Source organism: Microtus pennsylvanicus, chromosome 15, assembly GCF_037038515.1.
Source record: "Microtus pennsylvanicus isolate mMicPen1 chromosome 15, mMicPen1.hap1, whole genome shotgun sequence".
In the NCBI taxonomy this organism is placed as follows: Eukaryota; Metazoa; Chordata; class Mammalia; order Rodentia; family Cricetidae; genus Microtus; species Microtus pennsylvanicus.
Genome location: NC_134593.1, coordinates 34,490,206 through 34,551,484, shown reverse-complemented (window position 1 = coordinate 34,551,484; position 61,279 = coordinate 34,490,206). Strand labels below are relative to the sequence as shown.

At 41.7% G+C, this 61,279-nt stretch overlaps 1 protein-coding gene across 1 annotated transcript; it reads left to right on the top strand.

Annotated features, from left to right (window-relative positions):
- The first annotated feature begins 3,961 nt into the window (after positions 1-3,961).
- On the top strand, positions 3,962-57,221 carry Cog3 (component of oligomeric golgi complex 3). The gene is made up of 23 exons (XM_075950137.1): positions 3,962-4,248; positions 11,731-11,877; positions 15,792-15,853; positions 16,908-17,073; positions 17,742-17,816; positions 18,457-18,549; positions 19,442-19,567; positions 21,132-21,212; positions 22,670-22,713; positions 23,948-24,074; positions 24,849-24,940; positions 26,022-26,161; positions 27,362-27,522; positions 29,440-29,545; positions 32,778-32,902; positions 35,621-35,710; positions 38,008-38,128; positions 40,776-40,864; positions 40,973-41,107; positions 48,447-48,522; positions 52,726-52,853; positions 53,587-53,685; positions 55,555-57,221. Exons 1-23 carry the CDS (start codon positions 4,075-4,077, stop codon positions 55,582-55,584), a joined length of 2,487 nt encoding a protein of 828 aa, XP_075806252.1. The 5' UTR covers positions 3,962-4,074; the 3' UTR covers positions 55,585-57,221.
- The last annotated feature ends 4,058 nt before the right edge of the window (positions 57,222-61,279 follow it).

The window sequence follows — 61,279 nt, the reverse complement described above, 5'->3', positions numbered from 1 at the left end:
CTGTGTAGTCCTGAAATTCTTTTCCTGGAGAGTCAAGGATCTGGCTTTACTGGAGTGGAGATCATTAATTAGGGGGACCCTTCTGGCTACCGAGTGGCAATGCTTACTGTGCTTCTTCACCATCTCTGACAGCGTCACTGCTCTGTAAAAGGGCGGGGACGGGCGAGGACCTCCTCTCACCTAGGAGGAGGCATGCTCTCACACCCTTGATTTGCTGTAAAGGTCAGGGAGACCAGCTGTCTGCTGGTGGCTCGCAGATGTCGCCAAACGGTGGAATTCTCACTTGCATGGTAGCGCCTCTTATACACATTTGGCCTCATTAAACTGTCAGCAGGGGAACGACACATTGGCCAAGGATTTAGATCCTCTGGTGCAGGCACATGCCAAGATGCACTGTTTCGATGACTTTACATATTTGCTCTCTCCCTTACAGCCTGTGACAATAGAGAAAGCCTCAGGTTCTTACCCTTCCGCTCCACGGCTGTAACAGCTTTGGTCCACCAATGCTTTGGAGTATTTTCTTTGGTCAATAGGATTGTATGCAATCTCATCTTTCTTAACTATATTACAATCATTTTTTTAAAATAGAACCATATTTTATTCTCTAGTTTAACCACAGTTATCCTTTTTCTGTTCCAGGAATCAATCCAAGACACTGTGTTGCACTGAACTGTCTTGGCGCGTTAGTCTCTGATATGTCATAGCTCCTCAGCCATCCTTTTATTTTTATTACTTTGTAACTCTTTAGATTTACTTTTTACTTCAAAATTTTATTTATGTATGTCATGTGTTGTTGACAGAGGTTTCTGTCCCACCAGGTCCCATAGCCGTTTAGTCCCAAAAGAAACATACAGAGGTCTACATTAATTAATAAACTGATTGGCCCATTAGCTCAGGCTTCTTATTAACTCTTATAACTTACATTAGCCCATAATTCTTGTCTGTGCTAGCCACGTGGCTTGGTACCTTTTATCAGCAATGTATCCCATTTTGCTTTCTCTGTGTCTGGGTGATGACTAAAGACTGCATCTTTCCTCTTCCCAGAATTTTCTTCTCATTGCTCTGTCTAGACTTACTGCCTGGTTGCCCCTCCTATACTTCCTACCTGGCTACAGGCCAATCAACATTTTATTAAAGCAATATAATATAAGGGACAAGGTACAAGACCAATGTCCCACAGCATTGTGTTTTCTTTGAATTTTTGACTGTTAAGGAACTATGTAATAAGAATCATTTTACTGTATGGACCACTAAGTTAAACCAACATAAAGGTATCTTGACTTTAGAATTTGAGTCTAAGAATATGTTGCTTTGGAAAAGAGGTTCTGCTTTTGTTTCCACAGAAGATGAGAACCTGTGGATTGCTTCCAGACTAATGTGGTTTGATGGACCACAAACATCTCCCAAAATACTTCACCCAACAAAAAGCAGGAAGCAGTTTGGAGGGAACTATGCCCAAATTCCCTAAGTGATTGTTTATAAATGTTTGTTTACATTTAAAGGGGGATATGCTGTAGAGATTTGTATTGGTATGGGTCTTGGTTTATTGATACAAATTTAAGATTAATTTTGTTTTGTGTATATTTCTGCTCTTAAGTATTGTGTTTATGCAGCTCATTTAAAAATGTAATGTATAATTAAGAAATATAGTTAGTAGATAGTCATCTCGAATAGTCAATGTTATATGTAATTTTGCAATGTTAAAGTTAAAACCTTCCTTTTTATTTAAACAGAAAAGGGGAAATGATGTGGGAGGTCCTTCTTTCTATGTGTTGCTTTTATCGGTTAATGAATAAAGAAACTGCTTTAGCCTATAGCAAAGCAGAACTTAGCTAGGTGGGGAAAACTAAATTGAATGCTGGGAGAAAGAAGGGCAGAGTCAGAGAGATGCCATGTAGCCACCTCTGAGAACAGATGTGCCAGAATCTTGCTGATAAACCACAGCCACACGGCAATACACAGATTAACAGAAATGGGTTAAATTAAGATGTAAGAGGTAGCCAATAAGAAGCTAGAGCTAATAGGCCAAGTAGTGATTTAATTAATACAGTTTTCTGTGTGGTTATTTTGGGGCTGAGCAGCCGGAAACAAACAAGCTGCCTCTGACAACAATGTATATATGTGCACCTAGAGAGGATAAAATGGGGGGTTGGATCTCCTTGGAACTGGAGTTACAGGTGGCTGTGAGCTGTACAGTGTGGGAGCTGAGGACTTGAATCTTCTAATGAGCAGTGAGCTCTCTTAGCCTGAGCCATCTCTCCAATGCTGATCTTGACACCTTTGAAGAGCACTGCTCAGTGTTTTGTTGGATGTCTGTCCATCTGTGATGTGTTCTTTTTTCTAGGTCTAGAATTTGTACCAGGCTTTTTCTTTTGGGCCACCAACCAGCTCCCAAATCATGACAGGGAGACTTCTTATTAGTTATGAATACTTGGCCTTATGCTTGTCCCACTTACTCTAATAACTTAACCTGTTTCTCATCATCTATGTTTTACTTCGGGGCTTTTTACCTTTACCTCATTCTGTTATGTCCTGTTTGGTGTCTGGCTGGCTGGCAGCTCCTGACTGACTAACCCTGGGCATCTCTCTTGTCCTTTCTCCTCTTTCTCTTCTCTCCAGCCTAAATTCCTCCTCATACTTTTCTCTCTTCCTGCAAGCCCCATCTATCCCTCTACTGCCTAGTTATTGGCCATTCAGGTTTTTTTTTTTATTAGACCAATCAGGTGCCTTAGGCAGGCAAAGCAACACATCTTTACGTAGTTAAACAAATGCAACCTAAACAAATGTAACACATCTTTACATAGTTAAAGTAATATTCCACAACAAGAATTAGGTTTGTACTTTTTGGCAAGATTGTTACAGAAGGACATTCATCCACCCAGGAATTTCATGAAAATGATGCTGAATTAGATGGTGCCTGCTACTGCAAGCCATTATTCCCTCAACTCTCTCCCCCACTTTTTTGAAGACAAGGTTTTGCTATTAGCCCAGGTTGGCCTTGAACATGTTGCAATCCTCCTGCCTCAGTCTTCCAGATACTGAGCTTTCAGGTGTGTATCACCATGCCCTACTTCCTCTTTTTTTTTTTAATTGGTAAATACCTTGGAGAGATTATCTGGAACTATGCTAATTGCCATTTCTTCTGGAACGTCTGTCAGCTCCTCTTAGTGTCTACCCTTTTATCTTGACTGCTACAATTATTACTATGATGTCCTAATGATGACTTTCTATTTTCCTAATTTTTCTATTTTTTAAAAAAATTCTTTGGTAATTTAGAAAGTGTCCCTTTTTCATTTATTTGCCCAGTTTTGCTTATATTAGTATATACTCAGTTTATATATTGATAAAGTGTATTTATTCAATTATGTAGGTTTGATCCAATAATATTATTTGTTTACCTGTCCAAATGTCTATTAGGATTTAAATGGCAGGTTTTTCCCAGTTTCATCTTTGGATCGTCAATTACTGATCCAGTTCTTCAATGTTGACTGTTTAGGGTTTTTTTTTTCGTTGTTCGATACTATTAATGAAGCCTGATGTGTATGTTTTTGAATTTGTGTCTCCACAACTAGTTTTCTAGAAGGGAAGTTGCATATTCGAAAAATTTGTGCTCTTGGTTGCTATGTCAATATGGAAATCAACCATTACCCATCTTACAGCCAAGAAGCGGCAGATCTTTGAAGTTCATCAATTCTCCTATCTGTTTGGTGACTTACCACACTTGGCAAAAAAAGAAAAAAAGAAAAAAACAAAAAACAAAACCTCAACAACACAAAACAAAAACAATAAAGTTATTGATGTTGAGGAATCGACTTCCGGTAGGGGCAAACCAATTTCCGCCCACGCCAGTCTTTTACCCTGTACATTCCAACCGGAAATGTTTACACTCGGTCGAAAGCCACGTCTGTTCTGGCCTCGGTCCCGCCCCCACGCCGGGGAAGCGTTTCCGGGGTCAGGGCGTTCGGGTCCGCCCCGCCGCCGCTGCGGCGCTGGTAGCCTCGGTCCTCCCGGAAGTGCCCGGTTCTGCCTGTCGGGGTCCGGTTCTGTGCCGCTGAGGGGCCCGGGGTGGCGGGGATGGCGGAGGCGGCGCTGCTGCTGCTGCCGGAGTCGGCGGCCGAGCGGGACGCCCGCGAGAAGCTGTCTCTCTGGGATTGGAGACCCGACTCGGTGGCGCCGCTGACAGACAGGCAGACGGACTCGGTGCTGGAGCTGAAGGCGGCGGTGGAGAACCTGCCGGTGCCCGCCGAGGTGAGGCGAGGGCGGCACCCGGCCGGCCGCCCCGTGCGGGGATCTGGCCTGTCCCCCCGAGCCACCGTGGCGGATCCTACGGGAGGGGCCTGCGTGTCCCCTGATGTCAGCCGCCCAGGCTGGCCCTGCCAGGACGTCCACGCGAGGGCATCGCCTTTCCCCGCAGAGGCGTGGGTCGGTTGGCCTGAGCCTTGCTTGCCCCCCCGCTCCAGATCTTCCAGTGTCAGGTTAACCCCGCTTCCCATGAGCCTGAGGCGCTGAGCTCTGGAGTCCAGCTAGTCTGTATTACTGCGTCCGGAGTCATCTTGTTCCCGGGGAGGGGGCGAAAGGACACTTAGAGGGGATCAGAATTGGCCCCGAGTGACAGCTTCATTCATCGCGCACCAAGCTGTGAACTCTTGGTGTAGGTTATGGGAGATGAGATTTATTTAACCTATAGCAAAGCAATAAGAAGCAATTCTTTTTGCAAGTTGACTCGGTTGTTAAGTAGTACTTTTGGGTTTTAGTATCAACATTTTAATCTTAGCCACTAGGGCAATGTTCATGGTACCGTTTGTGTGATTCTGTATAGTTAATAACGGTAAGAGTACTTTTTACGAACTGTTTAGATGATCGACAGGCTCTTCTTGTTTCGATGCTTAGATTTGGGGTTATTTTATTAGCAGTGGTGGTTGTTTTTGATGCTGGAGGCGTTACTTTCCATTCAATTTGGAATTCTGTCCAAACGCAGACTGAATTTGGCATCTTCACTTTTGCCCTCACACTGTATAGAGGTGTGAGGTAGAAATGGTCTCGGCACCTTTGTGTGCTGTGCCGGAAAAATCGGTGTTCATAGGTGCGTTTACCGGCCCGCCTCCAGGATGTCTTGCAGGAAATAGATCTAAGTAAACGAGGGAGCCAGTGGAAAGTTCTTTGACCTGGCTCTGTTTTATGCTCTGGATTATAGGTAGGTGTGGTGTGTGTGTGTTGCTGGGGATTAAACCGAGGACTTTACCATTCATTGCTGGCTAAACACTGTACCACAGGCTTATATCCTCAGCCCAGAAACTGGTTTATGTATTTCCCAGTATGTTTATAATCTGTGTGTCCTCTTATTGAAGCTGTGTGTCTAGACGTCACAGAATCAGGGAGTGAGACGTACAGGACAAGAAACTTTATTGTTATTGCCATGGGTTATGAAAACTAAGTTTCACCTTTGTTTAATATGAAGAGGGTTGGAAGTAAATGGGAATGTCATTGTTCGCACCATTCTTCCTTATTTGTGCAGCAATACTTCTCATGAGCTCACGTTGTCATTTAACTCATTTTGCCACATGTGTCCCCACTGTGGTAGGAATTATGGATAGAAACAAAATAGGTAAGGTGAAATTATGGCGATCATGTGCCTATTAAAAGAGAAAAAAATTTCAGATTAACCAAGAAGGTTCAGATGGTGATCCATTCATTATATCAGAAAAATAAAATAGGATGGTGGAACCAGAACGGATGAGAGCATGCCCTTTTATGGAGGCCTAAAAGTAAGGGCAGACATAAAAGTGAAGAGGATGCCATTTAAAGAAAATGACAGCCCTAGCGTGAGAACTGACATGGAAACACGAAGCCAGCCTGGGAAAGGCTAAGTCAGTAATGGTTCTAGCGTTGGAAAGAGCAGCCTAAGATCATGGCTAGAGGATGTACTTAGCAAGTCCAAGTATTCAAGGAGGGTCTCAGTTTTAGAAAGAGTCTTTACACCGAAGTCGGGATCTTGGAGGAGCAAGTCTTCATTGCTTTCGTTTCCCCATACAAAAGTATTCTCTGTCTGATGGGATAACCTCGTTGTTGAGAAGAGAGTGCATCTGTTTTAATTTGTTTAACTGGCATATTTCCATCAACTTCTGTAGCATTTCAATAAATAATTCCCTGATCCATTGGAACTGGACCTATTTAGTGGTCTAGTTGGTGTTCAGCTAATGCTTAGTAAACATCATAAAGATGTTAATATCTTTAGAAAGCAGTTTTCTCACCTATAAAAAAGCACTCCTGGGACTGGAGAGGTGGCCCAGCAGTTAAAAGCTCTTGGTGCTCTTGCAGAGGACACAGGTTCAATTCCTAGCACTTATATGGTGGTTCACAACATACCTGTAACTCCAGTTCTCTCTTCTGACCTCTGGGCACTAAACATGCATGTGCAAATACAAACAGGCAAAACACACACATACAAAATGAAAAATATGTAATAAAATTCCTTACCTTAGAAAGTTGCATTTTTTTAAAAAGAGATATTTGTATGTATATTGCATTAGATAAAAGAATTTTTAGTAAAGTGGCTTCTTGTAGTTGAGGCAAATTTTCCTAAAACAGTGAGGATCTTTTTCTGCTAAGTAATTCTTGTTGAAGTGCCAAATTAATTTACCTTGAAATTTGTCTGTAATTTGCTGCCATAGCTGTTGTGTTCTTGTAGGTGTGTGACTTCGGTCATGATAATTAACTTCTGTATGCTTCTCTTTTCTTTGTTATAAAATAGATGCTTGTCTTATGGGGAGTTGTGAAACTGGAAGGCAGTCACGTGCAGAAGTGGGGCATGGCAAGCTCCTTGCTAATTTTACATTATTCATGTGATCTCTTTCAAACAATGAATGTTTTAAAAGAATAGATTAGAATCTTGAGCTAGTTTAGGCGTCACTAAGACTGAAGATAGGAAGAAAGTGTTTTGGTCCCTGGAAGGCTCTGAGCCTCCATTGATGTGCTCTAAATAGAGAAAGGATTGCCAGTTCAGTTGGGGAATGGATTGATCCAGTTGATTCTAAGAGTCGTTTTCTCCAGTCCAGGATTTTCTAAGAAATGAGGCTGACGAGAGGAAGGGACATTTGTCTTTTCCTGGATTGGCTCAGCTGGTGAAGCAGTGCTGAGTGGTTTATTGTAATTATTATTTAGTATGCTCATGTCCATTTGTATAGCCGTACGGTAGCTTTCTAACATGGCCAGCAACTTCCATGCTCCTGTCTGTCCGGTGGTGTGTCTGCTCTGTCCCGAAGCCAGGGCAGTGAGTGAGGGAGCCCTTCTTGAGTCAGCTCTGCTCCGAGAAGTCTGAAGCAGCACGATGGGGGCACCGCCACGCCCTTTTTGACTTGCCACTCTAGTTCTGCTATTTGTGAAAAGAACTTAGCGGGACATAAATTTTTCTCTTATGCTGTTAAAATTGCTAAAATTATTATTTAAAATTACTTTTTAAAAGTTTTCTTTTAAGTATTCTTTAAAATATTTCTCTTTAAAATTACTATTTTTTTAAAGTGGTTGTATTGTAGTTTCTTTCCTATTTAGTTTGAGAGAAAATAGTTTCTTATTAGTAAGAGTAAAGGGGCCTGGTGGTGGTGGTGCACACCTTTAATCCCAGCACTCGGGAGGCAGAGGCAGGCAGATCTCTGTGAATTCGAGGCCAGCCTGGTCTACAGAGCTAGTTCCAGGACAGGCTCCAAAGCTACAGAGAAACCCTGTCTTGAAAAACCAAACCAAACCAAACAAAAACACAACAACAACAAAATAACAAAGAGTAAAGGGACAGAAACTTTCCTGCTTTTTGTATTTAAAGTTTAAAATTTTTTTGATAATTTTAGATATTATTATAATTATTATTGTTTTGTCTTTAGAGACAAGTTTCTCTTAGTAGCACTGACTGTCCTGGAGCTCACTCAGTAGACCAGGCTGGCAATGAACTCAAGATCCATCTGCCTCTGCCTCCTGAACGCTGGAATTAAAGGCAATCACTACCACCGACGCCTGGCTGTATATTTTAATTATATATACATACATGTGTTCGTGTGGGTTTGTGCATGAGAGTGTCTGCCCATGGAGGTTGGCTGAGGGTGTTGGAGTCCCTGGAACTGGAGTTAAATTTATTGATCTGAATCTATACACTTCCTGGGTGTATACCACCTGGCATGGGTGCTGGGAACTGAATTGCTATTCTTAATTGCTGAGCCATTTCTCCAGCCCCATAATTAAAGGTCTTATGATTGAAAATTAATTAGTATTTGTGCTTTAAATAATCAAATTGATTGCTCTTGGATAAATATGACCTATTTATTCATGATTAGATTATAACATGTGTTTGGAATATCTTGAGTAGCTTCTCATAGATCTAGAGTTTTTTTTTATTTTTTTTTATTTTTTTCGAGACAGGGTTTCTCCATAGCTTTTTTTAGAGACAAGTTTCTCTTAGTAGCACTGACTGTCCTGGAGCTCACTCAGTATACCAGGCTGGCAATGAACTCAAGATCCATCTGCCTCTGCCTCCCGAACGCTGGAATTAAAGGCAATCACTACCACCTGGAACTAGCTCTTGTAGACCAGGCTGGCCTCGAACTCACAGAGATCCGCCTGCCTCTGCCTCCCGAGTGCTGGGATTAAAGGCATGTGCCACCACCGCCCGGCTAGATCTAGAGTTTTATCTGGTAAAATAATTTAGAAAATAACATTTTTAGTTTAAACTGAGCACATGTCTATGACTCCTTGGGCCCATTCAAAATGACAGAAATTAATGCGTGGTACACTTAAAAATATCAATGTAAAGACTTAGAAGCCAAACGAGATATAAATATTAGAATTTTGGTAGTTTGAAATAGTTGAGTTTTCTGCTGTCCAGGTCCAGCCTCAGTCTTAGGCAGGTCCTTTGTCCCTGGGCCTTGGAGGTGGGACTTTGCTGTTGTGTATGTTTCTCTTAGCTGCAGGAGGGAGACTCCTCTGATGTCCTGGGTCCTATATGGTTTCTTGTCTGTTGTCCAGAGTGGAAGTTTTTTTCTTTTCCCTTTTTCCAGCTATAATGGGGTGCTGTGTGTCATAGCTGACAGACATTGCTTCCCCTTACCCCATCCAGTGGCCTAAGGCTTTTGTTTCTTGGGGAGAAAGGGCTAGGAGGGCTTTGTGCCCTGCTTTCCATGAAGTAGTAACCGGGTCGGCACCACCTTGTTCACATACTTGCCCACGGCTCTCTAGGAGTTTGTGTGAGTAGTTGTGGCTTCTTCCTAAGTCAGTAGCTTCCATATGCTTCCACCTACCTTCTAGTCCTTAGTGGTTGGTGACAAATTAATTCTAGAATTCTTTTTAGCCACTTGCATGGTGCTTGTCATTCCCTTTCCCCTTGGTCTCCCACAAGGGAGTCAATATTTGACTTTCACTGAAATGTCCATCTTTCTCCAGTTTGATTTATTTTATTTTGTGTGTGTGAATGCTTTGTCTGCATGTATACTGTGTACTATGTTTGTGCATAGTGCCCACGGAGGCCAGAAGAGGATATTAGGTTCCCTGGAACTGTTGTATACCATCTTGTGGGTAATGGGAATGGAACCCAGGTCTTCTGCAAGAGCAACAAGTGCTTGTAACCACTGAGCCATCTTTTCAACCTTTCCCCTTGGGTTTAATTTTGCATGGTTATTCTGGAGCCTGATCTATGATGTATTTAAGAATATTAATGCTTGCTGACAAGACGGTGTGTAAAAGTCTTTTTGGTCAAGCTGACTGAACCTGAGTTCAGTCTCTGGACCTACACGGTGGAAGGAGAGAACTGACTTAAGTTGTCTTCTGACCTCCACATGAGGTTACACACAAATGCTAAATAAATGCAATAATTAAAAAAGTACTTAGCTTTTGTGAATTATTTGACTTTTGCATGTTTGTGTGCAAGCAACATGGATTTCAGTCTCTTTATTCAGGTGTAGGCCTGCATGTTTACTGTGATGTTTGTCCAATCCTAGTTGGAGGCATTGCATCTTCCCTTCACATCTTACTGACCTTCTACTACTTACGTTACTGCTTCCCCTTTACCTCCTACCTACCTCCCGTGATCTCTTGTTGCAGAACTAACTTTCACTACTAACACAGTACTGTGAAGACAGCTTGGTTATATTCTGTTCTCAAGAGCAGTGTAGATTCAGTTCAATACATTTATTCTGTTCCAGCTCCTAAACAGGAGAGCAATAAAGAACTATGATTGCTATTAATAGGAAATATAAAAAAGTACTTCTAATGTCAGTAGTTCAATTGTATTGAATATTTACTATGTTGCAGGTCTTACGTTAAGTGTTCTACATGCAGCATTGTCTCGGTGTGTGTGTGTGTGTGTGTGTGTGTGTGTGTGTGTGAGTGTGGTGGCTCCTAGGTTAATTGGGGTGCTTCCACAGTGCAGGTGTAGGTGCTGTTTATCTCAGTTACAGTTCTGTCTTCAGAACCTTTAATGGCAGCACACAGTTGCTGGTGACACTTTAGCCTCAGGATAGATTTCCCTGAGTTTGAAAACTTTAATTCTTGCTGGGCCACAGCACTTTTACATCAGGGTGTACTACTTTCAGCAAGAGTTTATATGCATTGTGATGTCCTGATAAGTAAGACATTTGCATCTGGCTGGGACCCTCCTGGCTCTGGGTCTGACTCATTTGTGTACAAGGACCCTCCTGATCGTGTTGGCTGTTGTTGGCAGTTACTTGGAGAAGCCAGGGCTTTCTTCTCTGCTCCTCCCAGTAGTCATGGTGTGGCTGCTGGATCTATACGCGGAAGAGGAGAAATGGAGGGATAGAGTCATGAGTTTCCCCGGTACCACCCAGCTTGTACACTAGCAAGAGGCTTTCAAGCAGGCTCCACTTGAGTGTTTACCGTGAGGTGTAGCCCCGAGTGAGCACAGATGTAACCTTGTTTCTAGATTACTAGTGGGACATTTGTGCATTGAGCTCATTTCAACTTTAAAAAAACAAAACCCTGTCTTCAGATGGAATGTCTGCATTTAGAGAGAAAGCTGTTTCCTAGGGCTTTGAGTCATGTCTTATGTTGGGAGACTTTAAATGCCATGAGCTGAGGACTGAAACGTAGGATTGAACCTAACAGTGGGCCCTGTTGCTTTCCCTACCACCTGTTTTAGTTCTAAAAACAGCTTGTCTAATACGTGACTTCAGGTGAATTAATACCGAGCTCAAGCATCGTTAGTGGTGGGGACAGAGAGTGCTGTGTTGGTGTTACAAGAGGCCTTGTCCCTGGGCTCTTGTGGAGCCGATAGAAACGCTGAGATTCTTCTGAGTGTCTTGTCTGTCATCGAATCTCACAGTGTGTCAGTGTAGGCGAGGTGGTAGGTAAGGTGCCGTGGGTGGCAGTTTGTTGTTTAAGGAGTTCGATGTGTTAATTTTGTCGGTTGATCAGGCCCTTGTGTTGGATCCTGCAGAGAACATGCTATTTGCAACAGCACAGAGGTCTCCTTCTGTCGAATGGTGGTTTACACAGGTTCAGGTGGTTCTATGTAAGCTCATGCCCTTGTTAGATTGCTGACATTGGTGTCCTGTTTACATCTTGAGTGGCGTCTATCCCAAAGGGGGCTAGTGGAGATTCTTAGTACTGTGTGACATCTCCTGATCTCAGAGGATTTCAAGGAAATACTCCTTTCTCTTTGAAAACAAGACAGAAACAATTGAGTTGATTTAGGAAAACTTTTCAAGTTAAATGTCTGTGGCTTTCTTTTTCAAGCTCCCCATTGAAGACATCTGCAGCTTAGCATCCCAGTCACTGCCCATTGAACTGACTGCTGTGGTGCCTGAATCTACAGAAGACATCCTCTTGAAGGGCTTCGCTTCCTTAGAGATGAAAGAGGAAAGAATCGAGACTGCACAGCAGGTAAATGGACTATCTTTCCTAGGGACATTGGATTATTCTAGATGTCTCAGTAAAAATTTCTGCCACAGCGCAAGCATTGGCATTCTAGAGCTCTAGAAAGGTTGAATGCAGTTCCTGGTCCCCTACCTTCTTGGTGACCAAACTTTCAAATTTTTGAATCTGGGGGGGGCATTTATTTTATTATATCGGCAATAAAATAAAAATATGATAAAAAGTAATAGAGTAACTAACAGGGCTGGAGAGATGGCCTAGTGGTTAAAAGTACTGGCGCTCTTCACGGCACCCACATTGGGTTGCTAAGAGCTGTTTGTTTGGTTGGTTGGTGTCCCTGGGTGTCCTGGAACTTGCTCTGGCTGGCCTTGAACTCACAGAGATCTGCCTGCCTTTGCCTCCCTAGTGCTGGGGTTAAAGGTGTGTGCCATCACCAGCCAGTTTCTCACATTTCCAGGGGATCTGAAGCTCTCTTTTGACATCCGTGGGCACCAGGCGCACACATAGTACATAGACATACACATAGCGAAACCTCACACAGATAAAATAATTTTTAAAAAGACAAGAATAAATTTTTATAAAAATACATACATCTAGATGCACATATAAACATCTTTCTCTACTTTGTTGCTGTAATTCTTAAAATCCTAAATGCTTTCTTTAGATGCAAATTAGTAATTTAGCCTGCATTTTGCTATTTCCTTAATGTTAATTACAAACCTAAATGTGTAATAGTTTCTATAGATACTTCCCTGTTTATTCTTTCTGATTTGTTAAGAGAGTTCCAGCTCTCTATGTCTGTACCACCTTGAACATACTGATCTCATCTGATCTTGGAACTCTGAAGGGTTGGGCCTGGTTAGTACTTGCAGGTGAGAGTTAGAGCTGCCTGAGACAGGAGGATCACCAGTTTGAGGCCAGTCTGGAGATATATATATAAAGTTCAAGGGCATCCTGGGCTACATAGTACATAGGCTCTGTCTCTAAGACAAAAACAAAGACAAAAAAGGAGTTAAAGGGGAGGAATTTCCAAATAAAACATAAAGCAGATATACTGAATTGCATGCATTAGAAGTCAAAAGAGGCAGTAAGGAAAGCAAAGGAGAGCTCTTGCTGGAGTTAGGCTGACCTGTGTGTTCTCTTGTTGTAAAGTTAGGTTGATCCACATCTACTCTTGTAGAAATTATGTCTACTCCTGTTGTAGAGTTAGGTGGACCTACGTCTATTTCTGTTGTAGAGATAGGTTGACTTACGTCTACTTCTGTTGTAGAGTTAGGTTGATTCACATCTACTCCTGTTGTAGAGTTAAATTGACCTGTATCTGCTCCTGTCGTAGAGTTAGGCTGATCCTACTGTAGTTACGCTGATCCACATCTGCTCCCACATCTGTTCCTGCTGTAGTTAGACCAACCCACATCTGCTCCTGCTGTAGTTAGACCAACCCACATCTGCTCCTGCTGTAGTTAGACCAACCCACATCTGTTCCTGCTGTAGTTAGACCAACCCACATCTGTTCCTGCTGTAGTTAGACCAACCCACATCTGCTCCTGCTGTAGTTAGACCAACCCACATCTGCTCCTGCTGTAGTTAGACCAACCCACATCTGTTCCTGCTGTAGTTAGACCAACCCACATCTGTTCCTGCTGTAGTTAGACCAACCCACATCTGCTCCTGCTGTAGTTAGACCAACCCACATCTGCTCCTGCTGTAGTTAGACCAACCCACATCTGTTCCTGCTGTTGGCTCCACTATTTACCATCATTGTGAGATTGAGCAAATTACTTAACCTTTTTGGGTCTTTAGTTTCTGAGCCTTTAAACAAGGATGATTCTATACCTATATTCTATGATTTTTATGAGAATTAAATAACACATGCAGATATAGCAAGCGCACAATAAATGAGTAGAAAATGTTAGCCAAGTTAGATGACAAGCCTGCACACCCTTGACATTGACTTCCACTTTGAGAGAGATGGTGATCATGTTCTGTGTCTGTGAATGCCGTTATACTGTTTGAAACAGTCATTTTCCCCTTCCACATTACCTTAGTCTGCAAACAGATTTCAGCACGGCGCTTTGATATGATGCCGCTGTTCTGTGCTCTTCCCTTCCTTCCCTTTCCTCTCTCCCCACCTTTCTTCTTCCACTCTTACTGATTATTCTCTCTTACTAAAATAGTTCTCCTTCTGTGAAAACACAGCTTCTGTATTAAATTTACACTTGCATATCTCTGTAACAGCTCGAAGTACCTAATATGTAGGTTATGATTTATATATGATGAAATTTACTCACTTTAAGTGTCAGCCAGATGAGTTTTGATGAGTGTACATACTACTATAACTACTTCTATCAATATATGAACCTGATATGAACCTGTTTTTTTTTTTTTTCTTTTCAAGACAGGGTATTTCTGTGGAACAGTTCTAGCTGTCCTGGAACAAGACTGACCTAGAACTCATAGAGATCCACCTGTCTCTGCCTCCCAAGTGCTGTGCTGTTTTTGTTTCGCATTTTGAGATGGAGTCTTGTGTAGTGTAGGCCGACTGTCTTAGGGTTTCTATTGCTGTGAAGAGAAACCGTGACTGTGGCAACTCTTATAAAGCAAAACATTTAGTTGGGGCTGGCTTACAGTTCAGAGGTTTAACCCATTATCATGGCAGAAAGCATGGCAGAAATGCAGGTAGACATGGTGCTGGAGAGGTATCTGAGAATTCTACATCTGGATCAGCAGGCTGCAGGAAGAGATAGTGGGTCACTAAGCCTGGTTTGAGCAGAGATCTTAAAGCCCACCCACTAGTGACACACTCCCTCCAGCAAAGCCTCATCTACTCCAGAAAGACCACACCTCCTAATAGTGCCACTCCCTGTCAGCCTGGAGGGGCCATTTTCTTCCAAACCACCACCTGACCTATGTTTATGATGTAGCGCTGGCTGGTTTTGGAGCTTATCTTCCAATCTCTACTTCCCAAGTGCTGAGATTACACAGGTGTGTGCCCCATATCTAGCTAAAATATAAAATATTTTTATCATGCCCAAAATTTCTCATGTAAATTAACCCTCTTATCTGTTGTTTGTTTTGTTTTTCTTCTCTCTCTGCCCCACACCCCTTCCTTTCCCCAGTGATGTAGCCCAGGCTGGTCTTGAACTTGTGATCTCCTTGCTTCAGCTTTCTAAGCGCTGGTATGGCAGGCATGTATGACCATGCCAGATTTTATCTATCTTTAAATGATGGAAGATTTCTATAGCATTGGTGTAGGGGCAGGTAACAGTCTCAAATCCATATTCTTTTTCATTTTTATTTCATGTGAGTAGATGTTTTGTTTGCCTGCATGTATGTTTGTATACCATTTATGTGCCTGGTACCCTCAGAAGCCAGAAGAAGGTATTGGATCCCCAGGAACTAGAGTTACAGACAGTTGTGAACCATTATGGGGATGCTGGGAATTGAATCAGGTCCTCTGGAGAGCAGCCAGTGCTCTTAACCACTGAGCCATCTCTGCAGCCTCCCCACAGTCCATATCCTTAATCCACTATGCGATTTTCAAGTTTATATGCTCACCATTCTTATTAGGTAACATTAATATTAATGCCTACCCAAAGCCCTATGATAATTCTTTAAATTTGGCAAACTAAGAGCCAGGTATTAGTTTCTTAAGAAGAAATATTTATTTTCTTTATATGTGTCTTTAATACTCCTCCTTACTTGACTCCAGAAATGACCAGTGCTTTTAATATCTTTTGCTTTTCCTGGTATATAGATGTCTTGTATGTATATATTAAAACTCAAAGCTAATTATTCGTGGCTGAGCCCTAGAAATAAGAGTTAGTTAGGTAATGCGTGCCCTTTAACTTGTACTTTACCATGTAATCACTTTCCACTTACCTGTTTTAGTTTGATTGATAGAATAATCCTCTTATTTTCAGTTTTTCTCATGGTTTGCAAAGCTGCAAACTCAGATGGATCAGGATGAAGGAACTAAATATAGGTATGTGTGGGTCCTTTATTTGTTGGATATCCTGATTTTTACTTCATAGCCATCTCAAGTTACCAAGAAAACTTAACAGCCAGATTTTCCTTAATACCAGCCAGGGTGAGAATTGGGGTTATAAGTGATTTTAGAAAAAGAACTGCAGAAAGAACTTGGATCAAGAGGTTGTATGGGAATTCTGTGAGGTGTTTGTGTGTCAGGAAAACATCCATGGAGGACCTTAGGGATGGCCGTGTAGATTGAGTATGGTTAGCATATGCTGATAGGGGAAGAATGATACCATATACAGTTTCTCTCCAGGTTTAGGTTATGGGGTTCTGCATTGACGTTCAGTTAACATTATGTAGGGCCATTATTACTTTTTGATTTTTTTTTTCAAGATGGGCTGTCTTATAAGTCACAGTGTAGAACAAGCTGGCCTCAAACTCACAGACATCTGCCTGTCTTTGCCTCCCAAGTGGTGGGATTAAAGGAGTGCATTGCCTGGCATCGTCATGCCCATTATTGCTAGGCAGCGTGCTATGGATGTATAATCCTACTTTATCTGTAGCAGATCTTCAAAGACACATTATCATTCCCATTTTACAAATGGCCAGCTTGAGGCTTGGTCACATTAACTACCAGTGTCATTTGCACTTTGCTAGAGCTGCAGTTTGGACCAGTGTCTTCTAGACTCAAATCTGAATTTTTTTTCGCGTCATGTGGTCTTTAGAGGTGGTCTTTAGATACCTTCTGAAGGAGTAACCTTATTTGCTGCCTTGGGATATCCTGGTGTCTTCGAAGGTTGATGCCTGTAATTTATTGACTCTCATGCAGGAAACCAGGTTGTGGCTCTAAGGCTAATTCCTTTTATTGCTTGTGGTGTCAGTGATTCGTTACTGAGCATTGGAGTAGTTTATGGGCTAGCTTTTACTGTAAATCTGAGTAAAGACTAAGTCAGATTTTCCATCAGAAATTTATGATTTTGGAAAAGTTGAGACCGTATTGTTTATTAACTCTACCTATTGGGGGAAAATATTATTGCCAATCCCCTCTTGGTTCTGTTTTCTAGACAGATGAGGGATTACTTGTCTGGGTTTCAGGAACAGTGCGATGCTATCCTGAATGATGTGAACAGTGCCCTTCAGCATCTGGAGTCACTGCAGAAGCAGTACCTTTTTGTGTCCAATAAGACAGGAACTCTTCATGAAGCCTGTGAACAGCTCCTAAAAGAACAGGTAATTGGGAATGAGGGGGAGAGAGGATTGGTGATTAATTTTAAATAGATGATTACTATTTAATTTTAATTTCTTTAGTTTCTCTGGGTAGATGCTGAAGGCTGCTCTGTGTTAGACTGTATAGGGAGCAGAGCCAGAGGTCGGAATCTGCTAGTGCAGCTGCAGAGTGCTGCTTGTGTCGCTCTGTCCACTGTTGCTGGCACTTCCAGATCAGCAGACTGATTGCACTACTGGTTCTTTTCTTTTTGTTTTTTTGCTTTTGTTTTGTTTTAGAGACAAGGTTTCTCTGTATAGCCTTGACTACCCTAGAGCTCACTCTATAGAGCAGGCTGGCCTTGAAGGGTTTTTTTTTTTTAAATCAACTGTGTGAAGAGGTTGTTCTTAAACTTGTGAGTTGCAGATAGAACATTGAAGTAACTATATTTCAGAATTTTCTCTGTATTTTTCTGTGTTTTTAAAAGACAGGCACTTATTTTTATAAAAGATCATGTGATACTAATTATTGTCTCCTTTTGTTCACGGGTACAGAAATACTTGAGCATGATTCTGAAGTCTTATATCTGATTTAAACTTCAATGTCAAATATAACTCTATTCAAAGTAATTTTGACTTTAGGGTACCAGTTGGCGTATTTTTATAATAATTGGCTTTTCTCTTTAAAATGTGAGTCGGAACTTGCTGATCTTGCTGAGCACATCCAACAGAAGCTGTCCTATTTTAATGAGCTGGAGACGATTAACACAGTAAGTGCTTTGTGCTTGTCTGTAAAGTTAGTGATAGTTTGTATTTCCCTTTTGTGGCAATCTTCAAGAATATAAAGTGATGCTCAAACTTAGTAGTTGTTTGCTGATGGAGTCTCTGACTTCAGCAGGGTATAATTATCAGTTCAGAGCTCTCCACGTGGGATTTCAGGAGGTTTTCTCCAGTTGTGTTATTGTTATTGGCTGGAGAGATGGCTCAGCGGTTAAGAGCACTGCCTGTTCTTCCAAAGGTCCTGAGTTCAGTTCCCAGCAACCACATGGTGGCTCACAACCATCTGTAATGAGATCTGGTGCCCTCTTCTGGCCTGCAGGCATACATGCAGACAGAATACTGAGAATACTGTACACATAATAAATAAAAAAAAATTCTTTAAAAAAAAAAAGCAAAAAAACACTTCTGGGTTCTTGTCTGCCTTTCTTAAAAATTTTATTTATTTATTTATTTTCTAGTTGGCACTTAATAGGTTGTTATATATGAACACAGTTGAGGTTATTTTAGTGATTGTAAAAGGCTGTTTCATTGGCCTAAAAGTACCTTATTATGTTTGAAAAGAAATATGTTAATTCTAGTTAATAATTTTTAATGTTTCCTTTTTAATTGTTTCTTTTGCTTTGCTTGAAGAAACTGAATTCTCCCACGTTGTCTGTGAATAGTGAAGGATTTATCCCTTTGCTGGCCAAGTTAGATGATTGTATAACATACATTTCATCTCATGTAAGTCACACTTTTATATTTTAAAATACTAACATTTCTATTATATCACTTACACAGTTAATTTTTTTCCAGTGGAAAAAGTATAGTCAGCTCTCTGTGTGGCTTTTTTAGATGATTCAACCCCTTGTGTTTCACAAAGATCATAAAGAACCATTTGTTTTTTGTACTGAACATATACAGCCTGTTTTTCTTGCCGTTGTTCCCTGAATGATACAGCATAATAGCTGTCTCTATAGCATTTACGTTGCATTAGTCTCATAAGTAACTTGGTGATGATGTATAAGGGAGGATGCTCATTTGGTATATCCTTTGGGGTCCTGGAACTCGTGCTGTCTGAATGCTGAGGGGTGACTGTTATCTGTACATTTTGAAGAAAAACTAGTGGTTTGTTTTTTTTTTTTTTGCTGTTCTTAGTGTTATACAAAGTACTTCCAGCTTCTGAGCGTCTCCTAGAGTGAAAAGGGCTCTTTGATTTGGCTGTATCCTACCTAAAAGTGTGTGACTTTTAAGGTGTTCATTGATGGGTGTGCGAGATACTCTTTGGAAATGTAGTTACTAGGGTGGGGGTCCAGGGGAGCCCAGAAAGACAAGTCCTTTCATTTTAACCCTCTCCTCATCTCCCAAGGATGCTCTGCTTTCTCATTTTCTCTCGCTCCCTTCTGTTCCTAGTGAGTCTTACTTAGCACCAGCCTCAGGGCTAGGGGGGCTCTGACACTGATTTTGTTTGCAGCTGGAGTTGCTGACTGAGTCTGCTTTGTGTCAGGCACAGAGGATTGACTGCGACCAAGTTGCTTATGATCTCCAGAGCTTTGTTTAGAGGACACCATGGTTTTCATTGAAAGTTTGCTTGTTGTTAATATTTATTTCTTTTGTAAATTTCTTTGTTTTACAGCCTAATTTTAAAGATTATCCTGTATACTTACTGAAGTTTAAACAATGTCTTTCTAAAGCTTTGCACCTCATGAAGACATACACTGTGAACACTCTGCAGACTCTTACAAATCAGTTACTTAAAAGGGTGAGTTAGCAGACCCTAGTGACTGCTTGCTTTCAATATTGATTGATTTGCCTTCTACAACCTTTGTCTGAACTAATGCATAGGATTAATTTTTACCCTTATTAAGTAAGTGTATGCTAAAGTTTTTATAATAGAGAAATATGACTATCCCATATAGCTCAATTAGTAGAGAGAGCCCTTGCCTAGTCCTGGTTATATTATAAAGTCCTGGTTTTAACCCCTAGCACCAGGGGAAATATTTAAAAGGAGGAATTTTTTTAAATTATCTATCACTCACACTTACTCAATTTTACTATTTCTGAATAATTTTCTGTCAATACTTTTTATGAGAAAGCTAAAAAGAATGTTTCAGGTAATGAATAGCTTTTATCACATTTTACACTTTATCAGATAGTGCTGGGTTATGTTCATATTTATTGGACTTTTTTCTGTCTTTATTTGTCATGCAAATATAGTTAACCCTTAGAATCCATGACTTTGGCTTGTGGATAACTATTACAGTGCCTTAATTATATCCAGGGCCTTGAACACACCAGGCAAGCACTCTGCCACTCAGTTACACATTCAGCCTACGGGGTTTTAAGATAAGGTATCACTGTGTTGTATTGCTCAGCCTGGCCTTGAACTTGTAGTTCTCTTGCTTCTTGGATGCTGGGATTACAGACATGGACCACCATATTGTGCAGGATGCATATTTCTGTTGAGTGTGACCTAATGCTTAGTATTGTATTAGAAACTGTATGGTAGAAAAAGGGGCTTGTGATGTCCTTGCTGTCATAGTGATTGTATTTAGAAATAGTAACTAGTAAAAATGATGAAAAAATTATTTACAAATTGGTGGATGCTAGGTACAAAAGTAACACATTCTAAGTGGGTCAGGAAATAAGAGTCAAGCCATCTAGGGTGGTCGTTAACATATTTCTTTCCCAATAAAAAAACCATAAAGACTATATTTTACTTTTAAGCTCACTGTTTAACTGGACATACCTATGACCTATGCTGTTTGGGAGATGGAGGCAGGAGGATAAGTAGCTCAAGGCCGCTCTGGGCTATGCAGTGAGTTCAAGATAGTCTATATAACTCAGTTCTGTCTCGCAGTAAAGGAAAACCAAACCAAAGATAGTCTGGAGATGTTGCTTTGAGATAGAGTGGTGCCTAGAATGTGCCAGGCCTTAGATTCAGTCCCTACTAGGGCACAAGAAAGAGGTAATGGAAATTTCAAAACTTAATTTCCCATGGACATATACTGAATGTCAGAGGTGTTGAAAATTTGGCTAGCGTCTTATACTCCATAAGTAATAGTCTAAATCTGGATTCTGTTCTTCTTACTGCCAAAAATCAAGAAATACAGGATAAAATTTAACTATAAAGGAGAGAGATGTTAACTCCATTAATTCTCAGCTATAACAGTTTTAACATATAACTTCTCATTGAGATTTTCTTTCCTAAGCTTTTGGTGGGATTGGAGGCCAAGCAGCAGATGTCTGAAGTGGTTAATGTTCCTTTTCTGAGTAACTATGTGTTTGCTAATATCTTTCTTCCCTATCCCCCCTTGTTTCTTCAGGATCCCTCATCAGTACCTAATGCAGACAATGCCTTCACACTATTTTATGTGAAATTTCGAGCTGCTGCCCCTAAAGTCAGAGTAAGTCTATTGACATGTATTGAATATTGGTAGGAAAACTTTCAGCCAGCCCTTTGGGAGTTGTCCTGTGCCTCAGTCTTTTGCTTATTCCAGGTAATGAACTTGCATGAAAGGAAGGCATTGCCCCTTTTACATGACAGAGCAATTAAGGTCTACAGAGCAGGAATCTCTTTGCCCTTCCTGTGATGTTCCGGGCAGTTTCTCGATGAAACTGTAGATTAGGAAAAAACAAAAGAGAGAAAGGTAGTTGCTCATACTGGTTTGCTTTGTGCAGTCTCAGAGAAGTGAACCTTCCTGCCTGGGCGCTGATGTAGGCGAACAGCTGTTGACTCCAGACTGTGAACTGGTGGCTGTGATTCTTTGGAAACAAATGCTGAACAGAATAGTTGATTTTGAGTGCGTCTACCCACAGGATAATAAACAACCACTTCATATGATGTTACATTCATTTATTTAATTTTTGTTGCTGCTGCTGCCATATATAGTAGTCCATGTTGGCTTCAAACTCACCATTGAGCCCAGCTGATCTGGAGCTCCCCAGTGACCCTTTTCTTCACCTTCCCAAGTACTGGGATTATAGGCACACCCAGCTTTATGCGTTGTTTTAAATGCTGCTTTCAATAATTTATTGAGTGTTTACTAAGTACTAGGTGATGTATAAGGCTTTCTGTGTACATCCATCTATTATTGAAAAGTATTTAATGATAGGAAAATATTTATGAAATGTTTTTAAACAGTAGATTATAGAGTTGAATAAATAATACAATTCCAGCTTTGATTAAAAAGAAAATGGGGGGCTGGAGAGAGTTCATTGGTTAAAACCCTGGCTGTTCTTCCAGAGAACCCAGGTGTGATTTCCACCACCTACATGGCAGCTCACAATTGTGTGTAACTCCAGTCTTGGGAGCCAGTGCCCCTTTCTGACCTCCATGGGCACTGGCACTCACGTGCATAGACACACATGCAGGGAAAGCACCGTGCCTATAAAGAAAATTAAAACAAACAAAGAAACAAAAAGCCAAAAACCAAATTTAAAAAAAATGGAGAGGAAGGAAGAAAGAAGCAAAATGTGCTAATTGGGTATAAAAAATACTAAAAAGTATATACTGTGGTATTATTGCCTACTGCCTATATGTCATTTTTATGATTTTTTAAGCTTTTTCACACTGTTTTTTGTTTTTGGTGTTTTTTTCTCCTTCCTTCCTTCCTTCCTTCCTTCCTTCCTTCCTTCCTTCCTTCCTTCCTTCCTTCCTTCCTTCCTTTTTTGAGACAGGGTTTCTCTGTATAGCTCTGGCTGTCCTGAAACTCATTCTGTAGACCAGGCTGGGCTTCAGCTCACAGAGATCAACCTACCTCTCTGCCTCTCTAGTGCTGGAACTAAGGGTGTGCGCCACCACTGCCTGGCTTACATTGCTTCTGGAATGAGGGAGACAGCTGTGTCTTTCTTTATCCTACAGGCTCTTATTGAACAGATAGAGCAGCGATCTGAAAAGATACCCGAGTGAGTACTCAGTAGCCCTGTGGTCTTGTCATGCCTTTCCCAGTGTGCTTATGCCCTTCCCAGTGTGCTTATGCCCATTCCAGTGTGCTTATGCCCATTCCAGTGTGCTTATGCCCTTCCCAGTGTGCTTATGCCCTTCCCAGTGTGCTTATGCCCTTCCCAGTGTGCTTATGCCCATTCCAGTGTGCTTATGCCCTTCCCAGTGTGCTTATGCCCTTCCCAGTGTGCTTATGCCCATTCCAGTGTGCTTATGCCCTTCCCAGTGTGCTTATGCCCTTCCCAGTGTGCTTATGCCCATTCCAGTGTGCTTATGCCCATTCCAGTGTGCTTATGCCCTTCCCAGTGTGCTTATGCCCTTCCCAGTGTGCTTATGCCCATTCCAGTGTGCTTATGCCCTTCCCAGTGTGCTTATGCCCTTCCCAGTGTGCTTATGCCCTTCCCAGTGTGCTTATGCCCTTCCCAGTGTGCTTATGCCCTTGGCCATTTTGAGCATCTGCCTCCATATGTTCTCAGTCATGTGGTTTAGAGAGCAGTTTCTGGCGGGCTTGATTCAGCAAGTTTATGTGACAGTGTGTGTCCGTCTTCCTCAGGTAGGTAGATGTGAGAGGTCTCTATTGAAGAGAGCCCGTCCTTAAAAGACCAGTTTTTTGTATCACTTCATCATGGCTTTTGTTCTACGTGTGCATTCCCAAGTGTTTAATGTGGGCAAACAAGAGGCCACCATTATGGCTTTAGAAGCCTGGCAACCTATTCTGGATTTGAAATAAAAAATGTATACTCCAGTATTACTATTTTTTTTTAGTTAAAAAAAGTGTTGTATATTCATTGTCCATAGTGATGGGCTGGCTCATAAAGACGTTTTATATTTTTATTTTAATTTTTTGAGACAGGGTTTCTCTCTGTAACCCTGGCTGTTCTGGAACTTGTTCTGTAGATCACCTGCCTCTGCCTCCCTAGGGCTGGGATTAAAGTCATGTGCCACCACTGCCCAATTCATAAAGACATTTTAATTCAGGCATCTCATGTACTTTGACCTTATTCATGCTCCATACCCTTCCCCTTTCTCTATTCCTTGATAGTCCCCTCCTGTCCCCAGCTAGCCCCCTCTACTTTCATGTCGTGTGTGTGTGTGTGTGTGTGTGTGTGTGTGTGTGTATGTGTGTGTGTAAATCTAGCCTCTACACAGGAGAGGGATCATGCAATATTTGTCTTTTTTTTACTTGCCTTCCACCAGATACCAGCACCTGCTCAATGATATCCACCAGTGTTACCTTGATCAGCGGGAGCTCCTTCTGGGCCCCAGTATTGCCTGTACTGTCGCAGAGCTAACCAGCCAAAATAATAGAGACCATTGTGCCTTGGTAAGCGCCTGCTGGTGGGCATGTCCTGCCTGCTCTTGGCTGTTTAGTACTTGCTTGCTTCCCTTCTTGGCAGCACTCCTTCCAGTTTGGCTCTGTCAGTTACTTTCTGAGCAGTTGCCTCTAACCTTATTTTTGTAGCACACAGTTTTGGGGAACAAAATAATTCAGACCTGCCTTAGCAAGTTGTTATCGTTCTGTTTCCCAATCAACGTTTTTTCTAGTTATGATAGTGGACATTAGTTCTGTTCAACTTTGTAAAATAGCCTCGTGTTCATTTTTCTTGAAATATGATTTACAAGTACATTCTTCCTTGAACTATGAAGTTTCAGAGTTAGTGGATTTATGTTGAAAATGTAATCTTAGGTGTTTTTATGGTTGTTTCAGATAGAGTCTTACTATGCAACCTAGATTGGCCTTGCTGTTTGCTTATCCTGCCTTAACCTTCTGAATGCTGAGATGATGTGTTTGTGCCACCATGTCTTAGCTTAGTTTTTGATGCAGAGATGGCCTTTGTTTAGTGTGGTTTTAATTCATACTTTAGAAAAACACATAAAAAGTTCTCTTTTAAGTACTTTTAAGTACTCCCTTTTAACCAGAAAATGTTTTATTTTATAATGATTTTACATTAATCCATTGAGAACTAGCCATTTCCTGTTTTCCAGAAAGTTGCTTCTGAATATATGTGCATAGTCACTTTGTAAGCAAAATATAGGCTTTATTTTGTAAGAGCTGGAATGTGCACCTTTGTAGGCGGGATGTGTTTGTTTATTGCAGGTTCGCAGTGGCTGTGCCTTTATGGTCCATGTCTGCCAAGATGAGCACCAACTTTACAATGAGTTTTTCACAAAGCCAACGGCAAAGTTAGAGTAAGTGATGTGTAGACTGGGCGCTTGTGGATAAGATTTGATTTGCTATTGATAACATGGTCTAGTATATTGTAGAAACATTCTATAATTACTGCAGCATTTGAACTTTTTGTGTATGGAAACAGAATATTGTTGATTATGATTATTTCTCAAGTCTACAAGAGAACCAAGTCCTGGAACCTGGATTCCTTTATCTACACCAAGATAAAATAAATTCTGTGCATCTAACTAATGAACAATATTTAAAAATATAGACCTTATTTGATAATCTTTGTTTTCTCAAAGTGACTTTTAGGTCCACTGCTAGTCACTTGATTTCCTCATGTTAGCTATTTTTGACTCATAAAGATCCTAAGATTATGACTTGTGTTGAGGAAGAGAGAAATGGATTTCCTGGTTTTGGTTGGGGTGATTACTTGGTGAAGTACTGTATATAGAAGGCTACTGTTGACAATCTGAAAAACATATACTCCTAATTTTTCCTTTCAAATGTCTAAAATTTTTCAAAATACTTGGTATGGGCCCAAGTACTTTAGTTTTTTTTTTTTTGAAACTTTTGTTGTTGTTTTGTTTTTAGGCAGCTTATCCTTGGCTGTCCTGGAACTCATATATAGACCAGGCTGACCTTGAACTCAGGGATCCTCCTGCTTCTGCCTCTCAAGTGCTGGGATTAAAGGTCTGCACCATCTTGCCCAGCTAGTGTTTTTTGTTTTTGTTTTTTTTTAGGTTTGAACAAGTTTAGTGGTGGTGGTGGGGATAATGGTTTGATCTGCAGTGAATATAAAAGGAAATATCGTTTACTGAAATAATCTTTTTTTTTTTAAAGAATATAAAGTTATTGTTAAACTAAAAGTTGTAATCAGTTGACTTGTGGTTGGGGGCAGCTAATTTGAATGAACTGTTACAGATTAAATACTGATTCTGAGCTTTTCAAGCAAAAGCAGTTTACAGACCCATCCTTCTCCTCCCTCTGTAACGTGCCCTTACCGTTTTCTATTCATTTTACTAGCTAGAAACTTCTAATACATGAAACTTCTAGTACATTGGAAAAATCCTGACAGTATTTTGTCCTTCCTTATAGTGAGCTTTTGGAGAAGCTGTGCGTGTCATTGTATGATGTGTTCCGGCCACTGATCATCCATGTCATTCACTTAGAGACTTTGTCAGAGCTTTGTGGCATTCTTAAAAACGAGGTGCTTGAAGACCATGTGCAGAACAATGGTAAGTACACAGACGTGATCATTCTAAGGACTCTTAATTGTACTTGTGGCTTAGTGAATGTGAGAAAAAATAGAGCTTTTCCTCCACAGCCTCAGTTCGTAAACACTCAATGTTTTTTTATAAGTGTTAAAATTTTAAGCAGAAGGCTAATGATTTGGAGCTTGGGTTGATACCTCACTCCTTTTCAAATCAAGGTGTGTCTTCACCTGGAACTATCAAATGCTATAAATTAAACAGACAAGAGTTTAAAATCTGCCGAAGTCAGTAATAAAATACTTTTCATTTGGCATTTGGAGTTCAGAGAAAACTGAGCTTTGGCTTGTGTTAGGGATCTAGCACACTGTAGTCAGCTTGCGTCATGCTTTCGGTTAGAAACTGGGGATGGCAGCATTTCTCTCAGTCATCCTCGACTGTCTGACCAGCTGTCGTCTGTTTGATTGATGGCCGTAGGAAACACGACTGTGATAGCTGTAACAGGTCCTATTGAAGCAGCAGCCCCTGTGCTGTGGGACTTCCTGCTGTAGGCGCCGTGTGCTCTTCAGTTATTCTTTCTGTGTCACATCTCACTGCTTCTGACTTTAGGGTAGTTTTAAAGTGCTCTGAATGTGTTCCATCTGTGTGCAGTATCTCTAGTCCCTGACCCTTGGAAAGATAGATAGTGCTGCTCATGTTTAACATCAGGGAGAAATAGTGTATCAAGATAGGGCTGCTCATGTTTAACATCAGGGAGAAATAGTGTATCAAGATAGGGCTGCTCATGTTTAACATCAGGGAGAAATAGTGTATAAACTCATATTTCACTTTTCCTTTGTACAATTGTTATAATGTCAGCTTACTTGTTAATGGGATGTGATAACCCATTAGTAAGCTGCCTTGACTATCTTTTAATATTGGTCTGAAGCCAATTACATGGCTGTAAATTAACTAGGTATAGTGCACTCTTAAAACCTAAATTAATTATGTAAATAATAGAAATAAATTTGCAGAGTCCTGGGAAGAAGGTGGAAGGGCCAATTTATTTCCCCATGTTCAATGTGAGGAAATGGAAGCTGTCAAAATGTTCTAAGATCATTGAGTCACACCGCAAAGAGTTCAGCTCCCGTCTTTCAGACAAGTCCGTGCAGTGTCTGAACTGTTTAGTTAAAGGGAGCACTGTCCTGCCTCTAAAGGAGTGGGTGACGGACTTTTTTCTTTTTAAAGCTGAGCAACTGGGGGCATTTGCAGCTGGAGTAAAGCAGATGTTGGAAGATGTACAAGAGAGGCTTGTGTACCGGACCCATATCTACATTCAGACGGACATCACAGGCTACAAACCAGCGCCTGGAGACTTGGCATATCCTGATAAGCTAGTCATGATGGAGGTGCGGTCTCTTCACCTGTACTTCATCTTCTCCCTGATCCCACATGGCTTGTGGATATTTCGTTAAGATAGAATATTACTCTTTAAACTATCACTCAAAATATAAAATCAAAATGCACTTACTTGCCATAAAAGTCATAGGAAATGAAACTAAAGAATCAAACACAAATTGTTAATTTGTACTTGTGTTTCGTAGACATACTATATAGTTTTCTCATCCTTAAGTTTTAGATTGAATTAGTGCTGTCTTCATTTTCTCTTATTTCTTTGTGATTGGCATATAAGAGGGTTGGTAACATAGCAGCCACCACGGTTAATGATGGTGACACAACCCTTTGTCCTACTCCTAAATATATATTGTACCAACTTTGGTTTCTTTCTTTCTTTCTTCTTTTTCTTTTTGTTTTTTGTTTTTGGATTTTCAAGACAGGGTTTCTCTGTGTAATAGTCCTGGCTGTTCTGGAACGAGCTCTTGTAGACCAAGCTGGCCTTTAACTCACAGAGATCCGCCTGCCTCTGCCTCCCATGTACTGGGATTAAAGGTGTGCGCCACCATTGCCCAGCTTCCAACTTCGGGTTTATGTCTTGAAGGTTCCAGTTGTTGCCATGACCCTGTTCCTGTACCTACATTTCTGTGACCTTTGATAGAGTATTGGTGCTATAACAGGGTTATGAGAGTCTGAAGCTTTTTCAGTGAGAATTTACAGATAGAAGCGAAAGTACAGGTAATACCACAGTGAAGTCTCCATGACTCCAGCTCAGTGTCATGATTACTTTTACTCCCTTGCTCCCTTCGATTGTTTTAGGGTGAGTTTGTTTCAGGCATTGCTTCAGGGCAGTTTTTGTTTTTATCACAGCCATGGCAGAATTTCTCACCTAAACACAGCAGAGTTCCTAAAATTCTGGCTTCAGATAGCTGATGTTTTGGAATTGGCAGCTGTTAATGCTTTTGTCACCTCACCTTATATTTTTGTCAGTATATTTTATTGTGTAATTATTTAAAAGTAGTTTGAATATTTAAAAATTTTTTCAATTTATGTGTATATTCAAATGTGTCTACAGAGGCCAAGAGAGGGCGTAGGATCCCTGTGGAGCTGGAGTAACAGGCCTCTTGATGTGGGAGCTGGGAGCCAGATGGGGACCTCTGGAAGAGAAGCATGTGTTTTAGCTTCTGAGTCATTGCTCCAGCCCAAAGGTCCCCAGATACTTGACTCCTAAGCACATTAGTTTTTTTTTGAATAAAAACTTGAATACACAGAATAATAAATAAAAGTCTAAAAAATGAAGTTAAGACTCCTCTCTACTTTGTTTTGTGTTTTATTTTTAGAACTATTTTGAAGAGACCAGGATTTGTTTCACTGTTTCTTCATGATTTTTTGTTTGTTTTGTTCTTTTTTGGGAGGGGGGTTGTTTTTATATTTATTTTGCTTTTTAAAATTGCTTTAATGTATTTCCTCTTTTTTATTATTACTTTTTTTTTTTCCAATACAGGGTTTCTGTGTAAACCCTGGCTGTCCTGGAACTTGCTCTTGTAGACCAGGCTGGCCCCAAACTCACAGATTATCCACCTGCCTCTGCCTCCCAAATGCTGGGATTAAAGACATGCCCCACCACTGCCTGGTGTATTTCTTCTTTGTTTTGTTTTGTTTTGTTTGTTTGTTTTTTGAGACAGAATTTGGATTCACTCTGTAGGCCAGACTGGCCTTGAATTCATAGATCCACCTTCCTCTGCCTCCTAAGTATTGGAAGTAAAGGCATGCTCCACCACTGCCTGGCTTATTTCCTCTTTGTAATGAGCGGGTCCTATAGGGTGACACTTGAATTTATAGGTCTTCCCAGAACATCTGCTCAGCTGGTCCAGATTGCAAGACATTCAGAAGAAAGACACTTCAATGTTCTTTCTTGTTTCTCCATGTAGCAAATCGCTCAGAGCTTAAAAGATGAGCAAAAGAAGGCACCCTCAGAAACTTCCTTTTCAGATGTCCGGTTAGAAGAAGGAGAGCCCAGCACTTTAAGAAAATCTGGTATGTTATAATGTCTTAACTTGGGGCATTTATTCCTCCAGTTAATTAAGCTTACCGAGGACTGTTTCTGGCATAAAAAGCAGCTTGTGCTTTCGTGCTTTCTGGGAGCAGATGCGATAGATCCCAGATGTAACAGAGAGAGTGTGAGGAGGTCAGGTACAGTTGGGTGGTGCCACCCCTGAACAAGGTGGTTCTGAGTTGTCGAAGAAAGCAGGCTGAGGAAACCGTGGTGACTAAGCCAGTAAGTAGCTCCCCTCCATGACTTCTGTGTTCGCTTCCAGGCTCCCACCTTGAGCTCTTGCCTTGGTTTCCTTCAGTGATGGACTGTGACACAGAAGTTATGAGGTCACATAAGCCCTTTCCCCCTAAGTTGATTGTCGTCAGTGTTTTAGCATAGCAACAGAGATGCCACCCAACAGGGAAGGGAGCTAGAGCTGTGCCCTCCAGTGTTCAGCCCTCCTGAGCACGCGGAATGTGGGTAGTGTTTCCACATGTGATGAGTGCATGCAGTTGCCATAGACATGTTAATTGCATACCAGAACTAAAGATTTTGCATGAACTAAAGAATGGAAATACCATGGTAGTAATTTTTATTAGTTATTATTTTAAATTGATATTTGAGATTGATTGGATTAAATAAGACATTAAAATTCCATTTGGTTTTACTTTTTGTGGTGGCATTTTAATGTACCACATTTCTGACTTATAATTTTATCATAATAGCATAACAAACGTTATGGTCGTGTTGTCTTACAATTCTGAAAACACTGTTTTTGAGCTATAGTAGGAGGGCTGGTTTAGTGATAAAGACTGAGGTGTGGTTGGTGCTTTGGGCTTGTAGATCACCCCAGGGCAGAGTCCAGCCATTGTTTGGAAGGGGGAGACTTTGACATTGCCCATGTTAAGGAGCCAGTGGGGACAGAGGAGTGAACTGAGCTGACTGAGAAAGAGTAGGCAAGTGTGATTGAAGCAGAGGAGGTGGTAACCAGTTGAGGATGATGACATCGGTAGAGGAGGGGGACGCTGCTAAAATGTGGTGGACTAGTGGGAGAGATAGGAGAATTGAGACAGTTGTAAGAATGTAGTCCCAAGAAAGTAATGTGCAAGTACGACTGTCTGTGAGAAAGCAGTGGGATTAAAACACACACTAAGGTCAAGAATACATGTCCTCCGCATGGTGCCCGCATTAGAATGGGAACAGGGGTCTGATAGCATGAGGAGCAGTAGACGTGAGTGTAGTCATTGCCCTTCTTCCCAAGTGTGTGCAGCGGGAGAGAATAAGAACCTCCCAAGAGGAAGACCAAATGTGTATGTTCATAAGGTAGAATGGTGATCCGACAGTGCTGTGGTCACTTTCTTCTTATGTAGAGAAGTGAGGGGCCGGTCGTGGGGGACCTGCAAGAGGACCATAGGGGTTGCCCTGCCTTGGCAAGGTGGCTCTGCCAGGAGACTCTTCCCTGGAGCAGTCAAATAGGATAGTGAAAAGTGAGCAGACACTGGCTGCAGCTTCAGAGCATGCAACTCTGACTTGGTACTTGGGGTTCTTTATATGGAAGGAGGGATCCTGTAGATAGTAGCTAGATTCTTCAATAAAGCTCTAGGGCCTCTATTGCCTACGTGGTGTGTGTGTGTGCGCACACACACACACGTATACATACATACATATATACAAAAGTGCTCTTGACCACTCAGCCATCTCACCAACCCTTCCTCTAGATTTTGTTTGAACAATCCAGATCTTGTTTTTTGTTTGTTTTGTTTTGATTTTTCAAGACAAGATTTCTCTGTGTGTCCCTGACTGTCCTGAAACTCACTATATAGACCAGGCTAGCCTCGAACTCACAGAGGTTCACCTGTCTCTGAGTGCTGGGATTAAAGGCATGCACCGCCACCACTCAGCAGATTAGATATTTTTAAGAAATAATATTTATTTGGAACATTACTTATTCATCATAGACTTTTATTTTTGTATTATTGAAGAAAAACCCAAATATGTAGAGAAGTGAAAAATAAGACAAAATGAACACACAACCTAGTTTTGAGGCTTACTTTTTAGCAACAATGCACACAAACATATTTTGTTGGTAGAGTTTTCTTGTCTAACCTAAGCTAACCTTGAAGGATTAACAATTCTCCTGTAGTCTCAAATGCTGGCATTAAAGGTGTGGCCAGTGCACCAGGACAGCTAGACACTATATTGTTGGTATCCTTGCTTGACACTTTGCCTCAGGTAGTATTGCATCTCTTCGAATGAGGACATCTTTTATGTAACTACAAGTTACTGCGCTAAAAATATAAAGTTTCTTAAGACGTCCTTGAATAGTTCATATATAAGTGTTGCCTCTTGTTCCAGAGAAGTGTGCGCATGCCACCTTTGTAGTTGTTTTTAATCTGGCTCTGGATACTGGAGTGACTGTGACTCTCTTGCAGAGGTGGCCTTCTCTTCAGGCACTCACACTGGCCCCAAACTGCCTTTTCTGACCTGAATGGTGGGGACAATTTATCATGTGATAATCCAGTTTAGAACTGAAGGCAAGGTGCCAGGCAAGCCAGCTTTGATCCATGTTCCTTTAAAAACTGTCCTGTTTTACTGGGCCTGCTAAAGGCCTATAATCTAGCCACTTGGGAGGCTGAGTCAGGGGGATGACAAGTTGAAAAGCTGCCTGAACTAAAGTGAGTTTAGGGCAGCTTGAACAACTCAGCAAGACCCTGTCTCGGAATGTAAGAAGTTGAAGAAAGGAGAGGAGGATGTGACTATTGCTCAGTGATGGAGCACTTGCCCAGCGTGCTCAGGCCCGGGTCTGGTCCTCTGCACTGAAAAATTGATTTCTTGTTCCTCTCCTACCTTCACTGGTGCCTGTTACATATAGATCTGCCTTCTAGAATCTGGTTGTGTTCCCTAAGTATGCTGTTGGTTTATTCCATAAAGATTATTGATCATATTTGGGAAAAATAACTAGTGTTGAGTGGTATTGAGCATACATGTATATGTATGTGCACAGCTGGAATATGTATGCCCATGTGCGCTCCAGGCTTTTCTCAGTCTTAACCCCTACCTGTACTGGCTTAGACTTCCTAGGGTATTTTTTATTAAATATGGAGCGGGGAAGGAAATTGATGTCTTCCAGCCATTGATAGCCAATGAGAATGGATAGTTTCTAGCTGCCATGTAAGTTACTGTATGACAGATACCCACATCTGGAATATATGTTCTTTCCTGTTTGCATTTTAGGTTCGACAGACTCCCTCAATCCTAGACCGCAGAGCACAATTTCTCCAGCAGATCTTCACGGGATGTGGTATCCCACAGTGCGAAGAACGCTTGTCTGTCTCTCCAAATTATATAGATGCATAGATGTATGTGTGTGAATCCTTTTATCTTTACTGTGAATTGCTTATTCTATAATTTTCTTGGAATATTTTTAAGTTCTAATCTACTTTAAGAGTCTTGATGCAGTGTTGATATTCTTAAAGTCAGGAATTTTAGATATGCTGGTAACTTGAAGGTTGATCTTATTTAGGGCTCCTCGAAGCTGTGGGTAAGTTTTACTGTGTGTTTATATTTGTATCTTCCTGAGGACCAAGGTTGTAGTCTTCATCAGGAGTCCATGACCACAAATGAGTTTAAAGCTACTGATGAGTTTGTGTGTGAAGCAAAGAGCTGTGGTAAGGAGTGTGGAACAATACATTGGAATGCCACATTGGCATAATGCTTAGTACTAAATGTAGCCACTGTAAAATGTTTTTTGTTGTTGAGGCAGGGTCTTGCTCAGTAGCTAGCTCTAGTTGACCCTGAACCTGCAGATCCCTTTGCTGCATCCTCCCTGAATAGGCATTTCCGGTGGATACCACCATGCCCAGTCCTGTAAATCCAGTTTTGACTTATTTTCAGCCACCTTAACAGGTAGTGCAAGAGTGCCTGTGTTCCTAGTCATGAGCTAAGTTTAGTTACTTGCTGAAGTTAGCAGTTTTTAAAGCGCCTTTTAGACTGTGTACTATTTTGGAAAACAGTTGTTTTAAGCATGCTGAGTTAATTATATGGTTTCCATTCCCTGCAGTGGCAGATTTAGCTACATATTTGCTGTCAGTAGTTTACATTTAAAACAAAATTGTTTTATAAATTTGGTTGTTTTTAGCTGGGCATGGTGGTGTACTCTGTAATCCCAGCACTCGAGAGACAGAGGCAGGTGGATTTCTGTGAGTTTGAGGCCAGTCTGGTATACAAAGCAAGTTTCAGGATATCCAGGGATACACAAAGAAACCCTGTCTCAAAAAACAAACAAACAAATAAGCAAGCAAACAAAAATCCCCACAAAAACAAATTTGGTGGTTTCAATTCTGTTTCTTAATTGGCTGCTGTAACCCGCATGTGAAGAGAAGTGATTGCATCTAGTAGTCATGTAATGAGTTGTTCAGACCCCACTACTTTAACAGTATGGCTCAAGAGGTGTGTACTCTGTATGTATACACACACACACACACACACACACAGTGTTTCATACTTCAGACTCTTAGGACCAAATAAGGTCTCACATTTGTTCCATGGCATCAGTCAGTCAGTCACCCATACTACTATGAAGTAAACTGGTTCACAGATCTCATCCAGTGTGGGCTAGGGGGACATTTGGCATCTTTGCTTCTTTAGGTTCCCAGTAGGGAGTGATGCATGAGACCAGGGTTCAAAACTTGCTGTTATGGAGCCAAGATCCCATGTGCAAAGGTCATGCTCATATACGCCCTTTATAGCCCAGACCTCAGTGCACAGCTTTGTGGATGCTGACAGGAAGGCCAGTCAAGGCACAGGTGCATCCTGGGAGGTCACTCTGTGCTTTGGCGTGCACCTCAGGGTTGCCTATTCTTTTTCCACTTACCTCATATCCAAATGTTTTGTTGTGTTTTTGATGCTGAGCCTCACTCTTTAGCCAATACCGCACTAGAACTGTGTAACCCAGGCCGGCCTCAAACTCTGAGCAATCCTATCCCAGCCTTCTGAGTACTAGGATTGTAGGCATGAGCCACTGTGCCCAGCTCTGAAGTAGAAATCTTTCATTTTTTTGTTTGTTTCTTCCCCATCCCTTGGACAGGGTCTCTGGTACTCTAGGCTGGCCTCCTCCTTGATAATGTCACAGAGATTGTCCTGCATTGGGACTATGGCAGGTGCCTCCAAGCCTGGCTCCATTAAATTATACTTTATAATAAAAAAGGCTTTATGTGTGTGGGTGTTCTGTCTGCAAGTATTTCTGGGAATCATGTGTGTGCTTGTTCCAGAGGAGGGTAGTGGAAGTCATCACAGATGAAACTGGAGTCAGATGGTTGTAAGCCCCTGTGTGGATGCTGGGAATCAGACCTGGGTCCTCTGGAAGAACAGCCAATGCTCTTAACCACTAAACCATCTCTCCAGCCCCCATCTCTAAGAATTCGACCACAGTCCTCAGAATTCTTTGTATTTACACACAGTACTCTGTAATTCGCTCAGTTTTTGGTCAGCTTTCTCCTGTTGACTGTTTGCATTGTTCTGTCTTCCTCCTATTGTGAAGAACCTCTTATGCGAATCTATAGCCACCTGGGATACATGTTTAGAAGCTATACTGATGGCTTTGTAGTTAATTTTCAGCTTATAAGCAGCCTTCTAGCTGGGTGTGGTGGTGCACATATTATGTGAGCCCAGTACTCAGTGGCTGAGGAAGGAGGGTCTGGAGTTTGAGGCCAGCCCGCACTGTTCTAGCCCACTACATCAGATTGTACTTGAGTGGACACTGTGGCCAACCCTACCTGCCTACTAGATCTCTGTACCTTCCAGTGACCCCCACATGCTAGTAGTAGTGAGTAGGTGCTGATATGTGTTTAGTAAAGGACACGTGAAGGTTTTAGGACGTGAGTGCACATATGTTACAGAGCCATGTGACAGTCGACAAAGGTTGAATGGACGTGATAAAATCTGAGGGAGAATGGTTCAGGTATTGATTAATCCAGTGATGAAGGGAAGTACACATTGTTTTCTGCCTTCGTGGCTTCTCATTTCCTTTTTTTGTTTTGTGAAGGCTGCAGGCTGATGTTTCTCTCTTCTTCCACCAGAGGGCGGTGTTCCAAGGGTTATCACAGGAAGCATTGTCTGCCTGCATACAGTCCTTGCTTGGAGCATCGGAGTCTATCAGCAAAAATAAGGTTTGATAAAGCGTTAGGTGGAATTTTATTGCCTGTAATAGTATTGTGAAGTTGACATTGATTTAGAACTATGGGAATTTAAAGCAACTTGGCAGTAAGATTTGTTTGTTTAGTCGGAGTGAAATTTGAGACCCTTTGAAGGAAACTGGTATTCATCGTCGTGCTTGCTCACGACTGCACTAAGAGAGTGCACTTTGCTGATGTGCCAGAGATGGTCCTGAGGGCCTGATGAGTAGGATCATGATGAGGAAATGGCACTGCTGTTTCCCAGAATGCCTAGAAAGTGTGTTCAAGGAAGCAGCGGTTCATCATCCCTACAGGATTTTGTTTGTTTGTTGGGTCTTTTTTAAAAACAACAACAAAACAAACAAACAAACAAACAAACAAAACCAGGGTTTTTCTGGGTAGCCCTGGCTGTCCTGGAATTCACTTTGTAACCCAGGCTGGTCTCAAACTCAAAGAGAACCGCCTGCCTCTGCCTCCTGAGTGCCTGGGATAGGCATTCGCCACCTTGCCTGGCCATCCCTACGGTATTTTAAATAAATAGTCCAATGGTCTTACCCAGAGGAAATCAGCTATAGTCCTTGTGTTGTGTGACTTAAAGTCCTTGCCATGGTTTATGGTTTGTAAACAGCATGGGCTCGGGGCTGGAAACTTGTGGTCTGTGCTTCTCCCAGTGTTGCGCTCCCAGGCTCCCTAGAATGCCTGCTCCCTGCAGAGACGTATTACATGTAGCCAAAAGTTCACCATTGTGTGACGTATTCGAGCCTATGAATTCCAGATTTACAAATTCGATTTCTAACTTCAAACTGGACATATTCTATATGATGGATCATTGCACAGCAAGCTGCAAAATGTAAACATGTGACACAGTAAATGCTGTTTAACCATGTTAAGACAAATAAAGGATAACATAGAAGAAAGATAAAGCCTGTGCTTTATGTAACAAAAATGCCATGAAGCAAGTGGGAGACTGGGTGATCGCTGCCCTTATTCCCTGCACATTTCTTTATTATCCATAGGTTTTGTACAATGAACATGTTTCTCAGCTCATTAGGAGGAAGACTGACTTAATTGAAGAGGCTCTGGCCTCTTGTAACACTGTCTTTTCCTTTAAGCCCCCGAGCCTCTGTCCTCATTCCTTGTAGGTCACTGTCTTAATATAATCTGTTTCCTGCATGTTATAAGGGTTTATGTGTGTCTGGAAACTCTGCTTGATAAGCATGGTTAGTGTATTAGCTTTTGTGGCTGAGATTGTGTTATTTTTGCCTTTCAACATAAGATTTTTTCTAGTTTTTTAGGTAAATTATTATTACAGACATAAATTGAACACCTTGTCTGTAGTAAATGAACACGATACTATTTTCTTTAGTTACAACATCTTTAATAAAGTAAATGAAGTCTAAGTAGCCCAGTTTTTGCTGTCAAAAGTTGTCCTTTTACAACTAGATCAAGTATTTAAAATGCATAGCATTTCATATTTATCTGCCGCCGTGTTCCACAGCTAAGTGAGTTTCCCTTGCCCATGTTGCTCGATAGTGGATTGTGTCTATTACAAGTCGGTGGAAGAGCGATTGAGGAGCTGCCATTTTGTCTATGAATCCTTTTAGACTACTTATGAAGGACAACTTTATTAGAAATGTTTTCAAAATAAAGTTGTGCTTTGAGGAGAAGCCTTGCTTTATTAACACACAAACTTCTATCGTGAGGCCTGTAATTGTAATTGTTATTCTGGGCCTTGGTCAGAACTTTGAGAGCTCCACTAACGTCCCAGGGCCATAGCAGACAGTCCTGAGATAGCACAGGGTTTGTGGAGAGACAGCCAGTAATCCAGGGCGGGAATGCCAGTCCACTTTATCTAATGTTCTAGGTATCAAAACCATGTGGACCAAATGGGGAAACTCATTTGACTCCTAAGAGAAACCCGATGGCTGTGAGCAAGAGGGTTTAGACTCATCCTTTCAATGTTTCTGCTGCTTGGTGTGACCCTTAGGTTGCAGTATTGTTACATCTGCACCACGTTAGCAGGCTTGAGTCTCGTCGTAGCCTTTGTGTGGTTTGCTCTCTTGGATTCCTTGAGTAGAGCAAGTGATCATGTTCAGAGTTTCAAGTTGAATTTTCCGGAGAACTTTGGCAGGCGTGACTTTGGCATAGAGAGAGTTTATTGTACACCAGAACAGTGGCACCTCAGGGCTGTAAATCTACATAGATTTAAATGTTGAATGCTAGTGTATTTTATATGTTCCAATTTTGATATAATCTGTGATAATATCCATTTCTTTTGTCTTATAATTTAGACTCAGATTGATGGACAACTTTTCTTAATTAAGCACCTTTTGATTCTTCGAGAACAAATTGCTCCATTTCACACTGAATTCACCATTAAGGAAATTTCCCTGGACCTCAAGAAAACTAGAGGTACTTTGTTGTCCTGGCTGGCACATATGGGTGTGTTTGACCTGTCCAGGTGTGTCAGCACAGGCTACAGGTTTATTTTATGTTCATCTGCAATTTCTTTTGCATGCTTTGCTTGCTAAATGTGTTACTTATCCATACTAAACTGAGCTGTCAATGTCCTAATTACTTCTGATTTGTTGTATTTTCTTCATGAAAGGAGCTATTTCTGAAGATTTCCATGTACAATTCAGTTTAACTCTCCTGGGCCCTTCTACATATTACCATTAAGCAACTATCAGATGAAAATCAGTATAATAAATACTTATAAGATAAGTAGAATGTGTCAGCAAATTGGGATTATTCAAGTGCCTGAGAGTCAGGTTTTATTTCTGGCTGTTGTGTAAACTCGAACTGAGGGGTGGTTAACTTCTATAGCCCATCTTCTCCTGTGTAAAAGAATCCAACGACGTCTTGGTACTTTCATTGATTACCAGGATCATTAAGAATGAAAATGAATACAAAGACGTCACTGTGTTTAAGATAACATCAAAATGGAGATGCTTATTGTTAAGTAAGGTGATGTGAAATATGTAGGATATTGACTCATTTTGGGAAAGAGGATTCATTTCTCCTAATTTTTTATTTTTGAATTAACAATCTTTTTCTAAATGTGTTTTGCTATGGGTGTCGAGTCTTCTGGAACTGAATTTATAGACAGTTGTGAGCTGCCATGTGGGTGCTGGGAATTGAACCTGGGTCCTCTGGAAGGACAGTTAGTACTCTTAACTGTGGAGCCATCTCTCCAGTCCCGAACTATTAGATTTTTAAGAGATAAAAATACAAACAGTTCAAGCTCTTGATTGTAAATAGTTAAGGACACATTATAAATATTATTTGTTTTCCTTACAGATTTTCATCTTTTTTCTTACTGATTTCCAGAGATTTAAGCTCTGTTCCTTAGGCATTCATTTGTGTAATGAACTAACTCCCTCTCAATCTTGTGACTCTCATTATTGTCTGTGTCCTGTGATTCAGAAATGCCTAATAAAGAATCCCGAAGATTCTTTTAGCTCCCTTATCGCTGTGGTCATCTGAGAGAGGACATGTTTGACTCAGCCGAGTTCTGTGTTCTCCTGATGAGTTATATCAAAGCAGTTGGCCCTGTATTTCTCCTCCAAATCTATTATATGATCCTCATAGTAAATTATTTTTGGCTTTGTCTTCATTTATAAATAGGATTCAGGTTTTCTGGGCAATGTCCTGTTTTATTTTTAAAAAATTATTTATTTATTTATTTATTTATTTATTTATTTATTTATTTATTTATTTATTTATTGTGTATACAATAGTCTGTCTGTGTGTATGTCTGCAGCCCAGAAGAGGGCACCAGATCTCATTACAGATGGTTGTGAGCCACCATGTGGTTGCTGGGAATTGAACTCAGGACCTTTGGAAGAGCAGGCAATGCTCTTAACTACTGAGCCATCTCTCCAGCCCCTGTTTTTTTTTTCCCCCTTCGATTTTTCAAGACAGGGTTTCTCTGTGTAGCTTTGGAACCTATCCTGGAACTTGCTCTATTACAGACCAGACTGTCTTCAAACTCACAGAACTCTACCTGCCTCTGCCTCTTGAGTGCTGGGGTTAAAGGTGTGTGCCACCACCGCCCAGCATGCCCTGTGTTTTTAAATGCTTATTTCCACAAGGAGCTTCTCTCCCCTTGCTCCTGGTTGGCTCCCTTCTCTTGGAGTGAGCTCTGAGAACAGGGCACTTACCTGTCTGGAGCTGTGGCTGCTGCTGGCCTTTATTTGGGAATAGGATGAAGCATGGCTGTTTCATTTCTTTCTAGTCTGTGTGTTGCTGCCACTTGGTTCTGCTCTAAGTCTGCTGAGATGTGAGAAAATGAAGTAGACTATGATTTTGGTAGGATTTCTTTTCCCACCATATTATGAAGGTCGTGTGGTTGGTGACTTGGCTCTGCTCACTGTGAAGTCTGTCCTTTTCATTAAGACCCCGGTAGAGGCAGTGCCTAGGGCTGGGGCATGTGCTTGCAGGCTGGAGCAGTGCGCGCTTTGCTTTCTTCATTCAGGAGAAGCAAAGCCATAGTCTTTTGAAAACTGTCCCTAAATAATACTTTCTCTCTTAACTTTTAAGCCTCTAACCTCTCATGAATTAATGGTATATCTTATTGCATTTGAACATCAATGAGACCTCAGTTAGTACTCTGAGAGTCTAGTTAGTCTGGAGGTTAAGGGGTAAATATGTCCTCTTGGTGTTTTCTTCTTGGCTGACACATTTGTTTATTCACTGTCATTCAAGTAAATAAATTTCTGTGCCAGCCAAGGTCATAAAGAAGGTGGGTAAGTATGTGCATTTTTAAAAAAATTCTACTTAACATCTAAAGACAAAGTAGTGAAATTCTGTGTGTTATCCTGCTTATCATTTTTTTCTATAAGTAGATCATTGTGATTAATAGTAATTTGTAGCTGTGACTTTTGGAAGTGACTGTGTGGGCATATGGTCGTCACTGCTGTCACTCACTCCGCCCTTCCTGAAGGGACCTAGTAAAGATGAGTACTTCCTGTCTTGGCAGCAGCAGAGAGCTGGTGTTGCCCAGGGCTTCTCTGTTGAACCTGTACATGTTCACTGGACGAGTAATTTTGTTTCACAGATGCAGCATTTAAAATCCTGAACCCTATGACTGTTCCGAGATTTTTTAGGCTGAATAGCAACAATGCCTTGATAGAGTTCTTGTTGGAGGTGAGAAGGAGTCTGTTTCATTGGTGGTGGGAGCTAAATGGTATTCTTTCCATGTCTGGTGACTCCTAGGCATATGCAAACAGAAGGAAATTGCCTTATCTTTTTCAGGGGACTCCTGAGATCAGAGAACATTACCTCGACTCTAAGAAGGACGTAGACCGGCACCTGAAGTCAGCCTGTGAGCAGTTCATTCAGCAGCAGACCAGGCTGTTTGTGGAGCAGCTGGAGGAGTTTATGACAAAGGTGCAGACTGTTCTAGTCCTTTCTTCTTTGAGTTATGGAAACAGCGGTAGGAGAGTGAGTCCAGTTCTTACTGTGTCTTTTAGGGACGCTATCACAAACGCTGGTTTACAGCTCTGTATGTGAGCTCACCAGCACATAGTTTGAAGAACAGACACTGCAGGGCTGGTTATAGTTGACTCCTGTTTGGTGTGTTCTGTTGTCTACACTGTCGTCTCCTCTGTGCTGGCTGGTGTTCTCACAGAACTGAAATTCTCCCCCTCCGGAGAAAATTCTGTTTGGGGTCTGTGAGGCAGTGGGCAGTTTCTTTTTATTTTCAGTTTTTGGAGACAGGTTCTCAATTTCAGGCTGGCCTTGAACTTTTGATGTCGCCAAGGATGACCTTGAATTTCTGCCCCTCCTGTCACTATCTCCCAGGAACTCAGCTCAGATTGCTTCCCCACCTATTATACAACTCAGGGCCTGTGTGTGCTAGTGCAAGCCCTCTACTAACTAACAAGTGCTTATGGTTCTGTTCGCTGATCTCAATCGGCGCCATTTGATTATAAGCCTCATTAACAATATGTTCTCAGCTTGCTTCTGTGTTCAGACTCATTTAAAAAAATGCAAATATAGCTTGGCACAACAAAACAAGCTGTGCTTGTGCATAGAGGGCATTTTCAGCATTCAGAAGACTTGTTTTTGATCTGACTTTGTAGATGTGAGTCCAGTCCCCTTCACAAGCTACAGATCAGTTGCTTTCACAGCAGAGTGTCCCTATCACAAGGTGCAGACCAGCCTCTTCTTATGTGCTCCTTTTCTGAGATCCGTGATGAAATACTTCATTTTCTTGAACCACCCCCCTCACCACCACCCAAGGCAGAGTTTCTCTGTATGCTTGACTGTCCTGGAACTCACTCTATAGACCAGGCTGACCTTGAACTCATAATTTTCTTGAATCATTACCATATTCCTGGCTCCCAGACTTTATTTCACAAATTGAGAAATGAAGTTTTGAATTATCAGTTGTATGTGGGATAAACCTTTTTGTATCTTGTTCAACTCATTTCAAAAGTACTGGAATGTACACACACACACACACACACACACACACACATGCACATATACATACACATGCATATATATATGTTGTGTGTATAATATAAATATATAAATGAACCAGATGAATATATACCATATATTATAATATATTATAGATAGTCTTCTGGTTCATTTTTCTGCCTATCTTAACTATCTTTCCTGTTGAGATGATAGAATACCCTCATAAAAGCAAATTAAGAGAGGACATTCACGGTTACAGTCTGTTGTGACAGGGATGTCATTGCACTGGGTGCTCGAGGCAGCGGGTCACATTGTTTCTGCAGTCATGAAGTAGAGAGTGAGGATTGCGTGTGCTCAGCTCTCACTTTCTGTTTTTAGATAGTTTAGGATCCCAGCCAAGGGAATGGTGCCATCCTCAGTGAGCAGGTCTTTTTCCACATCAATTAACCCAGTCAAGAGAACCCCTCACAGAGGTCAGTCTCCCAAGTGATTCTTGATTTCATCAAGTTGACAAGTAAAAATAACCATCACATCACCCCTTTTCTCAAAAAATGTAGGTGACCCAAGAGAATAAATACTGTGGTAAATGTTGATATAGATGTATGTATAAAAACATTTGGCTCAGATTATTTTCTTTAAGGCTTTAAGAACTGCAGTACTTTTTCTTATGCTAGAATACCCTGGTATACTTGTTGCTTGAAACTAATAAATAGGACTCTGAGTAGTGGTAGTTTAGAAAAAGTGCTTGACTGTCTAGTTAGGGTTTCTGTTGCTGTGAAGAGACACCTTGGTCATGGCAACTCTTGTAAAGACAATTCTTATAAAAAAATATTTAATCCATTATCATCATGGCAGGACATGGTGGCATGCAGGCAGGCATAGTGCTGGAGAAAGAGCTGAGGGTTCTATATCTTGATTTACAGCGAACAAGAAGTGAACTGTGATACTGGTAATAGTCTGAGCATGGAAGACCACAAAGACCACTCCACAGTGACACACTTCCTCCAGCAAGGCCTTACCTACTCCAATAAAGCCTCACTTCCTAATAGTGCCACTCCCTCTGGGGGCCATTTCCTTTCAAAGCACCACATTCTACTCCCGGGCCCTCACAGGCTAATAGCCAGATCATGCAAAAAAAATACATTCAGTCCGACTTCAAAAGTCCCCAAAGTCTCATATAACAGTCTCAAACTTATTTAAAAGTCTAAAGTTCAAAATCTCTTCTGAGATTCATAACTATAATCTCCTATAAAATCAATATCAAAAAGCAGATCACATATTTCCAATATATAATGGCACAGGAAATGCATTACCATTCCATAAGTAGGGAAGGGGGCATGGACCAAAGCAAGACTGAAGACTGACTGGGCAAACTCTAAACTCTGTATCTCCAATTCTGATGTCAAAACTCTCTTCAGATCTCCAACTCTTTCAGCTTTGCTATTGACTGCAGCATACTTCTTTGTCTTGGGCTGCTTCCATTCACTGTTAGCAACTCTTTTTGGCAGGTCTCCCTGACATCTCCAATATCTTGAGGTTTCCGAGGCAATCCAGGCTTCAGTGTCATAGCTTTACCTGATGACCTCTCTAGGCCTCCATTCAGGGACACCTCTGACACATAACTGGCCTCAGCAGCTTTCCTTAGTCGTGGAGGAAAGTTCCATAACTTCTTATTTCTACTTTGACTCTAAAGCCAGAACCACATGGCTGAAGCTGCCAAGTTCTGCTTCTTGCTGGGACTGGAACGTGGTCCCCTGTTTAATTACATAGTCACCAGCTTTTTCTGTTTCCATTGGTTTCCATCACTGGTTGAGCTTGGCTGTTCTGGAATTTGCTGGCCTCAAACTCAAGAAATCTACCTGTCTCTGCCTTGGGAGTGTTGGGATTAAAGATGTGCACTTCCACACCTGGCTTTAAGATTTTCTTTAATTCCTTTTCACATGTTGGAAACTTAGCTGGGTGGAATCTTGTCTTGAGGTCACCACTCGCTTTTTTCCATTTCTTAATCCGTTTATCTTCTTGAACACAGGACTTAGTTCCAATCCACTTCTTTGGTGCTCCTTTTCTCTTCAAATTATACATGTTGTATTTTTCCTTGCTCTGCTTGCTCCTTTTCATTATATAATCTTCATTAGAGTCAACACTAATAACCACAGGACAGAGTCTATACTAGGCTGTTTTGAGATTTACCAAACAGAATTAATCCTAATCTTTTCACTTTAGGCTCAGACAGTCTTTGGACAAGGACAAACATCAGCCACATTATCTTCTCCTCTGAAACGTCTTGAACCAGGCTTCCACTGTTCAAATCACTCTCGGCACCACTGTCTTATGTTTCTACTAGTGTGACCCATTAAGCAGTACTTAAAGCATTCAATTGCTTTTCTAATCCACAGTACCAAGGTTCATATTCCTTTAAACAAAAACCATGGGCATGCCTATCACAACAATACACCGGTTTCTGAGCAATTTCTGTCTTAGTTAGGGTTTCTATTTCTGTGACGAAACACCATGAACATGGCAACGTTTATAAAGGAAAGCATTTAATTGAGACTTTGCTTACATTTCAAAAGGTTAGTCCATTATCATTGCAGGACATGATGGCAGGCAGGCAAGACATAGTGCTGGAGAATGAGCTAGGAATTCTATATCTTGATCCTCAGGCAACAGGAAGTGAACTGTCCCTCAAAACCCACCCCCTCAGCAACACACTTCCTCCTTCAACGCCATACCTATTCCAGCAAAGCCACACCTCCTAATTGTGCCACTCCCGCCTTTCAAACCACCACAATGACTAGGAACTGGGTGGTCCTAGTCTGCTACCTCCTAACTGAAATCACCAGTAAGTCGGTGGCTTCTGGTCTCCCTCTGGAACCTCTGTTGAGAGCTGCAGCACCCGTCGGCCTTGTCTGAGCTGATATGAGGGCTACATATGACAGTATGTGAGGATTTTGTCAGTGTGGAGCTCCTCAGAAAAGCTATAGTGAAAGAAGACAGAACTGAATTAAGATTTGCATCAGCAAAGTATAAATCAGGGCATTTTGCAGGAAGCATTTTCAGGTTATGGTTGCGCTATACCATAGCCTTCTGGTGCCAGCCTTTGCTAAAGACTCACTTACAGGTAAAAGCTTTTCATTTTTTTGTTGGATAGAATTTTGCTAGTATATTTTATGGTTCCCTTTGAAGTGTTGTTAGTTTGGTTACTATGTATAAATTAAGATTTTTTTTCTTAATGTAGTGCGTATAGTAAAATTTGACCTTATGAGTTTAATTCTTGTGGTTAAAGAATTGTAACCTGGTTGGGAAATGAAGATATAAACTCCATCAACATTAAAGTGCTTAGAGCAGTGATCACGTGGAGCGTGGGTCTGCACTGGTCTCCAGGCTCTGTAAGAGATGGGCCTGTTGAGGAAAGCTCTTCTTTCTTCTGTCTCTGGCCGCCTTTGTTAGGAGGGCTTGCCTCTTCAGATCTAGGAGAACTTGTGAAGAAACGAGCCTTGACTTACAGAGAAGTAAATTCTGCAGATAGCAACCAGGGTGAATATAGAAGTCTGTGGGTTTAAACAGACAGTTGGCCAGGCATGGTGGTACACATTGAAGGTGGGTATGGTGGATTGAGTGAGAATGGCCCCATAAGCCCATAAATTTGAATGTTTAGTCTCTAGGGCAGTATTTGAAAGGGTTAGAAGGATTTGTGGCCTTGTTGGGTAGTTGTGGCCTTGTTGGGTAGATGTGACCTTGTTGGAGGAAGTGTGTGGCTTTGAGGTCTCAAAAGCCCACACCAGGCTCAGAGTTCCACTTTCTCTGCCTGCTGCCTGTGGATCTGGATGTGACTCTCAGCTCCTTCTCCAGTGCCATGTCTGCCTGCCTGCCCCAATACTCCCCACCATGATGGTAATGGACTAACCCTCAGAAACTGTAAGCAAGGCCTCAATCAAATGCTTTCTTTTTAAGAGTTGCCTTGGTCACGAAATCTAACTACTGACTAAAAATGGAGGAAGAATGTGGATTCAGTGCCAGCCTGAGCTAGAGAGTGAGTTTCAGGTTCTCCTGGTCTATATAGTATGACACTGTTGTTTTCCTTTCTTTTTTACAAAAGCCCAAATTATGTTATTAGTGAATTAGTGAGATCCTAGAATAACCAATGGAATAGTAGACAGTGGTTATTTTTAAAATAATACTTTTAGTACCAGAAAAAGGTCTAGAATATAGCTTCTAGAAAAAGTTAATGAGCATTGTGGTCCCATTTTTATAAGTGAATATGTGAATATTTTTATACTGGAAAATATTGGGGTAATGTCCACTAACAGTAAATATTTTCTTTTAGCTTTGTCTAATTTATAATAATACATAATTTATTTTTTAAAATTAATTTACATGCACTTTTGCAATAAGGTCTCACTATGTAGCCCTGGCTAGTCTAGGACTCACTGTGTAGACCAGTTTGGCCTGGAATTCACAGAGATTGGTGAACTCCTCCGCCTCTTGAGTGCTGGGATTAAAGGTGTGTACCACCACATTCAACCATTTACAATTTATTTGTAAAAGCTGCATCTTAACAATAAAAAGAAGACATGAAAGAAATTGAGTGCAAGGAGGTAGAGGTGAGGTCTGCAATGGGTCGTAAGAGCAAAGGTCTGGGCGTTGGTTCTGGAGTAGAAAGTAGAGACAAGGCAGAGCTAGAGAGGAGAAAGAGACTGCAGTGAGGCCTTAACGTCTGTATGCTGCTCTGCCGAGCCTTTGTCTAAATATTTTGTCCTTGTGGGAAAGCTGGAGTCAATGCTTCAGTTTTCTTTGTGTTTTGGACTTTGCCCCGTGTCTCTCCATTAAAAAATAGTTCATGCACTGGATGGTGGCGCATGCTTTAATCCCAGTACTTGGGAGGCAGAGACAGGCAGATCTCTGAGTTCAAGGCCAGCCTGGTCTACTGAGTGAGTTCTAGGACATTCAGGACTACCAAGAGAAACTCTGTCTCAAGTCACCCACCCCTCAAAAACAAAACAAAACAACAACAGAAAAACCAGCTAAGTTGACAAATTTGTATTTATTTCTTGTGCTGCTTTGGCAGAAAGAAAAAATGTAAAAGTTGCTTCTAGGTCTGTATCTTCAGCACATGTATGCCTTGTATTTGAAAATTTTATTTGTTGTCTGTTGAAGGAGCTGCGGCCTGCTTTTTGTCCAGCCTGGCTCCCGCAGGGCTAGCTTTACACCAGAAATAACAACACACAAACTGTATTCTTTTAAACACTGCTTGGCTCATTATATCTAACCTCTTCTCGGCTGACTCTCACACCTGGACTAGCCCATTTCTAATAATGTGTGTAGCACCCCAAGGTGTGCTTACCAGGAAGATTCTAGCCTACGTCCACCCGGGGTTGGAGCTTCATCACGTCTGCCCAGGAGGGGGAGCATGGCCTCTGAGCTCACTTCCTCTTCCTCCCAGCATTCTGTTCTGTTTACTCCATCCACCTATGATCTAACCTATGAGGGCCAAGCAGTTTCTTTATTTTTTAACCAATGACCTTCCTCCATCAGTTGTCATTTGTTGAGATTGGGTCTCATTATGTAGCCCAGGCTGGCCTCAAACTCTGGTACTTTATTCCTTAGCTTCCCAGATGCTGACTCTGCAGGTGCATCCCCCATGCCCAACGGGATTTCTTTGTGTGTGTGTGTGTCTTATGTGTCTGTGTGCCTGTGTGAATGTGTGCCTGTGTTATGTGTCTGTGTCCATGTGAATGTATGTCATCTGTGTGCTTTCCTGCAGAGTCCAGAGTCCTGCCCTGGGAGCTGGAATTACAGGTGTCAGGATCTAAACTCCAGTCCTCTAGCCAGGTTACTGTTTGTTTTAATGACATTTCTATGCCTGAGATGGGATTAAAAAAGCAGGGGGAAGAGTCCTTGTGAGGAGCCTCTTGTGCAGTCGTGAGCGACACTTTCCCAATGATAATGACTCAGTATTAGCACAGCAGTCTTTCCAGAGGGGCCAGGTTTTTTGTTTTTGTTTGTTTTTTGGTGAAATTCCCTCAGAGATTCCTGCCCTGAAAGGTCTCAAGCAGAATGCCTGATAGGTTGTTGCTGTTTTATTTTTCTCCCCAGAATAACACATGCATTACAATTACAAAAGTTTAAAAAGCTAAAGTCCAGCTGGGAAAGCTTGTGAGATATGCAGTTTTGCTGGACTTGTGCATGCGATTACCAATGTGCCTTATCTAATAGACTTAGATGGTGCTGTGTATTGCGAGCAGTCCCTGTTTATTTGCTGTTGGTGAAATGAAACCTCTGCTTTTATTTCCTCTTCTAGGTGTCAGCACTGAAAACCATGGCCAGTCAGGGAGGCCCCAAGTACACCCTCTCACAGCAGCCGTGGGCACAACCAGGTATCGGGGTTTTACTTTCTTGGAATTCTCCTTTTGGGAAGTTACTACTCTGTATGTGTAGCCCTCACTGTGACATCTGGGACATGGCTTCCTGCTTGCTTTGGGTTACTAGATGTGGGTTAAAGCCACATTCAGCTTAGGGCTGACAGGTCTTACTTGACCAGCATTACTTGCATCTGACAAACATTCATTTCAAGGAGAGAAGGAGGTTTGGAAATTTACTCAATTAAAAATAGAGCGTGACTGACATGGAAGTGCTTTGCGCCCGCAGGCTTCTGTGCAACTGCTGCTCCTTGGCGTTGGGCTTTGGTGGGAGCACTGTGCTGCACAGAATGAATGATGGAAGGAACACACTTATTTTCAGCACATGAAGAAATGTTGGGCCACTATTTTCTTCCTGATTTTTCTCCAAGTTACTTCCTCTGTTGACAATTTTAAAGTGTTTGGGGGGAAGTGTGTAAAAATGAAGGAGTCAGTTGGATTTGGCAGGCAGTTCTACTGCCTGACTTGCAGATTCACTTGAGATATTTCCAGTCCCTCTCTTCCACTGATGCGAATTTTTTATGCTAAAGGCTTTTTTTCTTTTTGGCAGGTGGAGAGGGTCTTTGGTGTTAGGTATTAGACATTTAGAATCACACCCCTTTGGGTGATTTTTAGCATATTTTAAAATGACATTTTCAGTTACCATTAACCAGAATAAATTTTGTTACATTGGTCTATCTGGCCCTCCCATGACCCATATTTTGAAATTGAGACAGTGCTGAAGGAACAGTGTCTTAGTCATGGAGGAACTGTTTCTGAGTTGGAGGCTTGCTTTTGCTTATAATGAGAGATCCAGAGAGTGCCTCTGGCTTCTCCCTGGAGATTGGCAGCTACAGGTTCCTAACCTGGAATCAGCTTTGTGACACCATTGGTTTCCCATGGTGTAAGAAAGATATGTGTTTCCTTTGAATAGGGATGGTACAGTCTTATGCAGATGACTTAAAGTCTGTACAGTGTGTTTATCAGCAGTGGGGAAGAAGTATAATAGTGGCTACCTTTGAGAGAAGGACTGGTTTGCAGGTGAGGAATAAGAAGTACTTTCCCATTTTACATTTTTTCACAGGTCAAATTTTATTACCATATAAAAATTTTGATTGATGCTGTTCTGTCTCAGAATTTTCAGTCATAAAGGCTTTGGGTTAATTTGAAGTTGAACTAAGAAGTAGCTAGAGCTGTCTTACTTAGGAAGATGTATACATTAAGACAGACAGGTACCAGTTGTTTTTGGAAGGAAGGAGACAGTTTTATTTTAAAGGTTCTTTGTGTGGACTTTGAGGATGTGCTTCTGTTCCCCCCCCCCCCCCGCAAAGACAATGTATCTCACCATTATTTCAAGCATTTGCCTTATATTTGAGATTGACATCTATGACATCTTTTAAAAACAAAACACTAGGCTGGGTGGTGGTGGCACACACCTTTAATCCCAGCACTCAGATGGTACGGTCTGGTGGATCTCTTGAGTTCGAGGCCAGCCTGGTCTACAAGAGCTAGTTCTAGGACAAGCTCTAAAGTTACAAAGAAACCCTGTCTTGAAAAACCCAAAAACCAAAACAACAAATAAACAACAACAACCCCCCCCCCCCCATGGCCAGGTGTTGGTGGTACACGCCTTTAATTTTAGCACTTGGGAGGCATAAGCAGGTGGATCACTGTGAGTTCCAGGCCAGCCTGGTCTACAGAACAAGTCTCAAAACAACAAACAATAACAAAAACTCAACACACTTGATAGACAATACCTCTTCCTCTGGCAGTGTTGGAATTGTCACTGCAGGCTACTGCTGTGCCTACTGCTGGTCCTCACAGTAGGACACTCGCCAGTCCTTAGCCAGTAGGACTCTGGGCTCATTCTCTTGATCTTGAATTCATTTGAACCTTTGGCTTAAGGTTTTAGTCTCTTACAGTGCTTATTTAGAAATAGGAGCTGGTTTGTATTCTGAGTGTTTATATAAATGGAACTCTGAGGTGCAATACATCTTTCTTAAAATAGATAACACTGGCAAGCAGGCATAGCATGCTAATGTAGCTAAGCCCAGGCCCTTGATGCATAGCTCTTTCCTTTCTGGAAAGATCTTTTCTCTTGAAGTAGGGTCCATGATTTTTCTTAAGATTATTTCTAACAGTTCCATGTTGGGGTGGGGGGGTGTCTCGTGGGCTTCATTTTTACTTCAGTTGCCTTTAGTACAGCAGTAGCTAACAGGACAGATTGGAATAGGGCTTTCTGTTTGGTCATTTAATTTACTTTTTTTCCTAAAGGGATCATTCATTATCTTGTAAATATATCTTCTGCCCCTTTGGCCACCTGGGAGGTGTGGAATTGGTTTTCATGGCCTGTAGTGAGTAATATCCTTACCTCATGTCAGAGGGACATTGGACCTCCTGAGGAGGACCAAGGAGAACAGTCTAGAAACTGTTGGGCCTTCTGCCCTAAGCTCAACTTTTGGGGAAGTTATCTCACGAGTTATAAATTAAATATCAGTTTGTTAAGCTAGGAAATACATCTTTAAGAGTTGGTGGGTACTGGGTTCAGTAGCCTGTGTACCCACTTTGTGGTTACTGAGAGCTTTCAAGTCTGATTTAGTGACCCCTAAAGTATTTAGTGATGATGGAACCAGAACCCAGGAGAAAGGACCTTGAAGGAGACTTCATTTATTTAATGAAAAATGAGCAATTCCTGGGAAGAGCATTAGTATTTCTACAATGTTTTTGCCCAAACTTCCCTCAGTTAAACTCTTTTACATGATACAAAATTTGACCTATGAAAAAAGTATAAAATAAATTATTATTGTCTATCTGTATGTAAACTGGTTCTCTTGCCGATAATTATGACTATAGTTCCTTTCCCCGAGTTGTTTATATATATACACTAGCACACACAGACCTCAGTTGTCCAGGTACGATTGCACCATCCCTCATTATCTTTCACTGCCTGTTCTGGAGCGCCTTTGATACCAGTGTGCCCAACTGCTTGTTCTGTTCTACATAGAACACCTCGCCACACCGTGATTCCTTGAGTCAGTTTATTAATGAATATATTTAATGTTTCAGTTGGGTTTTCCATATACTCTTTAGTAAATTATATATATAATCTATATGTTATATATGTATATGTTATATTTTATTATATATCTTAGTATTTTGTGAATGCTTAAATGGAATAATCTTTAGTAGTTGAGTGGGTTTTTCTCAGGATGTTGTCTAGCACCCTCAGGTGCATCTTATACTCCTATAAACAGCTGATGGAGACACTGTGTCTCTTAGTGTCCTTTGGTTTCCATTTAGTTCGTTTTTGAGACAGGGTCTCTGTCCCACCCAGGCTGGTTTCAAATTCAGGACCTTCCTTCTGTAGCCTCCCGAATGCTGGGATTGCAAGTGGGCACCATCATATCTGGCTTGTAGTTGTTTTTTTTTATTTGTTTTCCTTTGAATATTTTTATATTAATCAAAGGATGTAGGAGGTTGTTTACCTATTTCTCTATACCTTGCCAATCATGGAGATCTGAATCCTTTTACCAGTATTTCACTGGTGTAATTTATGTCGAATTTTGAGTGAGGCTGAGCACTTTAGAAATTGTGGTGATTTCCTCTTGAATATCTCATGCAAATGATTGACTGTACTTATTTCCACATAGTCCTTTTTGATGCTTCACATGGGTTGCTTAGATCTTTATTTAAAAACTTTAGAATATATTCCTTGTGTCATCCGGAAGTATAAGACCGTGATAGATGGGTTCGTAGTTGTGCTTCACCACGTGTAGAGAAGCCTCTTCTGAATATTCTAGACAAAACTACTGGAGATGCACACAGAGAACCTTGTTTCTTCTTACCTCACTACTGCTGTTTCCCTAAAAATAATTTGAAGTTTTAAACCTCATCTTTTACTTCCGTGTTCCAAAGGCACAAATTACAGTGCCTGTGAACGTTCTGACCCAAGCTGGGGGAGTTCTGGCTACACTGGTCCTTGGGTTCAGAGTTTATATTCACATATACTTAATGAATGTTTACAAGGCTTGTGGTTAAACTTGATAAATAACAAGACTTAGGGAAGAGATTCTTTGGGGAAATAAAGTGTCTTTCCTTTGCTATTTTTTTCAGTTCCCCTCTGAATTAAAATGGAAAATTGTCCTTTTCTTTGTAACACTAACTAGGGTAATTTCTTCACAGCGAAGGTCAATGACCTCGTGGCCACTGCTTACAAGACAATTAAAACGAAGCTGCCACTGACATTGAGAAGCATGTCACTTTACTTGTCCAATAAGGACACCGAGTTCATCTTGTTTAAGCCTGTTAGGGTGAGTGGTGTGCCTCTTGTTGGCTGGTGACTAAAATGTGTTTTTGTCCTGTCACTTTCCCTTCCTACAGACATTTCAGTGCCATGACGTTAATGCTCTCTGGGGTCTCAGAGGCTCCAGAACCTACAGCTGTCGGCTTAGATTGTATTCCTTGCTCACTTTGTCTTAAGTTTTTTGTTAATTTTGAAAGTAGAAATTAATAAGTAAGCAAAAAGAAGAATCAGATCTGCACTTTGCACTGTGGCCCAACTCTTGGGAGAGCAGCGTTTCAGGATTTATGCCCTGTTTTACTGGTGAGCAGAGGAAATAAATGACTTGTAACAGCTACCAAGGGATTAAGTGTCAGAGTGGATTTAAGATTCGTAGCTTCCAGTTCGTGTTGAGTTCACAGCTTTACCCAAGGCATTGGTTGATTTTTTTTTTAAAGTGTATTTTATGTGTCTTGAAACTTCCTCTCTTTTGTGTAAGAAATTGCTGAAGACTTATTGTGCTCTGGGGGGATAAGAGCTATGAGGGTTTAATGTTTCTAGGAATTATCTGGTAAGTCTTCATCAGGTTGTGCTAACGTGTAAAATATTAAAGTACAAATTATATGTCTTTGGTAATCTCATAAAAATATATTTCCTCTACTCGTTTTGGGAAGAACCATGATGATTTAATGCTCTTAGCGTTGCTTGTTTATGATGTGTGCATTTATCCCCTGGACTGTCTGATATGGTCTCTCCTTTCTAAGAATAACATTCAGCAAGTCTACCAGAAGTTCCATGCTCTGTTAAAGGAAGAGTTCAGCCCTGAAGACATCCAGATCATTGCTTGTCCTTCCATGGAACAGGTATCCACAGACTAATGGCCCCTTGTTTAGTTCACTTGAGCAGATAACATGTTTGAGCAAACATTTCTAATTTTAATTTGACAACTTCACATTGTTTAATGAGTAAGAATTCAAACTTTGAATTGTGTCTAATTCTGGGGAGTGGCTTTAGAGTTTTAGTCTCTTGTTTAATCCATTCTGATAATGTCTGGCCTATTTGTGAAGGACTCAGTGTGTCAGCCTGCCAGGTCGCCCTGTTTGAAACAGAAGTTATTTTAGGAACTAAAATCGATGCTAGACCTGTCTGTTTTTTTCTTCTCTCTGAATTTAATAACCTAAATTAGAGCCCAGTTTGTGTCAGCATTTATTTCATTATTCAATTCAGCCAGGAAATTTTGATCAGACTCCTGTTATGTCTTAGGAGTAGCCTGGCTCTTTGGAGAATAACTTATTTCTGGCCTTCAGGACTAGAAAGTCTTGGAAGTGGTCAGGTTGTTGAGAGCCTAGTGGAGTGAGGAGGGACTGGGGAGGACGTGAGACCAGCCGTGTGGAGACTTAGGAACATTGCTGTAACGGGGAGAGTTCATGCGCCACAAAGTTCTCCTGCTAAGGTGTAGAGCTCAGTAGTTTCTAATATATTTACAAGTCGGCACGGCCATCACTGTCCTCTGATTCTAGAACATTCTCTCATTTCTCACAGTTACCACTCACCAGCGCCCCCCCCCCTAGTCTTTGTGGATTTGCTTATTCTGATCATTTTATCCTGTGGAGTCATGCGTTGTCTTTCCCAACTGGGGTCTGTCACTCAGCACACCCTCAACTCAAGGCTCAAACATTGCAGCATGTGGTTTTTAATTTTTTTAAGATTTAATTTTTTAAAAAGATTTATCTATTTATTGTGTATACAGTATGCCTACATGCATGTCTGCAGGCCAGAAGAGAGCACCAGATCTCATTACAGATGGTTGTAAGCCACCATGTGGTTGCTGGGAATTGAACTTGGGACCTTTAGATGAGCAGGCGCTGCTTTTAACCACTGAGCCATCTCTCCAACCCAAGATTTATTTTTTTTAAATTTAAGATTATTTGTATATGTGTGGGTATGTATGTCTGTGGAGGTCAGAAGAGGGTGGTCGGATCCCCTGGAGCTGAAGTGGTGGTCGTGAGCTTCAGGGTGTGGGTGCTGGGAACTGAACTTGGGTCCTTTACAAGAGCAGCAGGTGTTCTTAACCACTGAACCGTCCCTCCCTCTCTCCCTCCCTCCCTCCCTCCCTCCCTCCCTCCCTCCCTCCCTCCCTCCCTCCCTCCCTCCCTCCTTCCCTTCCTTCCGGCTGTGTCTGTGGATAGTTGGAGTTATATTGGGAAAAGTCATGGCTTCTAGTGTTCTACAAGTCTACAGCCAAAACTTGGGAGGGGGAAAGATCAAAGTGAAGGTCACCTTCAGCTAAATAGTGAGTTTGAGGCTAGCCTAAAATACACGAGTTTCTGTCCTTTTTTTTTTTTCTTTAAAGTCATTTAAATTCCAGCACTAAGGAAGCTGAGGTAGGGAGATGTTGAGTTTAGGGTTAGCCTGGGCTGTACCTTAAATAAACAAAACAAACAAAATCATCATTTTAAAAATTCAGCTTACAATGGTGCTGTCCAAAACACTGGGTGGAACAAGGTGGCATGGATTATGTGTTTATGTCCGCATTTGTGTGTTGTTTTGCTGTCACCTTCATTGACTGCGAGTGACTTGGGCTTGGATTTGACAGCGGAGCGTAGCCCCCTGCAGGGCCTCCAGTGGCTGTAAACACCTCAGGCTCGCCCTCTCCTCCTGCTTTTGGGACTGGAGACTTCCAAGGATGAAAGTCCACAGTGACTAACACAGGCCTCCCTGTTTCTTTTCAGCTGAATCTCCTGCTGTCAGTTTCTAAATAGTTACCATGGACCACGGTGTCAGCCGTCAGTCCCCTGGGAAAGGCCTGAGGAGTCCTGCAGCCTGCAGGGTGCCCAGGACCCCTGTGTGGGATGGCTCCTGAGAGACGGGTGTGCTGCTCAGTGCTGCCTGCAGAAGGAACCCTGAGTGAAGCAGAAGATCAAAATGCCAAAGATTGACAGCAGGGGGAGCTGCCTCAGTGACATGGTCTCCAGAAATGGAAAGGTATAAGAGGTGCCGGGTTCACAGTGACACGGCCCTTCACAGAGACTGTGCAATAAAAGTAGGTTACGATAAATAGTGTGGACTTCGTAGGAACTCAACTTCGTGGAGCTGCTGGGTCCTGATTGCTCCTGTAGACACTGCAAGGCATTTATCCACCGGCATTCCACCGTTACTGTTACTTGGAGAAATCTTACTTCTGTATCCCAATGCAGGTTTTTCCCTGCCATCTTGAGGTTGCGTTGGGAGTGGATTGGGTGCTTCTAAGACGGCATCTTGGTTTTCCTGGACTCAGGCTATCGTCTTCCTATGGACTTGATGTGAGGCAGTTGCCAGAAGCCAAGGCCTCGTGGAAGGCACTGTGCTCTCCTCACGAGTCAGGTGTGTCTCGGTAGTCAGACCTTCATAGTACGGGCACCAGTGTGAGTGCGAGGTCCGTGGGGAGCGGGTCCCAGGAGTGGAGCTCAGCGGCTGGCCTTCTGCTGACCTTGCTTGCAATCCTTTATAAAGTGAATACTCTTTGGTTGCCTATGTTGTACTAGACACCAGCCTTCTGGGGTCCCCAGTCCTGCCACAACTGAACACCTAAGTGTGGCAAACACTGCCCGTACCCCGTACCTTAAACACGATACCAATCAAGAGTCAAAGGACTATAAGCATCCATGAATTTTCCTACAAATTCCTCTTTGAATTTGGCATTGGATTGGCTTAGACCCTGGTGTTAAGTAAATGTAGCCTGCTTCTTCAGTCAACTCAAACCGTAGTCTTGTGGCTGGGACAGTGCTGAGGGCTCTGAGATAGGGCAAGTGACCTCGTGGTGCAGGTGGAATGACAGGAGCAGCTTCTTGCTCAGTGGGCAGTGGGTGACCCGTCCTGACGCAGCAGGCCACTTGATTTCCAGTGCGGTTTAAATGGTGGTGGACGTTGCTTGGTAGAGCATATTACTCTGTATTTTGGGAAACTCGAAGGTAAGAGGGTCCATATTTTTCTTTGCTATGAAATGAATGAGTTAGGAAGATTATACGTAACTATTTTAATACGTGTCTAATGTGATAAACTGTAATATACAGTTCTGTGTATTATATGTACATTTGGTGTTCCAATAGCCTTTCCAAAGAAATGTGGGGTCATTGTGAGCACTGTTCTCAGTAGTCTGGTGTGCAGAGCAGGACACGCTCTCTGGGAGACACTTGTTCTTGGAAAACACTCAACACCTTACCAAGTGCTGGGAAGGTAGTACTGATCCAACTTGTTTGCTGAATGAATATTTGTTTAAATATGTACAGTTTCAAGTGTTTACTTATACAGAGTGTACATACTTTGAAATAATTAATTTAAGATGCTTTATATTATTTAGCTAGAAATTGCTGTTTTTAATAAATACATTTTTTTAAAAAATAAAGATCTTTGCTTCCTACTTTGTTGTCATGTGTTTGGTATGCATGTGGATTATTTAAAATATTTTATTTATTTATTTATTTATTTATTTATTTATTTATTTATTTATTTATTTATTATGTGTACAATATTCTTTCTGTGTGTATGCCTGCAGGCCAGAAGAGGGCACCAGACCCCATTACAGATGTTTGTGAGCCACCATGTGGTTGTTGGGAATTGAACTCAGGACCTTTGGAAGAGCAAGCAATGCTCTTAACCTCTGAGCCATCTCTCCAGCTCTTAAAAATATTTTAGTTGGAAATTTTGTTGGGACCAGTTGTAGACTCGTGTATTTATAAGAAATAGTCCCCGATCTCAATGATAACATCTTACAAAGCTGTGGAGTGTACTATAACTGGGGTTTTGACGACCGTGCACTCTACTAATCTTTCCCTAGCTTTATTGTGTAATAATTAATTGTGAAAAGACATTTTTTATCTTTTTCTTTTTAGTTTTTTGAGACAAAGTTTCTCTGTATAGCCCTGGCAGTCCTGGAACTTATAGATCAGGCTGGCACAAACTCAGGTCTGCTTGCTTCAGCCTCCCAAGTGCTGGGAGGTGCACACCACACCCAGCTTTGGAGATAAGGAGGGTTAGTTTTCTGTTAAGGTAACACCTGAGATAAAGTCAACTTTCGAACACCAGCAGCTCATTTTGGCTCACAGTTTTGGCTCCTGTCATGATGGAGACTGGCCCTGGTTTGTAGGCTGCAGAATAATCTACTATAGCCATTTTTGGTTTTGACTGAGTTTATTAATTATACATCAAGCACAAGTAACACATGGCAGATAGAAGCCTCCCGTAATACAAAGCATCATCAAATCAGGCACTCATATCCAGCACAAACTGGATCAACCTGATTGAGAGCAAATCAAGGAAATAACATCAAATTGGGCTTCCAACAGCCAGCAGAAATTGGGTAGGGTCGCCAACCTGAGCAGATTTCTCCTCATGGGCGAGCTTCCAGCTGCCCCTTCCCAGGCAGGCATTTTTATACACGGGACACACAGTAGTAACCTGTCTCTTACACGCTGACCTTTTTGCTGTTTTCTTTGCCTCCATCACAGAGCCAGAGGGGTCAGCCTGACCCTGGACAGTTTGGGGGGACTCTTTACATCAACACGCTGAGATGAGAGAGGGGCTTGCACAGCACACGATACTCTAGTCACCAATACAATGTATACTGCAGTCCCCATTGTTTTGGGGCCCGTGGTGAGGCCGCATGTCATGGCAGGGGAGCATGGTACAGCAAAGCTGCCCTTGCAAGGCTGGGAATCAAAAAAAGAAGTCAAGGATGGGTTGGGGGGTTCCATAACCCCTTCAAGGGCCACCTCTGACCAGAAGGCCACCTCAAAAACAGTTGTATAAGACCCTCGTCCCTTATTCTCCAAGGAACAAGAAGGAACTTCCTAGCAGACTGTTTTAAAATCAAAAACCCTAGACAAGCTTCATGCTCCCAGAAAAGATAGTGCCCCCCCCCCCCCACACTCGGGAAATTCCAAAGCACAAGGACGCCCCGCCACCTGGTGGAGACTGCTGAAGTGTCCTGACTCAGGGACAGGGTGACCTTGCTCTGCAAACAAACAACAAGCTGACTTAAAGGGCTGGGAAAGAGCAAAGAACTTGCACCCCTACCAAACCCCCCTGATGGCCCTGAAGGGCTTGTAGTTTTTACCTTTCAAAAGCTAACTCCGCCGAGGGGCTCTAACTCCTCCCTACCTCGCTATGACTAGGGGGGGCGAGTTTTGGTGATGAGTTCCTAGCTAGCTAGCTAGCTCGTATTACGCTTACAGTAACATTAAACCTTGCTTGTTGCAGTCTGGACTTCTCTGGTTTCTGGTGGTCTCTCTGGGGGTCGTAATCTGGGCACAAGTTCCACTACCTTTGGTAGCAAACAAGTCTTGAACACATGGCCACTGGGGGACATTCCAGATCCAAACTAGAGTGAGAGAGATTTTTTTGTTTTGTTTTTTTAGTTGTAAAACTGCCAATTTCCCAAGTACTGTCGGCACAGATGGTTGCATTGAAATTAAGTAGTGTTGTAGTAACAATACAAAGAAATTTGTATTTTCCCTTGGGGTTTAGCAACCCCAGATTTTTAAATTCTCTCCTGCTGGTACCTTATAAATAGGACGTACAGTCAACCTTTTAAAGGGGGCTGCTGGTTAATGCAGCGATTCTCAACTTTGGGGTTTCAATATCTTTGGCCAACCACTGTCCCCCAAAATATTTACATTATAGTTCATAACAGTGGCAGAATTACAGTTAGGAAGTAGCAGCAAAAATAATTTTATGGTTGGGGGTCACCACAACATGGGGAACTGTATTAAACTGTATTAAAGGGTTTAGCACAAATAATAAAAACCCAGAGACAGATATTGGGGTTCAACCTGACGGTCAGAAAAGCAAAGCTCTTATCTCTACCTCAGACTGAAAATGGGTGAGATCCTGTCTTCATGAATTCTCAAGACTCCACACCCCACACTTCACAGAGTTCCTGTCTCTTTCCCCTTATACTCCTCTCTCCGCCCAGCCATATCACTTGTCTCCATCTTCCTAGTGCTGGGATTAAAGGCGTGGGATCCCAACTACTGCTGGGATCACCTTCTGTAATACAAGGGCCTGCTTGTTGGGGGTTTCTGGCTGCCCCGTTCCCCAGCTGTTTAGTCCCAGAGAAAATCACACAGAGGTCTCCATAAGTTATAAACTGATTGGCCCATTAGCTCAGGCTTCATATTAGCTCTTATAACTTAGATTAGCCCATTATTCTAGTATATGTTAGCCACATGGCTCGGTACCTTTTTCAGCAGAGCAGGTCACATCCTGCTTCTTGGGTGTCTGGACAGAACTGGGGAAAGAGCTTCCTTCTTCCCAGAATACTCCTGTTCTCATTGTCCCGCTTCTATTTCCTGTCTGGTTACCCTGCCTATACTTCCTGCCTGGCTACTGGCCAATCAGCGTTTATTTAAAACATAATTGACAGAATACAGGATTGTCCCACACCAACCTTCCTATGAGCTCTGTTTCTCTTTTAGACAGATTCAGTCTTGTGTAGCCCTGGGTGGCCTTGAACTCACCGAGATCCCTCAGACTCGGTTTCCTGGGGTCTGGGATTAAAGGTGTGTGCCACCACTCTGTGGCCTGTGTGATTGACTAGTATGGCTGCTTTGCCCTCTGATCTTCAGGCAAGCTTTATTTATTAAAACACAAATAATATACTGCTATAGGAAAGTTGGGGACCACTAGGTTAGCGGGACCTGCAGATGTTGGTGATGGACCTACTCAGGACAGAGGGACTTTGATTTTTTTTCCCTCTGGGGTGCATTCTATTTTGTCTTTGATTGAGACAGGGCTTCACTATGTCGCCGAGGCTGGCCTCCTGCTCAGCAGTCATCAGGCCTCGGCTTTCTTGGCGGTGGCGGTACAGGTGCATGCTATCACACACTGCTTCCGTGGGAACCCTTCTGCAAAGCTGAGGCCAGTAGAAACCAGTGCAGCGTTTATAAGTCACCTGACCAATGTCTCATTTTTCCCTCTAAAACAATACAAGGTAAAGAAAGAGACATTTTCCATCTCCATAACTAACTAAAGCTCTCTACAGTCACTCGTGTGACAGATCATAAAAGGCTCATAAATGAGCTCCCCTTTCCAGAGCAAACTGTTAAGCATTTGGCATATAGCTTTCAGATTTTTCTGTGTATATTTTAAGACATTTTCTCTTGCCAGATTGATCCCTTTTACACAATTGAGGTTTAATTAGTGTGTCGAGCCACACATTCATTTGCTGAAATGTTTTCAAATTGTACTTAAAACATTTTGCACCTGAATAGTTTAGCATCAATCTCTTAAATAAGAATATTCTTTTGTAAGTCCCGGTGTTATTATCACTCCTGAAAAACAGATTCAGTATCTAATATGTAGTCTATATGTCAACTTACTGCCCCTCTGCACGCTTACAGATTTTTTTCAAAGTCTGTAGTTGGACATTTTACTTGGTTGTCACACCCCTCCAGCACCATCTCCTCTTTTGTGCATGCC

Excerpts from the sequence above, each read along its gene's own strand:
- Cog3 (XM_075950137.1), top strand. The coding sequence starts at position 4,075 with ATGGCGGAGGCGGCGCTGCTGCTGCTGCCGGAGTCGGCGGCCGAGCGG. Across the intron at positions 41,108-48,446 it reads TGGAGGAGTTTATGACAAAG|GTGTCAGCACTGAAAACCAT; the intron begins GTGCAGACTGTT and ends TTCCTCTTCTAG. Across the intron at positions 52,854-53,586 it reads TCTTGTTTAAGCCTGTTAGG|AATAACATTCAGCAAGTCTA; the intron begins GTGAGTGGTGTG and ends CTCCTTTCTAAG.